This window comes from Tachyglossus aculeatus, chromosome 10, assembly GCF_015852505.1.
Source record: "Tachyglossus aculeatus isolate mTacAcu1 chromosome 10, mTacAcu1.pri, whole genome shotgun sequence".
Lineage (NCBI taxonomy): Eukaryota > Metazoa > Chordata > Mammalia > Monotremata > Tachyglossidae > Tachyglossus > Tachyglossus aculeatus.
The window spans coordinates 40284280-40355803 of NC_052075.1; the positions used below are offsets into that span (position 1 = coordinate 40284280).

The 71524-nt window shown below is 44.5% G+C and overlaps 2 protein-coding genes across 2 annotated transcripts; one reads left to right on the top strand and one right to left on the bottom strand.

Moving 5' to 3' along the window:
* The first annotated feature begins 2961 nt into the window (after positions 1–2961).
* On the top strand, positions 2962–24606 carry LOC119933168 (ADP-ribosylation factor-like protein 8B). The gene is made up of 7 exons (XM_038752503.1): positions 2962–3270; positions 5417–5497; positions 13454–13527; positions 15222–15315; positions 17774–17841; positions 20450–20520; positions 24239–24606. The coding sequence occupies exons 1-7, from the start codon at positions 3148–3150 to the stop codon at positions 24292–24294; spliced, it is 567 nt and encodes a 188-aa protein (XP_038608431.1). The 5' UTR covers positions 2962–3147; the 3' UTR covers positions 24295–24606.
* Positions 24607–24767: 161 nt separating this feature from the next.
* On the bottom strand, positions 24768–33504 carry TMEM229A (transmembrane protein 229A). The gene is made up of 2 exons (XM_038751979.1): positions 33449–33504; positions 24768–28961 (listed from the first exon to the last, which is right to left on the bottom strand). The coding sequence occupies exons 1-2, from the start codon at positions 33502–33504 to the stop codon at positions 27431–27433; spliced, it is 1587 nt and encodes a 528-aa protein (XP_038607907.1). The 3' UTR covers positions 24768–27430.
* Between the last annotated feature and the right edge of the window lie 38020 nt (positions 33505–71524).

The window sequence follows — 71524 nt, forward strand, 5'->3', positions numbered from 1 at the left end:
AGTATTTGGCACACAGGAAGTGGTCAACAAATACCAAATTATTATTAGTAGTAGTACTACTATTAGAAGCAGCATGGTGAAGTGGATAGAGCACGGGCCTTGGGAGTCAAAAGGTCATGGGTCCTAATCCCAGCTCTGGGTGACCCTGGGCAAGTCACTCAACTTTTCTGTGCCTCAGTTACCTCATCTGTAAAATGTGGATTGAGACTGTGAGCCCCACATGGGACAAGGGACTGTGTTGACCCCAAATTGCTTGTATCCACCCCAGCGCTTAGTACAGTGTCTGGCACACGGCACTTAGCAAATACCATAATTACTGCTACTAATTCTGTCTCTGCCACATGGCTGCTGTGTGGCCTTGGGCACGTCACTTCACTTCTCTGCGACTCAGTTACCTCTTCTGTAAAATGGGGATTAAGACTGTGAGCCCCACGTGGGACAACCTGATTATCTTGTATCTACCCCAACGGTCAGAACAGTGCTTGGCACATAGTAAGTGCTTAACAAACGCCCCAACAACGATAATAATCGAGGGCCGGGCCGCCAGCGGCCCTGAGCAGCACTCCCTTGCGGCCGGGGAGCCAAGCGCAGCAAGATATATCTATAATATATATAATTATAGCTGTAATTCTATTTATTCTGATGATTTTAATAATAATGATGGCATTTATTAAGCGCTTACTATGCGCAAAGCACTGTTCTAAGCACTGGGGAGGTTACAAGGTGATCAGGTTGTCCCGCGTGGGGCTCACAGTCTTCATCCCCATTTTACAGATGTGATAACTGAGGCACAGAGAAGTGAAGTGACTTGCCCAAAGTCACACAGCTGACAATTGGCAGATCCGGGATTAGAACCCATGATCTCTGACTCCCAAGCCCGTGCTCTTTCCATTGAGCCACGCTGATCTGGACACCTAATTGTTTTGTTGTCTGTCTCCCCTTTCTAGACTGTAAGCCGGTTGTTGGGTAGGGACCGTCTCTATATAATAATAATTATAATGGCAATTGTTTAGCGCTTACTATGTGGAAAGCACTGTTCTAAGCACTGGGGAGGATACAAAGTGATCAGGTTGTCCCACGTGGGGCTCACAGTCTTCATCCCCTTCTAGAAGATGAGCCCGTTGTTGGGTAGGGACCATCTCTATATGTTGCCAACTTGTACTGTGTTGCCAACACTGCCAACAGTGCTCTGCACACAGTAAGCGCTCAATAAATACGATTGATTGATTGGTTGTACTTCCGAAGCACTTAGTACAGTGCTCTGCACACAGTAAGCGCTCAATAAATACGGCTGAATGAATGAATCCCCATTTTTACAGATGAGGGAACTGAGGCCCAGAGAAGTTAAGTGACTTGCCCAAAGTCACACAGCTGACAAGCTCATTCAATCAATCAATCAATCAATCGTATTTATTGAGCACTTACTGTGTGCAGAGCACTGTACTAAGCTCTTGGGAAGTACAAGCTGGCAACATATAGAGACAGTCCCAACCCAACAGTGGGCTCACAGTCTAGAAGTTATAATAATGATGGCATTTTTTAAGCACTTAACTATGTGCATAACACTGTTCTAAGTGCTGGGGAGGTTACAAGGTGATCAGGTTGTCCCATGTGGGGCTCACAGTCTTAATCCCCATTTTACAAATGAGGGAACTGAGGCCCAGAGAAGTTAAGTGACTTACCCAAAGTCACACAGCTGACAATTGGCAGAGCTGGGATTTGAACCCATGACCTCTGACACCAAAGCCCATGCTCTTTCCACTAAGCCACGCTGCTTCTCAATCGTATTTATTGAGCGCTTACTGTGTGCAGAGCACTGTACTAAGCGCTTGGGAGGTACAAATTGGCAACATATAGAGAAGGTCCCTACCCTACAAGAGCTTATTTTGTGCCAAACACTGTGCTATGTGCTGAGGTAGCTATAAGATAAGCAAATCAGACAATAGTCTCTGTCCCTCAAAGGGCTCACAGTCCAAGGGGGAGGAAGGACAGATGTTTAGCCCCCATTTTACAATGCGGGCTAAACAGTGGGCGTGTGTGTGTGTGTGTGTGTGTGTGTGTGTGTGTGTGTGTGTACAGTGTGTGTCAACACTTCACAGTCTAGCAGTGGCAGAGCCGGGATTAGAACCCATGACCTCTGACCCCCAAGACCGTGCTCTTTCCACTGGGCCACGCTGCTTCTCTGTATGTTGCCGACTTGCATTTCCCAAGCGCTTAGTCCAGTGCTCTGCACATAGTAAGAGAAGCAGCGTGGCTCAGTGGAAAGAGCCCGGGCTTTGGAGTCAGAGGTCATGGGTTCAAGTCCCAGCTCCTCCGATTGTCAGCTGTGTGACTTTGGGTAAGTCACTTAACTTCCTTGAGCCTCGGTTGCCTCATCTGTCAAATGGGGTTTAAGACTGTGAGCCCCCCCCGTGGGACAACCTGATCACCTTGTAACCTCCCCAGCGCTTAGAACAGTGCTTTGCACATAGTAAGTGCTTAACAAATGCCATTATTATTATTATTATTATTCTTCTCTGAGCCTCAGTTCCCTCATCTGTAAAATGAGGATTAAGACTGTGAGCCCCACGTGGGACAACCTGATCACTTTGTAACCTCCCCAGCGCTTAGAACAGTGCTTTGCACGTAGTAAGTGCTTAACAAATGCCATTATTATTATTATTATTCTCTGAGCCTCAGTTCCCTCATCTGTAAAATGAGGATTGACTGTGAGCCCCACGTGGGACAACTTGATTCCCTTGTATCCCCCCCAGCGCTTTGCACATAGTAAGCGCTTAACAAATGCCATCATCATCATAGTAAGCGCTCAATAAATACGACTGAATGAATGAATGAATGGATGAATGAAGGAGAAAGAGGAAGGAGGGAGAGCGGGGAGGGGCGGGTGACGTGGCCTCGGCGGGTCTCGTGGCCTCGGCGGGGGGTCGCGTGACCTCCCCGGGCTTTGGGCCCCGTGACCCCCGGGCTTTGGTCCCCGGTGCTCGGCCTCGCTCCGCTCCGTGCAATTCCGGGGGGCCCAGCGGCCATCCTGCACCCCTGCTCGACTGTAGCTCTGCAGTCCTGCACCCCTGCCATCCTGTAGCTCTGCAGTCCTGCACCCCTGCCATCCTGCACCCCTGCCACCCCGCAGCCCCGCACCCCTCCGCGATGCTGGCGCTGCTGTCCCGCCTGCTGGACTGGCTCCGCTCCCTCCTGTGGAAGGAGGAGATGGAGTTGACCCTGGTGGGGCTGCAGTACTCGGGCAAGACCACCTTCCTCAACGTCCTGGCGGTACCGGCATCCCCCCACCCCATCCAGACCCTCCCCCTTCCACCCCTTGGCCCCCGATCCCTCCCCATCCTGCCCTTAACTCCAGCCCCTCGCCCTCCAAGATCCCTCGCCCCCCACCTTGCCCCCTCAGTTCAAAGTGATGATGATGATGACATTTATTAAGCGCTTACTATGGGGAGGTTACAGGGTGATCAGGTGGTCCCACAGGGGGCTCACAGCCTTAATCCCCATTTTACAGATGAGGTAACTGAGGCACAGAGAAGTTAAGTGACTTTTCTAAAGTCACACAGGTGATACTTGGCGGAGCTGGGATTTGAACCCATGACCTCTGACTCCAAAGCCCGTGCTCTTTCCACTGAGCCACGCTGCTTCTCTACCCTCTACCCCTCCCCTGTCCCCCAATCCCACCCTGCCCATCATCATAGTCATAATGGTATTTAAGCGCTTACCATATGCCGAGTACTGTTCTAAACGCAGGGGTAGATGCAAGGTAACCAGGTTGACCCCCATGGGGTTCACAGTCTTAATCCCCATTTTACAGATGAGGTAACCGAGACAGAGGAGTTAAGTGGCTTGTCCAGAGTCACACAGCAGACAAGTGGCAGAGCTGGGATTAGGACCCATGACCTCTGACTCCCAAGCCCACTCTTTCCACTAAGCCACGCTGCTCGTGTCCCCAGGCCCAAATCCTCATCCTTCAAGCCCCCCACCCCACTTATTCCACTACTCCCCTAATCCGTCTCCAGTCCCTCATCCTTGAAGCCCGTCTACTGCTTCCCAGCCAGAACCCATTCTTCCCCCTCCCCAGTTTTCATCCCCATACTATTTAGCCTTTTACCAAACAGTGTGTCCCCTTCCCTCTGCCCTCAAAACTCCTATTTCTTTCCAAGACCCCTTGCCCCAACCCGCCCATCTCCTCTAATCCCAATCCTTTATCCTTAACCGTAAATGTATATCTCCAGACCTAGTTGTCTCAACCTTCATTCTTCAGCCCTCCTTCCCTCAATCCCAATTCCCACCTCCCATCTGGCTGAAGTGGGGGAGGGGGAAGATTGAGATCCTGGATCCGTGCCAAAACAAGGACTGTTGGGGTCATGGTAGAACCCTGCCTGGGCTGAAGACCAGTGGAAGGCCATCAATCGTATTTATGGAGCATTTACTGTGTGCAAAGCACTGTACTAAGCTATTGGGAGGGTACAATATAATAGACACATTCCCTGCCCACAATGAGTTTACATACTAGAGAGGGAGAGCTCTAGGCACAGCTCTAGCAGCCCCTTGGCCCTAATTGGGAGGTGGAAGCAGGAGTACTGAGGGGAGGGTGTGTTTTTGTACACTCCTCAGAACTCACCTGTGTGTGTGCCTGCACACGTGCACGCATGCGGATACACTTACCGAGCCTCACCTGTCAATGGACAGTGAATCCAAGCTGACCTCAGCGCTTGGGTGGCACTCTGTGTGTGTTCGTTCATCTCTGCTGTTTCTTGGTCTTGTACGTAGCCAACGAGAGGGCGGGTATTGGTTGGTGCATTGGAAGGAGATTTACTCTGGCAATGAGAGAGATTTAATTATCTGACGTGACCATGCTTTCATGGAATCACGGGGCTATAATCCATCATCCTGTCTCCAGGCTGGTGTAAACCCCTTCACCCCCTCATGTTTTGGAGGCCTCAAGAGTACGAGTGCCAGTCAGTCATGGCTCATCGTGAATCTGAAAAGTACTATTGACCTTAATCTCCTTAATAGTATGATTAATCTCCTGAAATTTGACCTACACTCTTGGCCTTAATCCTCTTTCAACTTCTAGACTGTAAGCCCATTGTTGGGTAGGGAACGCCTCTATGTGTTGCCAACTTGTACTTCCCAAGCGCTTAGTACAGTGCTCTGCACACAGTAAATGCTCAAAAAAATGATTGAATGAATGAATTAATCTGAATAGTTGCAAACCTGCAAATGCCTTGCTCAGGCTTTACTAAATTTTCTTCTTTTTCCCCCCTCTGGGTTAATTGAGAAGAAAGCCCTCTTTACAGATCTTCTTTGCCCCCTACCTATGAATAATGAAGAATCAAAACTCCTACTGCTGTTGAAAATAAAAACCTGTAGTGTTCTTAGTATTCTTAAACATTTGTCTTTTCTTTTTTATAAGTCAGGGCAGTTCACTGAAGACATGATTCCAACAGTAGGTTTTAACATGAGAAAAATAAACAAGGGAAATGTTACCATAAAGGTAAGTGTCAAGTAACTTTAGCTAAATATACATTTAGAAATGCCTCATTTTAACCTATTTGAGTAGTAGAGGGATATAAACAAGTATAAATGACAGTGTAGGTGTTTATTGTACTATTGTTCTCTGAATAGGTTAGTCAAAAGTTCCAAAGAAAGTATGAATAGTAATTTCAGTGTAGTCCTAAATGTGTAATTTTTTCAGAATTGGAGTATTTATAGCTAAACTGCTCTGTCATTGGTAGTGATGCATTGAGTGCCTTCGATGCAAAGCACTATTCTCAACACTGGGAAAAGGTATGAGTGAGAAATAGACACGGTCCATGGTTTTCAAGCCAAGGGCTCTTAATCTAAGAATAAGGAAGGAAAAGAGAGTTGCTGACAGACGCAGAGGGAAAGATGAAGCAGTAAAAACACAAAAACAGGCTGAGATAAGCGTGACCATAAATGCAAGAGCAGTAGAGCCTCATGACTAGAGGAACAGATTTACAGGTGCCTCACAGTTCAGTCCACCACTCTCCCTATCTTCAGAGCCCTAACACAATCACTTTTCCTCCAAAAAGCCTTCTGAGATTAACCTCTCAGTTCCCCACCTTCTACGATCTGCATCCCCGATGCACTTGGGTTTGTTTGTACCCAATCACTCAATCAATGAATCAGTGGTATTTATTGAGCACTTTCTGTGTGCAGAGCATTGTTCTAAGCACTTGGGTGAGTATAATATGAGTTGGGAGACATGTTCCCTCTCACCCCACCCCCAGCACTAATGCCTATATCATTATACTCTGCTGCTTCTCCTATTTGTAACTTATTTTAATGCCTGTCTCCCCAACTAGATTGTAAGCTCCTTGAGGGTAGGGATCTTGTCCACCAGCTCCATTGCATTGTACTCTCCCAAGCGCTTAGTACACTGGTCTGCACTTACTATATGCCAGGCACTGTACTAAGCACTGGGGGCAGTACAGCTAATTAGTTTGGACACAGCCCATGTCCCATATGGGGCTCACAGTCATAATCCTCATTTTACAGATGAGGCAATTGTGGCACAGAGAAGTGAAGTTACATGCCCAAGATCACACAGGAAACAAGTGGCAGAGCTGGAATAAGAACCCAGGTCCTTCTTCATTCAATTGTATTTACTGAGCACTTGTGTGCAGAGCACTGTACTAAGTGCTTAATAATAATGACGGTATTTAAGTGCTTACTATGTGCCAAGCACTGTTCTAAACTCTGGGATAGATACAAGGTTATCAGGTTGTCCCACGAGGTGCTCACAGTCTTAATCCCCGTTTTACAGATGAGGTAACTGAGGCACAGAGAAGTTAAGTGACTTGCCCAAAGTTACACAGCTGACAAGTGGTGGAGCTGGGATTAGAACCCATGACCTCTGACTCCCAAACCCGTGCTCTTTCCACTAAGCCAAGCTGCTTCCAGATGTTATTGATTGCAACAGTGACAGTTGTGGCCTTCCCAAAGTTCTAAATGTTGAGAAGGCCTCAAGCTGCTGCAGAAGGAGCAGGAGTCAGAGGGGTTGTTGGGGGTGTGGGACGGGCAGCTTTTGGTAATGGTGGTCCAGGATTAGGGTTCCAGTTGTGGCCTCACACTGCAGGAGTTTCATCTCCCTTTCCAGTCTATTGAATTAAATTAGTTAAATCAAAAAGAGTATTTATCGTTTCTTAGAAATATCATTTTGTTGCTTATCCCACAGAAAGCATTCATTAATATATCTCTAGTTAATTAGTTCCACTTGCCTAATTTTTCTGCTCGTAGAATGGTTTCCCAAATTGAAAGGCTAAATTAATTAATATGTATCTTTAATATACAGTATGTGAACTGGAGGTCCAGGTAACTGTTGAATTTCTATTGTTTTTTGATGAATTATGCTTTTTCTGTGGGCAAGGAGTGCTTAATACAGTGCTCTGGACACATTAAGCACTCAATAAATACAATTGAATGAATGAATGTGTTTACCAACTCTTGTACAATACTCTCCGAAAGCACTTAGTAGAGTGCTCTGCACACAGTAAGCACTCAATAAATACCATTGATTGATTAATGTAAGATGGGCTGTGAACCTTCTGCTTGAGATTTCTTAGTCCTGACACCTTTCTTATGCCCAGAGTCCAACTCCTGCTGCACAGATCCTCTTCTGTTCACCCAGGTGCTCTTTTCAGGTATTTAAATCAGGAAGGGAAGTGGTTAATTCCAAGACTGCTCTTACATGCAAGGTTTGCTGATGACAAGCCCTGATTGTGGTTCCTGCAGCCAGTTTGTTTATCCATAAGTGAAGGTTTTTATAGCATCCCCAGCCTTGCCACAAATTTACGATGGAGCAGGAACATTCTTTACTTCAGAAGCAGCTGTTCTCAAATGAGCGGCTGAACGTGCAGTGATGATCCAATTCCCCAGTTAAGATTTCACTGTGGGCAAGGAATGTGTATACTAACTCTGTTGTATCAAGTTCTCTCAAGTGCTTCTTATAGTGCTCTGTGGATAGAGTACGGGCCCGGGAGTCAGAAGGACCTGGGTTCTAATCTTGGCTGTGCTACTTGTCTGCTGTGTGACCTTGGGCAAGTTACCTAACTTCTCTGTGCCTGTTACCTCATCTGTAAAATGGGGATTAAGACTGTGAGCCCCATTTGGGACAGGTCTGTGTCCAATCTAATTAACCCGTATCTACCCCAGCGCTTAGCACAGTGTTGGCACATGTCCAACATAATTTACCTATATCCACCCCAGTGCTTAGTACAGTGCCTCACACAAAGTAAGCACTTAACAGATACCGTAATTATTATTTAAATCCTGTTCTCTTCTACTTAGACTGTGAGTCCCTTGTGGGACAAGGGAATGTGTTCAATCGAGTTATCTCGTACCTACCCCAGCTCTTGATACAGTGAGTGCTTGGTAAATAATAAGCTGTAACAAGTACCATAATTATTAGTAGTAGTATTGGCAACTCAAGGGTGCTTTCACACCAGAAGTGAAATATGCTTGGAAACCAATTGATCTCCCTGACACATGCCCTTATCTGAAGTAAATTGTATTTCTTGTGAGGGGCAGGCCGTGTCTTGGACTGCTGGAATCAAATTATCAGACCCTGTGGATAATGTTATGGTTTTGATAAAATATAATGTGAAGAAATCCATTATCTACTACTAAGCTAAGTCATTTTGCTTCCAAGTTCCACTGTGACCTCTGGTGTGATGAGTTGGCTAACTCAAATTAACCCAGCCACTTTGGGACATTAGCTTTTAGGCTAGATCTGCAATCCAGGCATAGAAAACGATCTGTGGGTTTTTGTGTTTTTTGTTTGGGTTAGTGTAAAGTTGTGCACACTAGTCATAATGACTGCTGATATTTGTCAATATCAATGCTGCATTTTGTTGTTTTTGTTTGGGGTAGTGTAAAGTTGTTTAGTCATAATGACTTGATGTTTGTCAATGTCAATACTACACTAGCTGCCAGACTACATTGCACTTTGGGGAGAAATTCTTTGGGTTAGGTTTACACTCCTTTCAACCCATTTGTCGAGAGGTGTAGAACCTTGACAACCCCCCAGAGCCATCACTTGCCTCTATCAGGTCACCAGCCTGGGTCTCTCATTGGGCGACTGAGAACCAGCTCCAGACAATGGAGTCCCTCGTTTCATTAAAACTTGGGAAGAAGAGGTTTTCTAGGTGTCCTCCAAATGAAAGAAGATAGGTCCAACCCAAGAACAAAGGTTGCCCAGTGGCATATTTGCTCTCACCTGCCAGGGATCTAGCCCCTCAAAACAGTTGTCTGCTATTTCAGCAGGTCATCATGCTCCCGTTAAAAGGTGGTGAAATTTGCATAGCCATGTTGGGAGGCTGTTTCTGGCAATCAAATAAAGCTCCTATCATCAGAGGCTGGGTGTTGGTCCTTTAAAACAAGAAGGTGATCATTGCAGTAGTAGATACCTGAAGTTCAGGTCAGGTCTGAAGCTCCATAATACTACCTACATAAAACCCAAGAGCTGAACATAGTGGGCTTCATAGATGGGAGGACTAGGTTTCCTTGTAAGATTCCAATTTTCATTAGGTGGATGACTTGGATATTATTTTGAATATAAGGACTGTTGAACTTGGGCTCAAAACTTTTATTGAACTACACTATTAGAGGATTAGAAAACTGGGGATTCACTGCCAAGAAATAGCCTCTTTATTCAAGAGAAAAACATCTGTGGCTATAAGTAATGCTACAGTGGTATCTAAGCCACACTTCTTAAAGAGTAGGTTCATAAGCAAAGCTCTAACCAGGCAGGACCTTCTGGTTGCACTGGTCTGTAATGAGTTTAATTGTGAATCAAATCATTCAATGGTATTTTAGTGCTGTCCCAGTAAGCACAACCATGTGCCAGAACTATGATCCCTGCACTGAGTGTGGTGGGGCAGCAGATGTCAATCATGTCAGTATAGTAGGAGGAAGAACAAGAATGGCATGGTTAGTACCATCAGTATATTGGACTGAAGTGACCAGATGAATTATTGAATATGTATATTTGTTAATGCTGAAGGTGGATGGCAAGAGCATGGGCTTGGGAGTCAAAATGTGGGTTCTAATGCTGGCTCTACCACTTGTCTCCTGAGTGACCTTGGGCAAGTCACTTAACTTCTGTGTCTCAGTTATCTCATCTGTAAAATGGGGATTGAGACTGTGAGCCCCATGTGGGACAGAGACTGTGTCCAACCTGATCACCCTGTCTCTACTCCAGTGCTTGAACGGAGCTTGGTACATAGTAAGTGCTTAACAAATACCATAAAAAAACTCCAAACCAGTAAGTGCTCAATAAGTGCCATTGATTGATTAAGATTGCCTGTTCCTTAACCCAGGTCAAGAACCATGATTCCCCTCTCCTAGTAGAGGAATGGCAAAAGCCCTCCCTTCGGAGTACTGACTGTTAGACTGTAAGCTCCTTGAGAGCCAGGAATGTGTCGCTTACCCCCTTATGCTCTGCCAAGCACTTAGTACGGTGCTCTGCAAACAGTAGGTGCTCTATAAATAGCATTGGTTAGAGTGAAGGAGGAAATGGAAGCAGAGGCCCAGTGAAGAAAGGCGGAGTATTGATCTTGGATACATAGAAGTGAGTTTGCTGGATTACTGTGGTGTTGGGACAGAAAGAACTTTTGTCCTTGGTCAGGAGTCAAAGCAACTTTGCAGCTGTCACTGGTTTGAATCTTTCATGTTAGCCTTTGCCTATCACACAAGAAGCAGGAAAGAAATGAAATGAAGTGAACAGGTACCCTTAACAAGAAATGGTTTTCTGAAATGAAAAGTCGAGTGAACATTTACTATAAAACAAGTAAACCTTAATCTTGATAACACTGGTTCAGCCAGCATTTATCTTCACAACTTTGATCTCAGCCAATATTAAAACAGATTTCTTCCCATCCCATTCTCCGCTAAACCAGTACAGCTGTTTCCCAAACAGTGTTTCATATATTCTGCACTTCTTAATTCCACTATACAAATTGGCAAGAAGTATATAACATTGGGTAACAAAATTATTTTGTCTGTATGTTCTTCTGCTCTCCCGTTGGCCTCCCCAAACTCACCCTTAGGTGAGTTTGCTGGTTGCCTGAAGTCGGTCAGTTTTTCATCCATTCTCCATTCGACTTCCCAGGTGACTAGCTGAAATCTTTTCTAACTCTCTGGAGTTGGGCACTGCAAAAGGATTGCTTATTTGATTCAATTTTCATTTTGTTCTCCAGAGGCCTTAAAATTCCACTGATTTGGCTTGACAAGAAATTTAATTGATCAGTGGTATTTAATCCTCTAATTTTTTTCTAACAATGTTTATTAGTCCCTGTTTGGCCAAAGTGAATATAAAAAGTTTGTAGTCTAGAAATCATTATAATTTTATAATCTGGGAGAGTATGGCTCTTTGGCTAATCCCTCTGATAAATTATTTATGGTTATGAAAAACAGAAGATCCACATGGCTTTAAATTGCTAGCTGTTCCAGAAATGTTATTTTTAGTGCATTTACAATGTTGATTTTTTTCTTCCCCTCTGATTATACATTTTAGGAAATAGAATTGACCCCATGTCCTGACTGTGATAAAAAACAAACAAACCAGAACTGTATTTAGTGCTCAGTTTTAAGGGCAAGTAAAAAAAGATGCCACCATCTAAACATAAACATTTTGCTTCTACTGTGTTTACCCCATGTCTAAATCTCTTTAAGGTAACACAGTAGCCGTTCTCATGGAAAATACTTGCAAAGCCAAACTCGAAGATTGGCAGGCTGAGAGTAGGTGCAGGTGTGGCTCTGAATTCCTTCAACAAATAGGAAATGTGCTCACTTTATGCTTCTTAATTTAAAAATAGCAGTTTAGCACTAGACCTAAACAGTGAACATTTGGGTTCATTGTATTTAAAATGGGAAAAAGTCCTGTAGGGGAATGCATTTTTAGTGCTGATGATTCCCAAGGGAATTAATAGACAGTGCAGTTGCCTTGGTTTGAAAAATATATTGCCATTTTTATCGAGATGATCCACACAGGAATTAAGAAGTTAACATCTGAGCATTGTACCTCCTGGATTGAAGACTCTTCCAAGAGGCATAAATGAAAATGTCATTACTAATCATGATCCAAGCTCAGTGAAGTCAGTAGTGACTAAAGTAGTTACCATTAAATTGTTAGGTGCTCTGTAGAAATTAGCTGGTGGTTTTAGTTCCTGGCACATGGCTATACCACACCAGTGCCTATAAGTTATATATTGTTTGAAAACAGATGTGGGAAATGATGTCTGAATAACAGATTAGATGAGTCCACATTTAGCCAAAGGCATAAGTTTGATTCATGCTTTGACAGGCTTTTCCCGTACTGCAAAAGCAGGCACCATGAAATGAGTCTGGATTCTTCTCAGATTGTTGACTCTTCTGTATTCCTTTGCTAATGGCAGTAGTGGATGGATTCAGTAGAGCGGTCAAGCAGAGAGCTGGTTTTTAGAGGGGAGCGCATTGTGGTGTGGTCCTTCTCGCTCTCTTTATTTATTTTATTTTTATTTTTAGCATTGCTCAGGTGGTACTTGGTCCCCATCTTGTACCACCAGAAACCCTCTATTGGGATGGAGGAAACAGTGATTGACTTAGAATGGAAAACTAAAATAACACAGGTGGGACAAATTAAAAACTTTAAGGTCAAACAGGCCCTGTGCATGAAAAAGTTGAAAGCAAACAAGTAGAAAGAGTACCCTTAACCTCTTTAGTAAGGCAAGTATTTCAGCAACTTACCTTAGGACTTTTGGCCAAATATCGTTTGGCTCTGAAAGTGTCTCTAGTGGAAAATCACTATTTCCCACATTAGTTTCATCACTGTTCCACAGTGCTTTGTTTCAGATTTTACAAGAGATTTGTAAAATCACATAGTATTTGGCTCAGTAGAGTATTTTTAATCCAAACAGTTCAGAACTAAATCAGTCACTGGGTTCTACTTTCTAGGCAGGCTTTTCTTGTTAGCTTTTTCCTTTTTTTTTTTTTTTAAGGTTGTAAACCCAAAAGTGAGATTTACCATTGAGTCTTTTTGGTACACTGATTTCCTGCCTCTGAAATTAGTTTATTTAAAATCTAAAATAGGTTTAAGGGCCTCTCTCTACTCTTCCCTCTTTTCCAAATACTTCTCCATGTTTAAACCAAAGGAAAGACCGAATTGGAGAGAGAATTCATCGTCAGGCTGAGGAAATTACTCTTTGAGAGAGAAAAGAGATAAACCCCTTTCTACAAACCTTCCCCCGACATACTTCTGTCTGGTTATCGCTGTAGGAAACAATCTCAAAATATTTTTTCCTCTTCTAGTTTTTTGAGACATGGACAATCACTGTTAGACATGGATGTCACAACTTTTGAAGATTTGATGCTGTTGTCCACACCCTTTGCTGTTCATTGAATATTCAGACATGTTCAAAAATCATTAAGGAAGTTTGCTGAACCTTTGCAGGTTTGGGACATTGGAGGGCAGCCAAGGTTTCGGAGCATGTGGGAACGCTATTGCAGAGGTGTCAATGCTGTTATGTGAGTTTGTTTTTTGGTTGTTATTTTTTTTTTTCATTTTCCATATAGGGCATTTCCTGGCCTTTCTTTTCACTCAATCACTCAATGGTATTTATTGAACACGTACTATGTTCTGATCATGGTTCTAAGTGCTTGAGGGAGTACAAGAATTAGCAGGTACGTTCCCTGCCCTTATCAATAGCGTTTACTGGGTGCCCACTGTGTGCAAAGCCTGTGTTAAAGCACTTGGGAGAGTAGAGTAAAATTAGGATAGATAATCCCTGCCCTCAACGAGTTTACTGTCTAGTGGGGGAGATACCCTTAAAATGTTACAGATAGGAGGAAGAAATAGAGTCTTTAAAACCTGTGCATACAAGGGGCTATGAGTACTTATGCATGTAGGTGGCATAGAGGGCTAAAGTGGTTGATGGGATATGTAAAGTGGAGATTAGAGATTTATTGAAGAAGTAATTTCAAGGCCTGTGAAGGTGGAGAGGGCTATAATTTGTAGGATCAGTCAGTTGTATTTGAGTTCATACTGTGTGCAGAACACTGTACTAAGAGCTTGGGAGAGTACAATACAACAATAAACAGACATATTCCCTGCCCACAACAAGTTTACAGTCTAGAGGGGGATATGTAGGATGTAGTATATGCAGGGGGAGGAAGTTCTAGGCAAGGGGGAGTGTGTGAGCAAGACATTAGTGACTGAAGAGATGGGACTAATGCCCAGTGAGTAGATTTGAAAGAAAAGAAGAAGGTGAGTTGGAGTGTAGTGAGAAAAGAGTGTGGATTAGTAGGAGGAAGAGAACTGATTGTGGATTTATAGGAGTTTCTGCCTCAGGAGTTTCTGCTTGATGTGGAGAGGGATTGATAGCCACTTGAGGTTTTTGAGGAGGGTGGAGCCATGAAGGGTGATATTATAGAAAAACAATCTGGGCGTAGAAAAATGTTCCAGGAAGCAGGATGAAGTATGGACTCAAGTGAGGAGAGCCTGGAAGCCGGGAGATCTGTGAGACGCCTGAGTTGGTAGTCAAATTGAGAAATTACAAGTGCCTAGACCAGTGCTGGGGTTTGTTTGGATGTAGAGGATGGGGCGGATTCTGGAAATATTGTGGGGAAACTACTCACTTAAAGCAGAAGTTTCAGGAAAATCAAGAGGCAAATGGAAAATAAAGGCAGGCTCCATAAGGGTCCACTGCACTAGTATGACAGCAGCCAATCTTTGGATAGAGTACAGGCCTGGGAGTCTGAAGGATATGGCTTCTAATCCCAGTTAGGCCATTTGTCTGCTGTATGACTTTGGGCAAGTCACTTAACTTCTCTGTGCCTGTTACCTCATCTGTAAAATAGGGATTAAGACTGAGCCCCATGTGGGACAAGTACTGTGTCCAACCTGACTAGCTTGTATATACTCCAGTGCTTAGTACAGTGCTTGGCACATAGTAAGTGCTTAACAAATGCCAAAAAAAACCCCAAACTTTTTGTGTGCAGTCCAGTGTGGATTGTTGGTTGTGCATTGGTCTATTCAGCCAGACCTGCTCAGTCAATAATAGAATCTCACCATCAGTAGCTTCATCTTTAAATATCATGGACTTTAGTGTACTTATGTTTCGTGTGTAAAAATATGTTCTTGTACATATGTTATCAGCACTTTCTCAAAGCCATTTTAGTGGCGAGTGACCCTTTTTTTTTTCTTTTCTACTTCTTCTTAGTTACATGGTGGATGCAGCCGATGTAGAAAAATTAGAGGCTTCTAAAAATGAATTCCACAGTTTGGTAGAGAAACCACAGCTCCATGGAATCCCTGTAAGTGTTCTGAGAACAAAACTTTGCTTAGCTGTGTCTTGTTAAGGGGACTGGAAGAGATTCTGATTTATAAGGAAATCATTAGTAAAGTTCAATAGCAATTATGCATCTCTGCCTCCCTCTGAGCAAGCGTAGTATTTTGTAATGCATACACTTTGTCAAATTTGCACATTTGTCAAAATAATGTTCAGATCTACAGATATTTTTACTGGCCTGTAAAATTTTCATCAGTCCTTTCCCTCCTTACCATAGGGTGGTTTTTTTTTGTTGTTTTTTGATGAGAAGCAGGAGCCTAAAGAGATATAGTACTGTGAAGCTGCTTTGGATTTTTTTAATTAATAGAAATTTTTTTACAGAGTGAATCTGGTCGATGGAGCTATACTGATCTCTGCTCACCAATTCTTAAGGAAATTAAATATTGCAGGTAGTTCAGTCTGTTTCAGAGTTTTGTTCCTTGAGGGTATGGATAGCTATCTTTTTTTTTTTTATGTGCTTCCACCAGCATCAAGTACCTTAGAGGACCTGCAGAATACCATTAGGTGCTGAATTTCCACACTTCCCATGGTCTCATCATTAAACATCCTAATGATATAGGCTAGTGTTCTAGGTCTTAGGGAAGTGTGTGGCTACAAAATATACATCTTAATTTTTAAATTTTCAATTTCCCTTCTTGTATATCTACAGCAATTTGGCAATTTATATCATAGGTTAAAGCAAGTATTGGATAGGTAGGAGAGAGGGCAGGCCAAGCAGACCAAGTGGTCACTGTCCCCATTAGCTATATCTAAAGGTATCATCATCAATCATATTTATTGAGTGCTTACTGTGTGCAGACCACTGTACTAAGCGCTTGGGAAGTACAAGTTGGCAACATATAGAGACAGTCCCTACCCAACAGTGGGCTCACAGTCTAAAAGGTATGGTACACGCAAGACTTCACAGAGAGGAGGAACTGTACATGGTGTATTTATTGTGACATTTTGATCACCTGGCACATTCTGACAGTTGAAGAGTATTTTTCAACTTTCCTTCCCTATCTGATGCCCTAAAAAACAAGCATCAGATATTGTACAGTTTGGAGTCACTCTGCATGCTCTAAGAATTCTGTTGATCGTTCTTCAGATGGCATCGAAGAGATTTTCAGATCTGGTTTCCAAGAGACAGGAATCTAGCCAAGACTATCTTACGCAGGCTGGTTGTATGTTTCAAGTTGAAGTGCACAGCATCATCATCATCTCACTAGGTGGTCTTTGTTACCCAGAAGTCCTTGCTTCTTGCTAAACTGAGCTCATTATCTGAGTTGTGAAATATGTAATCGGTGTATGTGTGGTTTTTTTTAATTGCTACTTGTTAAGCACTTGCTATGTGCCAGGCACTACGAAGCACTGGAATAGATACGAGTTAATCAGTTTGGACACAATCCATGCCTCTCAGTGTTAATGCCCATTTAACAGATGAGGTAACTGAGGCAAAGAGAGGTTAAGTGACTTGCCCAAGGTCACACAGCAGACAAGTGGCAGATCCAGAATTAGAACCCAGCTCTTCTGGCTCCCAGGCCTGTACTTTTTATCTGCTAGGCCACATTACTCTGCATGGTCTATCAATCATTTGTATTTATTGAGCACTTTGTGCAGAGCACTGTACTAAGTGTTTGGGAGAGAACACTATAACAGAGTTGGTAGGCACATTTCCTGTCCAGTGTAATGTTATCTTACCAAGTAATTTAGGTATTTGCCTTTAACCTAAAGCTGTTCTGCACTTGGACAGTGATAGATAAGTTAAAAACATTTGGAGAAACCAATGTAGTGGTAAAAAGTGAACTGTTTTTTTTTTTTCTTAACATGCATCACATTTTGAAGAATTTCACTTCTTAAAGTTGTTGTGTTTAAATATATTTTACATATTTGTAATTAGGATGAAACTGCATTTCCCCATAGCAATCCAAAGTGTGATTCTTAAACCGTTTCTTAGACTCTTGGGCAGCAGTTTTAGAAATGCCACTGAAATGCCCTGTTTATCTACGATTCTTTACGTAAGTGCACAAAAGCAAAGTGTATTGAACAAAATTATTCGAAAATAGCATAATATTTTGCAGTTAGTTCTGTTTTCAGTCTGCATACATTTTAAATGTAAATGAATCCATTTCCTATCTTTGGAATTAAGGGGTTTTTTTCAACTTTCAAATTGAACAAAATGGAACAGACTGCCTAACAGATTTTTATAGAACGTATTTGCAAATACTGCCAAGAGTAATAACTATTTCAGTAATACTTTCTGTTGTTTCATTCTACTGCTTTTCATAATGTTGAAATTCAACATACTGGTTCACTGGGCATTGCCTTTTATTTCTTTAAAATGTTCTGCTTTGTGTAGTGGAGAAAGACCTAAAGAGGAATAGTGAAATCCTATTAAAATGGCCTTCCTGTGATTCTGAATTTTTTTTTTTTTATCCTTTTAGGTGTTAGTCCTTGGAAATAAAAGAGACCTACCCAATGCCTTGGATGAAAAACAGCTAATTGAAAAGTTGTAAGTGTTAACATAAACTGAATGTTTATGTTAATCAGATCATTTTGCTGCACTCAACCTTAGGTCTTGAAAAACCTTTCTAAAAATCTGTCTGCCAGGCAAATGTATTACTAGTCAGCATTGAGAAATGGGGAGATAATTACAGCGTCAGATCCGGGCAGAGAGTTCTCTTTCAGATGTGTGTCCCTCCTGAAGGAGGGAGTCTGTAATGTTACTGAGGGAAGATGTGCGTTGGAAGATAGGAGGGCCTCTTCACCAGCAGAAGCAGCATGGTCTTTCACAGGCAGGAGCAATGAGCAGATTTTCCTTGTGTATCTGGTGACAAAGTGGAACAGGTTGGAGAACCAGGGAGCCAGTGGAATCTCAGGAAGGGAATGGCAAGTCCAGAGCCCTTCAGACATCAGCCCCAGGATCTAGAATAAAATCCGGTGCCAACCATACATAAGAGAGCTACCTATGATGTCCTCCTCTCTGAGTGTCATGCCAGTGGTGATGCTGGCTGGTACTTGGTGGTCTCTGCCTGCTGCCCCCTGCCCCCTCTGTGTCCAGACTGGGGCTCTTCCCCCTCCACCATCCATCAATCTTGCCCTCACCTGTCTGTCTCCACCAACTCATTTGCTACTGAAGGATGGTGGAAGTAGTGGCATCCCAGCCCGTACTTTGCTCCTCAAACGCCGGCTTATTCACTGTACTTCAGTCTTGTCTGTCGTCGACCCCTTACCCACATCCTTTCCCCTTCATATCTGACAGACCAATCCTCTTTCCACCTGCAAAGCCTTACTAAAATCTTATCTCCTAGAGGCCTTCCCCGACTAAGGTCTCATTACTCCTAGTCATCCTCCCTTCTGCATTGCCTCTGCACTTGAATCTGTATCCCTTACACGTTTGATACTCACCCCACCCACAGCACTTAGGTTCTTATCCTTATACTCTTCCATTTCCCCATCTGTAATTTATTTTAATGTCTCCCCACCCGCTTTAGACTGTAAGCTCCTTGTGGGGAAGGATCGTGTCTATCAACTCTGTTGTATTGTTGTCCTCCAAGCACTTAATACAGTGCTCTGCACACCATAAGTGCTCAACAAGTACCATTGATGTAAGCCTGTTGGGTGGAGGGAATGAGTCTGTTCACTGTTATATTGTACTTTCCCAAGTGCTTGGTACTGTGCTCTGCACACAGTAAGTGCTCAATAAATATGATTGAATGAATGAACACAGGAGACAGCAAAGATGGTGGCACCAGGGCAAATAAAAGCAGCAGCACCAATGGTGTCAGAGGAGGAAGGAGAAATGACTGAACTAGAGGAGGTGGACAAAAACAGTACTCTTGTGGACTTAGTGGCAGAGTGTGGGGACCAGATGGGAAGCTCTTGATGTCAAAGGATCCAGGCCTAGGTGATGAGCAGACTGGGAGTAGGCCGGGGTGTAGCTGGAAGCCACTTAGTGGCCAAGATTGCTGCTTTAGAAGAGGATTTTGAATCCGAGTTCAGTTTGCACTTATAACCCAGCAAGCTTTGCTTTGGCCAAAACTACCTTCCTTCCTCTCTCACAAACTTTGAACTATTTGGACTGACTTGAACAAGGTGATTAAAGCTATTTTCAATTTATCCTTCTAAAATGGCAGTTCTGTTTAGCATAGATAATGACAGATCTATGCACACTTTGTCTTTCTGATGATTTGGATATGTAAGATAGCACTTTGAAAAGGAAGTCCTTAACTGTGAACAGGTAAAAACTCAAATTCAAAGTATTTTATTACTGCTGCATGACGATGGAACTATATATTGTAACTTTATGCACTATTTAGAATTTTTTTTAATTGTTCTGAATAATCTTTTGGTTCTTGGGGATACATTAATGTATTTGACATTATTTCTTATGGGAAATTGTGCTTTGTTTAGGCCTCTCACTTAACCCTGTTTTTAGGGAATCAAGAGCACTTAAGTGAAGTATAACTGCAGGATCCATTTGCTACCAAGTAGAGTGTTTTTGAGGGTTTTTTTGTCTAACATCTTAATTTTGCAGATAAATGAATCAGATTTAGTATTGTTATAAAAATAACCCTTTTTAGTGAACCAGTTGAAGAATTTTGGAAAGTGAGAAGTTCCTGTGATTGTTGACTTCTACTTTTTGACATTTTGGGTACTTTCTGTGCATCTTTAGGATGGTTTGAATTCTGGGTGGGATTGGGGTGTCTAGCCTGTTGATTTGCTCTTGTGGTATCATCAGTTGTACAGAGGCAGGTGAATCACTCTCAGTAAGTAGATTTTAGGCGCAAAGTCTGATTCAGTGTTTGGGCCTCATTTATCATCCCCTTGTGAACCTACTGCTGAATGTACTGGCATTTTCTCCTGACAGATGGTTTTCAGGAGTCATTTTTAACTTTTTAATGTTGGATGTAGCCTACTAACAACAATATGTTAAATGAGCCCAGGTTTTCGATTCTAGATGTTTTAGGTGCACCAGGAATGTCTTCTATTTGGTCATGAGCAGGAAAATAATGTTTGAGGCAGCACAGGAGTGAAGGGGCACACTGAAGGGTCATTTATATCTGAGGGCATAATTCCAAGCATCTCATTTCCTAAGTAATTTTTTTTTTTTTTTGTAGAAATCTTTCACTTATTCAGGATCGAGAAATATGCTGCTATTCCATTTCTTGCAAAGAGAAACAAAACATAGGTAAGCACACTTTGGAGCTGTTTATTAATGACTGAGAAATGTGTAGAAATGTACTATTCATAGTCTCCAAAATGGACTAAGTGGTTTTTGAAAGTTTAATGGCCACTCAGCATTTCTGTTTGCCGATAATGCTTGGAAACATGATATCCCACTTTGGATGCTTATGTTTGGCAACACTGCAACCTCCTGTAATGTAGAAGTCTTTGAGATATAATATCTTGTAAATTGGCATTTAGCCCTGTTTTGGTTTTAGTCCCTGTCTCAGTGATCGAAAAGTGTTGGAGTCATGGTGTCTGAGATCATATTTTTGCAGCTCGTGTTCTAACCTTCAGCATCCCCAAAGTCAGGACATTCTACCTTGTGCTTAGCTGTGTCAGAGATCTGCTAGCAAAGCTTGCAGCTGTGAGCTGGATTCAGCCAAGCTGTTTTCTCGTGTGATGAAGGAGCTGCCCAAGCTCGAAGAAGAGTGACTCCCTCCTTTTTTCTTCATTTCTATCCCCTCCTCTCAGCTCTCACCCTCTTTTCTTTTCTCCTTTGGCCACCTGTCATTGGTTTGTCTTCAAGGGTGACCTTGTGGCCTTTGATCTACTGAGTCTCACAAAATACTCTGGGAGCTCTGCTCGACCCTGGCAGTGGGTTACAGGCTAGTGGCTTCCAGTACTTGGCGGTGAGGATCGTGAGGGAGACAACTTTCCATCCTGTTTTTCTGAAGGAAAGGTTGTTCCTCGGAGGTTCCCGCCCCTCCCCTCCCCCATCAGGGAATTGCAACCCCGCCGGATCCTGGGAGAGAACAAACGCCAGGCAGGCCCGGCCCTGCCCATGGATCTGGAAGGGCAGCAGATGGAGCCTGGGATGCTTGGGTTTCCGAGTGGCCCTGTTCTCTCTTTCATCCAAGGCTGGGGGATCGGAGCCCCTGGTGAGCCTTGCGGCTGTGAAGTGGAAGCCTGTGTACAGATCTGTAATTTATTTATATTACTGTCTGTCTCTCCATCTAGACTGTAAGCTCACTGTGGGCAGGGAATGTGTCTGTTGTTATAATGTACTCTCCGTAGCACTTAATACAGTGCACTGCACACAGTAGGTACTCAATGAATACAACTGACTGACTGACAGGAGATCCTGGCAGCCTGCTGCAGAAACCACGCATCTGAAAACGTTCCGCATTTCCCTCCATAGTCATTACTGCCAAACTCAGTTCTGTTTGTGTCCTCCTGGAATATCGCCTCCCTCATCTATCCATCAGTGGTAACTAGTGAATGCTTACTGTGCATGGCGGTGGATGCTTTGCACATAGTAAGTGCTTAACAAATGCCATTATTATTATTATTAGAGCAAGGGTTTGGGAGTCAGAAGGACCTGGGTTTTAAACCCATCTCCACCACCTGTCCACTGTGAGGCCTTGAGCAAGTCACTTCACTTCTCTGTGCCTCAGTTACCTCCTCTGTAAAATGGGGATTAGAGTGTGAGCACCATGTGGGACAGGGACTGTGTCCAACCTGATTAACTTGTATCTTACCCTAGTGCTTAGAACAGTGCTTGGGAGAGTACAATACACAGAATAGGTATAATCCCTCCTCAGCGTAATCAGGATAAACCACCAACTTTCCCATCTCCTATGACCCCTTTATTCTTTCCTTGTTGCAACTCAACATAGGCCACAAAAGAAAGTAGTGTGACACTGTAACCAGTTCCTCCAGGTTACAGGGTGTAACTTTAAACCAGTAGCTAAATTGCAAAAAATACTTGGCTAGAGAATCACCGTGGCCTGGTGGATAAAGCACAGGCCTAGGAGTCAGAGGGACCTGAATCTAGTTTCGGCTGTGCCATTGTCTGTAGTGTGACCTTGGGTAAGTCACTTAACTTCTCTGTGCCAGTTACCTCATCTGTAAAATGGAGATTAAGACTGTGAGCCCCCCATGGGACAACCCGATCACCTTGTAACCTCCCCAGCGCTTAGAATAGTGCTTTGTACATAGTAAGCGCTTAATAAATGCCATTATTATTATTATTATTATTATTATATGGACTGTGTCCAAACAGATTATCTTATCCACCCCAGAGGTTAGTAAAGTGCAGGGCACATTTAAGCGCTTAACAAATACCATTTAAAAAAAAAAATGGAGGCCACTGACTGGAAGCTCCTCACACCCTTTGTAATGCTTCTGCTCTGCCTTTACTGCCAGGAAGGTGAGTATCCCTCTGGAAGCATCTTAAGCACTGTCTGTAATAGTCTCTGGTCTATTTCTCAAGAGACCAGCCAACCAGTGTCAGAGACCAAAGTGCAGTTAAGAGTTCTGATGCCTAGATTTTTATTTTGTTGTCTGTCTCCCCCTTCTAGACTGCGAGCCCATTGTTGGGTAGGGACCGTCTCTATATGTTGCCGACATGTACTTCCCAAGTGCGTAGTCCAGTGCTCTGCACACAGTAAGCGCTCAATAAATACGATTGAATAAATGAATGAAGTTAAGGACTAGGAACAGACCCTCAAAGATGGTTTATTTAAAATTAAGGAAAGAAGCTGCTCCTAAAAGTGTTACTGCATGGAAGAAGCACGGTGCATTAAACTGGAGAAATTCAGGTTTATTGTAAAGTGATGAGATGGGAGTCTGCCCTTGGGAGTGTTGGACAGGCCTCGCTCCTGAGAGTTCTAGACAAGGAACGTCTGCAGAGGAATTGATGAGCGTGAGTGGTGTGCTCAGTGTAGTACCACCGTTCGTGTTCTCTCCTCCCTGCCAGGGTGGGTCCTGTGGCCTACCTGAACATCTTTACAGATAACCATGGGAGACATTGGAGGGGTGTCTAACTCAAGTTTTGTAGCAGAACCTCTGAGGAAATAAACCCCTTTAAATCTCAGTAGGAAAACAATGAAAACACACAGAAAATTGTAAAGATACAAACTGTTTCTGCCTACCAAGATTGCATACCCCAGTACTTGTTGAAGCAGTTGGCTAATTTCTACTTTAGTGATCGTTGTGAGGTTCTGGAGTACAACTGAAGGACAGCTAGAAATAGCTTCCTGATGGTGCCAGGTAAGGTAGTCTGATGCCCACTCTGAACTAAGGTGGGATCCTGACCAATTCTAGAGAATTGCCCACCCATGAAGCATTGCCTGGTGGAAAGTGTGTAGGCCTGGCAATCAGGAGACCGGGGGTTGAGTAGCAACACCCCTGGCCACCGGCTAAATGCAAGTCATTTAACCTCTCTGAGCTTCAGTTTCCTCATCTGTGAAATGGCGATAAGATAGAGTGTGGGACAGGGGCTGTATTGGATCTCATCACCTAGTATCTACCCCTGTGGTTAGCAAATAGCGCTTTTAACTGCCATAATTATACAGTTGACCTTCTTGTTGACCAAGGGGAGAGGTAATTGGTAATGGAGCCAGCCTTTCTTGGTGGCTTTAAGTTGTGGGCCAACTGGGATGGGTTGGTGGCGAAGGGTGCACAGTGGCCGTGCTGCCTGTCCGTGACAGTGTTCATAGTTTGTCCTCCTTTCTGGGTTTTTTTTTTTGTGTGTGTGTGTGTGTGCGCGCGCACGCACGTGTGCTGTCCCTCAGCACCCCGTCCTGCACAAGCAGCCAAAGACCTGAGGAAATGGCATAGCTAATATTGACTGAAAACTTGAAGCACTTTATTTTAATGGCTTTTAGTGTATCTATAATCCTTTGTACCACTATAAAGAATACTGATTTTATTTCTTTTCGTTTTTAAAATGCTTTCAGACATTACATTACAGTGGCTTATTCATCATTCCAAGTCAAGGCACAGTGCAAGATAAAGTCCTTTCCAGAAAGGTTGCTGAAAAAAGAAATGAAACCCACTCCCTGGATTCCTTTTCACCATTACCTTAAAAAAAAAAAAAAAAAAAAAACCAGCTGCTGATTGGGACTGCTACTGCTGATTGAAACTGCTTAATTTCAAGAGTCAGAATTCTTTCACAAATGTCAAGATTATCAGAAGTGATTACTAAATGTGACCAAAGCCAGTTTTTCTGAGCCAGAAGTCTCTTCTGAGTTTTTTTACTTGGGCGTTTGAAAAATATTCAATACTTTTCCATCCAATGTTGAATAAACCACATAGTTGACATTTATTTGAATTATCTAATCGTCACTGAAGACAACCTGTAGTTATGCATTACAGTCGATTCGTTAGAGCCACTTAGGTGACTTGTGAGACTTTACTGTTATGTTGCTATTAAGACCTATTATTAAAACTGCCAAATCAGAATTATACTGAGGCTCAAAAAGGCAAAATCTAGCTGCGTCAATTTGAAAGTTAGATAGTGTTATCAGCTACTTAGTATTTATATTTTGATATCCCTAATATCAACTTGCATCTTCTTCTCGGTGCTTTAGGCAGCATACTAATACCATTTTAAATATTTATGCCTCTATACAATTAGCTGGGCTAAACTGAATATACCCCTTTCAGACCCAAATGCTATGTTTCCCCGAGACTCAAATGTACTTAAAGGCATATCGGTTTATCCCGTCCCTCTGGCATAAATTCAGAATAGTAAAAGCTACCATCGATTTCAGCACCGAGTAGTACAGTGCTCTGGCACACAGAAGGCAACCCAATCACTATTGTTGTGGATGAGATGTGCCGGTCTCTGACCCGCATGAGTAATCCTCTTCTGCACTGACTCCACAAGTGGCTGTGTGCTGGAAAGAACCACCCACAAATACAGACAACCAGACTGTGTCAGTTCAAATAGGTTTCCTTGCCGCTCTGACTTGAGTCCTGTCAGGAGAAGGAAGAAACCGTGCAATGTATTCTTTGTTCTCACACCGACTACTTGAATTCAGTCAACTCATAATTTTCTTTGGCAGGGAAAATACAGTTAATGGAAACCCACATGTAATTCAAAAACACTGTTAAGCGGTTTCCATCTCGTTCCCAGCTTCTTCTATCAGACCTACTGATGAGTAGACATGGTGGCCTGTTCGTGCCTCACCTCTCCATCTCTGTCTGGTCTCTGGAGATCCCAAAGGCAGTGACCTGCCAGTCCACCAAGCTGGACCCCAGTAATATCTGCTCGGTGGTGAAGTATGGTTGCACATGAGGTCAGTTTGAAAGGTTATCATTAAAGTGACATTTGAAGCATGTATGTGCAAATTCTAGCACAGAGCAAGTGTTTACATTGGAATTGGGCCCATTTCAGGATGGGTACAGTTCCTAGTTGGGACTTTCAGGCCTCAGAATCCAGGAGTTGCCAAGCAACGAATGAGCCAACTGTTGAAGTGAAATAATTTTTTGATATTATTATTATTATTGTATTAAGGGCTATGTATCAAGCAGTGTTCTAAGCACTGGGATAGATACAAGACATCACAGTGAAAGTTTAGTTCTGTAGGCATAGGTTTCTTTTTTCAGAAATCCTTTAAAAGGTTTTTAATCGCATGACTGAAGACCACTAGGCTCCTTTTTATCCTCAGAGAAACTGAGCAAAACTTCTACCTTTCAGTGTTTACAGGACCAATGAACAGGATTGTGCCAATATCAGCAATTGGTCTTAATATGGTATACAGGCAGTTTGGACCCAATATTGTGTGCCAGTTGTTCTTTGCAAGACAGGTTAGCTTCAGGGAGTGGAAAGGGGTTAAGGTAATTTCTTTTTTTAAATGCTACTCTTCCCGAATTATTTGGATGTAGAAAGGTGGCACATTAGTGGAGTCTTAGGCAAAAGGAGCAATATTTTGTATAAGCATTTTTAGGTGTTGATACAAAGCCCCTGGGTACTGAAGATTTAAAGAGCAGGCTAGGCAGACTTACCTCAGTTATTACAGCCTACTCCACCTGCTTTTATATGTAAAAATCCAAAGTGCATTTTTAAGTAGACTCCTTTAATTTGGAGAGACAAGTATCATTCACCATCTCACTGAACTTAAGAACCTCCTTATAACTCACAAAAAGTAGTCACTGGCTCATAAAGCACAGTACCACACGGGGCCAACTCTGAGTCCACTAGCCTTAGGTTAAAGAGAACAGGTGATTTTCAATGTCATGACAGGAGACTACTTAAATGGGTATCTGAATCTACTATAGAACCAACAACTTTCATTTTCTTGCTTCGGGTAGACCATTCAAGTATTCTCTTTCCTACTAAGCACTGCTGAGAGTTTGCATGTGCACAGCCCTATGAAAACTTTTTTTTTTTCCTATTCACAGGCACTGGTCCCACTGAGAGGTACGAGTTTTGCCTTAATAATCCTGTGTTTTTGAAAACTCCAGGCATGAAGGAAACAAGATTTGATCCACTTTTAATACACTTGTGCATTTAAGGCTACTAAACTTGGAAAACAATCCAGTCCTAGATGGAGAGTAGAACGTACTAACACAAGGCGAGTCTTAGGGTTTTTTTTACAAGGGACTCCTTAGGTGGTATCTCCCAGAATGTATTTACACACGAGGGTCCATTCTCCTTCACTTATGTGCTAGACAAAGGCACTTGGATATCTGACAACAGTGCGTTTAAAATTCAAACACACACACACACACGTTTCTCGATACAAGGGCAGCGAACTCCATGAGGCAGTGATGATGTGGAAAACGAGGGCCTGATTAAAATTTCAATAAGCAACCCACTGGTGGGTTAAAAGGACGCCTCACCTACCTCTCCGAAACATTGGTCTCACCATTTAAAGAGCCTCTTCGGTGAAGAGGCCGCCCTGCCCCGGCCCTCTCCGAAGCAGGTGGTTGCACAGCTTTTTAAGGTACTAAGGTTGTGTCTGTTTTTAGTTTTCAACACTGAACAATCGTAAACACTCTGGCGTGTCATCCCGGCTTCGAAAAGATCCCTTTTCCAGGTGGTGTGCATAGGTGCCTAGCCCAGCCGGGAAAGTTTCAGGAGACTTTAGTAAAAGATATAAAACGTCGGGAATCTTTAGAAAAAGGCACGGCCCCCCTCCTCTTCAGCCTGGGGGGCGTCCAGTTTCCTTGGGAGGGAGGGCTCGGGGGTCGGGCGGGCAGCTCACCCTCCACAACACGTTGGAGAGCAGGTCCTGGTAGACGCTGAGGAAGATCCAGCCGGGCAGGTAGACCAGGGTGATGAGCCCCATGAAGTTGAGGGGGTAGTGGGAGTAGTCCCAGGAGCAGGCCCCGCAGCCTCGGAGCGCCAGCCCCCAGCCCAGCTCCCAGGCGTAGATGAAGAGCACGTAGAGCGGGACCCTCTGCCAGGCGGCCCAGCCGCGCCCGCGCTGTAAGTAGAAGTAGAGGCGCTCCACCACGAAGCTGCAGCTGCCGTACATGAAGAAGGACCACAGGGACGTGTGGCCGCTGGCCGGCCCGGGCCCCGGGCCCAGCACGTCGAAGAAGAAGGTGAAGAAGATCTCGTCCAGGAAGCCGTGCATCCCGAAGAAGAGGAAGCGGAGCGGGCCCGGGAGTCCCTCGTGGGGAGCGCTCGACGCCGGGGGAGGCTGCTGATGGAGATGAAGCTGGGGATGCTGCTCCTGCAGCTCTTGCTGCTGCTGCTGATGGAGATGCAGCTGGGGATGCAGCTCCTGCGGCTCTTGGTGCTGCTGCTGATGGAGATGCAGCTGGGGATGCTGCTCCTGCGGCTCTTGTTGCTGCTGCTGATGGAGATGCAGCTGGGGATGCTGCTCCTGCAGCTCTTGGTGCTGCTGCCGCTGCTGATGGAGATGCAGCTGGGGATGCTGCTCCTGCAGCTCTTGATGCTGCTGCTGCTGCCGATGGAGGTCCAACTGGGGATGCTGCTGCGGTTGCAGCTCTTGTTGCTGCTGCTGCTGCAGGTGCAGCGGGCCGGGCCCGGGTGGAGGGGCGCTGGGGGCGACCCCCGCCGGTTGCCACGGCCGCGGGCAGGTGTACTGCAGGCTCAGGAAGCCCTTGAGGAACACCTGGGAGAGGTAGAGGGCCAGCCCGTACTGGAGGGCCAGGTCGACCCCGGCCCCGGCCGGGCCCCCGGCGGCGGCCCCGGCTCCCCCGGCTCCCCCGGGCAGCAGGCTGAGAGCCCCCGCCGCCAGCGCCTGCAGGCCGACGTGGGCGGAGGGGAAGAGCAGGCCGTGGAAGGCCAGGGGACCGGCCGGGCAGCGGCGGCGCTGCAGGTAGACGCGCTCCAGGGCCAGGTGGGTGAGCGAGTGCAGCAGGCAGCGGAACGGGGACGAGAAGCCCAGCAGCCGCGGGTCCGGACGCCGCCCGAACCGCCGGCCGGCCGACAGCAGCACGTCCAGGGTCAGCCCGTGCATGCCGTAGAAGTACAGCCGCATCCAGGCCGGCAGCAGCGGGGCCTCCCCGGACGGCGGGCGGGACGCGCCAACGGGGCCAGCGGGGCTCCCCCCGTCCCGCCGTCCGGCCCGCCGCCCGGCCCGCCGCTCGGCTCGCCGCCGCATGCTGGGCGCCGCCGGCCGGGCCCGGACCTCCTGCCCGCGCCGGGCGGCGGGGAGGCCGGGGATGCCGGGGACCCGGGCGCGACGGGGGAGGCGCCTCCTGCGGCGGGGGACGGGCCGGGGGGTGGGGGGGGGGAGGGAAGCCGGGCCCCCCGCCCCGCCCCGCCCCGCCCCGCAGCGGGGAAGGGACCGGGGAGCGACGAGGCCAGCGCACCGTCCCGGCCTCGCCCAACGCTGTTGTCCCTGGTGTCCAGCCCCCGCCTCCTCCCTCTCCTATCCAGCTCCCTCGACACTGTCCTGCCCCATCTTCCCACCATTTGCCCCGTTCCAGCTCCCCTCTCCACTGCCCAGCCTCATCTGTCCATCTCAGCTCCCCTTCCCACTGTCCAGCCCCATCTTTCCCATCTCAGCTCCGCTTCTAACTGTCCAGCCTCATCTTTCCCCTTATCTGTCCAGTCCAATCTTCCCCCCTCTGTCCAGTCCCATGTCCTCTTCCCACCGTCCAGTCCCTGATCCACTTCCCACTCCCTTCTTCCCCCTCTGTCCAGTCCAAGAGTCCCTTCCCCCCTCCTTTGTCCACTCCCAGTTTCCCTTCCCACTGTCCAGCCCCATCCGCCTCCCTCTGTCCAGCTCCATCTTCCCCCATCTGTCCAGTTCCAGCTCCCCTTTGCCTCATCAAGCCCCATCTTCCCCCATCATCTGTCCCGTTCCAGCTCCCCTTTTCCACTGTCCAGCCCCATCTTCCCCCTCCTCTGTCCAATTCCATCTTTCTCCTCCTCATCTGTCCACTCCCAGCCCTCCTTCCTACGGCCCAGCCCCATCTTCCTCCCCTTCTCTGTCCAGTCCCAGCTTTCCCCTCCTCATCTGTCCTGTCCTAGCTCCCCTTCCCACTGTCCAGCCCCTATCTTCCCCCCATCCTTTGTTCAGCCTCATCTTCCCCCTTCTCTGTCCAGTCCCATCTTCCCCCATTCTCGTCTGTCCAGTCGCAGCTTCCCTTCCTAATGTCCAGCCCCATCTTTCCTCCTCCTCCTCTGTCCAGCCCCATCTTTCCCCTCCTCATCTGTCTACTCCCAGCTCCCCTTTCCACTGTCCAGCCCCATCTTCCCCCTCCTCTCTCTAGACCCATTACCCCCTCCTCATCTTCCCACTCCCAGTTCCCCTTTTTACTGTCTAGCCCCCTCTCCCCCCTTCTTCTGTCTAGTCCCATCCTTCCCCTCCTCATCTGTCTACTCCCAGTTCCCCTTCCTACTGTCCAGCCCCATCTTCCTCCCCTCCTCTGTCAAGTCCCATCTTTCCCCTCCTCATCTGTCCTGTCCCAGCTCCCCTTCCCACTGTCCAGCCCCCACCTTCCCCCATCCTCTGTTCAGCCCCATCATCCCGCTCCTCTGTCCAGCCCCATCTTTCCCTCCTCATCTGTCCAGTCCCAGCTCCCCTTCCCACTGTCCAGCCCCAGCTTGTCCCTCCACTATCTAGACCACAACCTTCCCTTTCCCCTCCCATTCTCTCCTATACCAATCCCAACTTCAAAAAATATTTCACTTCTTCCACCATTCCCTCCCTCCCCTCCCCTCCTTTTCCCTCCTCTTCCCTCCCCTCCCCTTTCCTCCCCTTCCCTTCAGTTCATACTCCCTGGTTGCTGGACTGGCAGATCTGTGTCAGGCTACAGGGCCTCTCTCTACTCTCCTCCCCAGCCTCCCCCCCACCCCACCCCACCCAAACAATGTGGCAGGGTTGAGGCAGCGTTGGGTGGGGAGGGATAAGCCAAGGCAGAGTCCTGACTGGGAGGGAATTCCTTGGTTGGGGGAAACAGGGCCAGATTCTGCTGGCACAGTGGCATGGCCCAGTGCCACCGACTTTGAGCTGTGGCCAGAGACCAAACTGCTCTGAATGGTCTGTGGCCATCCAACTGGGCTTTGGGTCCTGTGCAGGGCACAGCTTCTCCAGTGCCCTGAAGAGGCCCCTTCACTGGGCTCTGCTGACCCTTCCCCCCTCTTCTCTTCATTTCTACCCTCTGTCAGTTTCCCTCTGACCCCCTGCCCAGAGTTTGACCCCTCCTCTTGGTGCACTCTCTCTCTCCCTCTCTCTGTGTGTGTCTCTCTCTTTTTCTTTCTCTTTCTGTGTCTCTGGTCTCTCTTTTGCTTTCTCTCTCACTCTCTCCCCCTCCCTCCCCTTCAGGTCTCTTCTCTCTTTTACCTTCTGGCCTGTGTCAGGAGCCAGGTAGGTAGTTGCATGGGGGTCTTGGAGGTCTGGTGACTTCCAATCCTTATGTCTAGATGGAGAGTTAGGCAAGAAGGTACCCACATGCCAACTTATTTTACCCTTGTGGGGAAGGGGAAATGGGAGCTAAAGTCCTCGGGTGTTACTGCTGTTAGAGAGAAGTGGGGTTTGTGCTGGCCTGGCATCCAGGGGGTCCCCCAAGTGTTCCAGGCACAGAAGAGGGTCACTCAGCAGCCTCCCCATGCTAAAAACAGCACTGGAAGTCTCCTTTGGGGCTCAGAGCAAGGATGAATCCCCTTCCCCCCACCTTTTTTATAGTATTTGTTAACACACTGTGCGGCAGACACTGTACTAAGCACTGGGGTAGATACAAGATAAACAGGTTGGACGCAGTCCCTGTCCCACATGGGGCTCACAGTCTTGATCCCCCTTTTTATAGATGAGGTAGCTGAAGTGCAGAGAAGTGAAGTGACTTGCCCAAAGTCACACAGCAGACAGGTGGCTGAGCCAGAATGAGAACCCAGGTCCTCTGACTCCACTTTATCCACTAGGTCATGCTGCTTCTCAAACCTGCTGCTTCTCACCAAACCTGCTGCTTCACACCTCAGACATGAAAACTCTGGGTGGCAGTGGGTGGGCAGGCTGGTGCTTAAGCAGCAGCTGTAAGTGCAACACCCACTCTCCTTGACCCTGGCCCAAGGGGATCTATCCCCTGTGTTGTGACCCATGCCCATTCTCTTGGACTCCATCTTGGGTCTCCAGGCAGGGGTGGTGTTCCCTCACCGATCAGAACCAGAACTATGACACCTGGACAGCCACTGGGATGGGAGATTTGGGTCTGGAGCCCAGCCTTCTCCTTCCAGAATGGGAAAAGCCCATCCCTCTATCCCAGGGAGCCCACCTCCCCTGTGGTCTGCTGAGTCTCCTGCATGGGGCCTGGGCAGTGAGCACAAATCCGTGCATACGCCCCAGTAGTACCATAAAAAATTGTTATTCCATTGCCAATACGTTAGCTTAGCGGGTGGGAGGACATGGCTTCTTTTTGAATTCAGTATCTATTTGAGATTGTTTCTTAATTCCAGAAACTTCCTCCAAGTTCCTGGCCACAGGCCGGACCAGGCAGGCAGAGACTCTTAGTCAAGGGCAGGAGCTGCCAGGCAACAGTCCTGGGCATGAGCACCAGGCCCAGCCTTTAGAATGCCTAGGCATGAGATAGGCAGAAATGTCCCTCCCTCACTCTCCATCTCCTGAGCTGCTTTCTGGATTACCAGACTCTTTTCCCTGCCAGGGCAGAAGCCCGCATCAGCCTCCTCTTACTGCATCAGCCTTCTCTCTGATCTCCCATCCTCCTGTCTTTCCCTGCTTCCGTCTATACTTCACTCTGCTGCCCGGATTATCTTTGTGCAGAAACATTCTGGGCATGTCACTCCCCTCCTCAAAAGTCTCCAGTGGTTGCCTGTCAACCTATGAATCAAGCAAAAACTCCTCACTCTCGGCTTCAAGGCTCTCCATCACCTCGCCCCCTCCTACCTCACCTTCCTTCTCTCCTTTTTTTTTAAATGACATTTATTAAGCCCATACTATGTGCAAAGCACTGTTCTAAGCGCTGGGGAGGTTACAAGGTGATCAGGTGTCCCACGGTGGGCTCACAGTTTTAATCCCCATTTTACAGCTGAGGTCCCTGAGGTACAGAGAAGTTAAGTGACTTGCCCAAAGTCACACAACTGACAAGTGGCAGAGTCGGGCTTTGAACCCATGACCTCAGACTTCTTACAGCCCAGCCCACATCCTTCACTCCTCTGCCGCTAACCTCCTCACTGTGCCTCATTCTCACCTGTCCCGCTGTCGACCCCTGGCCCACGTCCTTCCCCTGGCCTGGAATGCCCTCCCTCCACACATCCGCCAAACTAGCTCTCTTCCTCCCTTCAAAGCCCTACTGAGAGCTCATCTCCTCCAGGAGGCCTTCCCAGACTGAGCCCCCTTCGTCCTCTCCTCCTCCCCATCACCCCCCTGCCCCACCTCCTTCCCCTCCCCACAGCACTTGTATATCTTTGTACAGATTTATTACTCTATTTAATTTACTTGTACATATTTACTATTCTATTTATTTTGTTAATGATGTACATATAGCTACAATTCTACTTGTTCTGATGGTTTTGACACCTGTCTACATGTTTTGTTTTGTTGTCTGTCTCCCCCTTCTAGACTGTGTGCCCGTTGTTGGGTAGGGACGGTCTCTATATGTTGCCGACTTGTACTTCCCAGGCATTTAGTACAGTTCTCTGCACACAGTAAGCGCTCAGTAAATACAGTTGAATGAATTAATGAATCCAGGGGTTTGGAGCTCTTCTATTATTGAGTGACATTTACACTTGAATTTTCCCAGAAGACAGTTGCACCAAACACAGGTGTGGGGTACTGCCCATCGTCTCATTAAGCATGGAAAGGATAGGAGAGTGGGCACAAAGGAAGCACATCTGAAAGGGCTGTCGTCTTAGCACTTAGTGCAGTGCCTCAGCCTTTAGTACAGTGTGTGGCACATAGCGTTTAACAAATACCATCATTATTATTATTATTATTCACTTGAGCTCCATCATTTCTGAAGTGAAATTAACATTCAAAAGTCACTCTGGGCCATTGGAGGTAAGCCCTGAACAAACTGGGTTTGGTTCCATTTCGTTAGGCTGGATGGTGCCTGGTGAGATTGTGTTTCCCCTTTCTGAGCTAGGGAAAGGAAGAGAAGCTGCAGGGTAAGGCAGCATTTCCCCAACGTTTTTCTTTGTCCTGTGGGATTCCACTGAAGGGCAAGGCTTGTATCGTTCTGTGGGAGCATGCTTCGGTGTTTTTGGGTACAGGCCCTTGCATGTGCCAGCCAATTAAAGATGGCAGATTCCCATAGTGCCTTGGGGGACCAGCTGGGGCACATCACCTGGGAAGCAACAGGGCTCCCGGGCTCTTCCCTTGATTATCCCCATCGGTATTTCACTCCCCCCTCAAGAGACCTCAGTTCCTCCGTCTCCTGTAGACTATGGAGTGAATCCCCCTTCCAGCCTGGTAAGGATAGTGGGCAGATCGATTGTGTTCTAGAACAGCACAAAGAAGACTAGTGCTCACTGGGTGTGTGGGGGCACAGAGTGGGCACGTTTTTGAGCCCAAAACAGTGGCTCAAAACAGTACCTCAGCACTGCTATTCATTGAGCATCAAAGGTCAACTTGAGGCTGAATAAAAATTGGAAGAAGCCCTGCTCTTTACTCAGAAGACTTGCAGTCTAAAGCAGGTTAGAAAGAAACTTCAACAATATGGTATTTTCACGAAAGCCGCTTTTATTTTCCTTGAAAAACTGATGCAAATTTTTATTCTGTACTCTCTCAAGTGCTTAGTACAGTGGTCTGCACACAGTAAGTACCCAATAAATATGACTGATGACAAATAATAATAATTGTGGTAGTCGTTAAGTACTTACCAAACGCCAAGCACTGCACTAAGCATTGGGGTAGGTACAAGATCATCATGTCGGACACAGGATAAGGACAATCTCTGTCCTGTATTAGGTTTATGGACTAAGGGAGAGAGAAAACAGGAATTGAACCTCTGTTTTACAGATGAGGTAATTGAGGCACAGGGAAGTTGAGTGACTTTCCCAAGTTCACACATCAGGCAAATGGCAGAGGTGGGATTAGAAGCCAGGTCCTCTGACTCTCAAATGTGGACTCTTTATTATTATTATTATTATTATTTTAATAATAATATGCATGTTAATATAATAATAATGTTCTTGCTATATGCCAAGCAGTAGGATAGGTATAAGATAATCAGGCCTTACATGGGGCTCACAGTCTAAGTAGATGGGAGAACAGGTATTGAATCCCCATTTTGCAGATGAGGGAACTGAGGCACAGAGAAGGTATGTGACTTGACCAAGGATACACAGCAGGCAAGTGGCCAAATTGGAATTAGAACTCAGGTCCTCTAATTCTCAAACCCGGGGTCTTTCCCCAAGCTATGGGGCTTCTGTAGCATTAGGTTGATTGCATAATTATTACTTTAATAAAGAAGTACATCCATACCACAGTCTACCCTTGCCCCTATTTTGAGTTGTATTTACTGAGTTCCAAACCCCTTTCTGTTAGTAAGTACGTCCAAGAGTTTAAAGCATTCAAAAAGCCTGTGGTCCAGAAAAAAATTAACGGAGGCCATTTCTGAAGGGTCACCTCCTGGAGATCTGGCTCTATTAATAGAAAAAAAAAAAACCCTCCCAAACTAGACCACTCATTTCTCAAGACCTGAACTGGTGCAAAGAAGTGAATCTTTATGGTGCAGGGGGATAGCAGATGTGGGGTGGGAAGGAGGAAAGAAGAAAAGATTTAGCTTCTGATATATTTCAGTAGCTTACAGTTTTGCTTCTAATCAAAAACCAACACCAGAATAGAGAGGAAACTCTCTTTTGTAAATCCTTTGTTTCTGAGAGAGCTGTGAGGCACTGGCATGGGAGAAAGAACACAAAGAAGACTTTATGTTGGGGTGTCTGAAAGGGCCTCTTAACTAACAAAAGCATTTAAAATATACTCACATATAGAGGCTGGGGACTGGGGGAGGGAGGGTGAGGGGAAGACAGAGGGTGCTGAATATTGGCTTTGTATGAGGGAAGAGTTTGTTGAAAATGCATTCTCAGCGGTACTTACTGAGCACCTCCTGAATTCAGAGTGTTGTACTAAGTGCTTGGGCGAGTGCTCCAGAAGCAAATGACAGGGCTTGCAATCCACCTGTCATTAAATGCTCATCCCGGGACATCCTGGGTTCATCCAAACCAAAGTGAAGCCAACAGAAAAGGGTGCTGCTGAGACTCATAGAGAGGATTCAAGGACTGTGAGGAAAAATTCAGGAACTGGGCGTATTCCTTCCAGGCTCGTGAGCCTCCAACTCTTCAGGCACTTTGAGGGGGAGCAGGTTGGGAAGACCACCTGAAGGAAGAACCACCTGAAGGAAGAGTGAATGGGTCATGCCAGCCTCTTCTCCATGCCGTCTTGGGAACCGGAGTGTATCGCTGAAAGCACATTGCAAAATAGCATCTGGAGATCTGAAAGTGCACTCTGAGATGAGGTCAAGGGTAAAGGGAGAACCTGCTCCCTTCCTGTTCCCTCCTTCTCTTATTTCTGGAAAGGAATGTTTTGGGGAGTAGCAGTGTGATTGCAGTCCCCCTGAAAGGCCCTGATAAATCCCCTGGGTTCCTAGGCCATGCTGAGCCCCACTGGTCTGTGAAACCAAACCTCTGAAAGAGGAGGTCTCTGAAAGAGGAGGCGACAGGGAGTCTTTTTTATGATATTTGTTAAGCACTTACTATGTGCCACAAAGGCACTGTACTAAGCATTAGGGTAGATGCAAGTTAAGCAGGTTGGGCACAGTCCCTGTCCCACACAGAACTCACAGTTTTAATCCCAATGTTACAGATGAGGTAATGGGCACAGATAAATTAAGTGATTTGTCTAAGGACGCACAGAAAGCAAGTGGCAGAGCCATCATTAGAACCCAGGTCCTTCTGATTTCCAGGCCCTTGCTCTATCTACTAGGCAACACTGCTTCTCATTGGGAATCTCATAGTCTTCCTAGGGATCTTCCAGAAGATGAAGGATTGTTATTCCTGGTGACTATCTTAAGTCACTTAGGGTGGTGTGGTCAGGGAGCATTTAGATTAGCATTAAAGCAGAATTTCCAAGGTAGGTATTTTAAATAATAATGTATTTATGAGAAGCAGCAAGGCTTAATGGAAAGAGCGTGGGTCTGAGGTCAGAGGGTCTGGGTTCTAATTCCGGAAATACCACTTGTTTGCTGTGTGTCCCTGGGCAAGTCACTTAACTCCTCTGTGCCTCAATTCCTCACCAGTAAAATGGGGATTAAAACTGTGAGCCCCATGTGTCCATCTACCTTAATGCTTAGTGCAGTGCCTGGCGCATAGTAAGGACTTTTATTCATTCACTGATGTCTGTCTCCCTCTCTAGACTATAAGCTTGTTGTGAGCAGGGAACGTGTCTGCTAATCCTGTTGTACTATGCTCTCCCAAGTGTTCAGTACAGTGCTCTGCACATAGTAAGTGCTCAATAAATGCTACTGATTAACAAATACCAGAAAATTTTTTAAAAAGTTGCTAGGTAAAGCTAGGGAGCCTCTCTTCAAAGAGGTAAAATTAGAATGGATTCTCTCTAATCTCTTTGGAATAGCTAGGTATGCAGTCGCCTGAAGGCAGAGTGATGGGTTGGATGTCTTCTCAGGAGCTCCCAATGCTATGGTTCTCTGATTTTTAGCATCCTTGACCCTGTCAAAAGGAGTCAACTGCAAAACAGTTACACTTCCACTGAAGTATATAGTTTTTGCCCAATGCAGAATGGAGCAGATCCATATAAATAAAGTAAAAATAGTATTTCATTAATTGCTTACTATGTGCTGAGCACTGTACTAGTGCAGTGGTAGATACATCATCATCATAACGTGAACAGAAGGTGAACCGTGAAACCTTTGGCCTCAAAAAGTTCACCCTCCCTTCCCCATTCTGACTTGTTCTTTGTACTTAGTAAGTGCTTGGTACATTGCTCTGTGCACAGTAAGTGCTCAGTAAATAACACTGATTACTCTTCAAACTGAATAAATGTCAGGTCTCCAGCCTTCTCAGGTTGGCCAAGCCACTGGAGATTCCAAAGAGGGAATCTAAATGCAGAACTATTAACTCTGTTGGGCTGCCCCTGAAGACAGGGGCATGGGATTGGTGGATTTTGGAGAGCTTTTCTTCATTTTTGCTATGCAGGAGTCTCTCTGAATCTACGAACTGCTCAAGTAGAGCCATCTGCTTTTCTTATGCAGAGAAAATGATATGGATAGCAACTCCAGGTGCTTAATGATTAAATTAACTCCTGTCTCAGACCCTGTTATGTAGTAATCAAGTTAGAAAGAGAATATGCATTTTCCTCTTTGCTTGGACATAACTTTGCTATGGTTTGGGCTTATTTAATTATTTGGTTCATGCTTTTGTTGAATGCCTGCTCAATTTCTGTGTCTTTCTGTCTAGGTCAGCTCAGTCTGTGGGCTCAGAAGCTTCTAAAGGGCATCATCATCAATAACATTGATTGAGTGCTGACTGGGTGCAGAGCACTAGGCAAAGCACTTAAGAATAAAAGAGTTAAGCACATAGATACTCACTCCACTCCCACAGCACTTAATACATGTCTTTCAATAAATCAGTAGTATTTATTGAGAGCTAGCTAGCACTGTACTATGTGCTTGGGCAGGTTCAATACAGCAGAATTAGCAGACACCTTCCCTGCCCATAACAAGCTTACAGTCTTATACTCAGTTGCTTCCCCATCAGGTAATTTATTTAAATGTCTCTCACTTCCCTAGATTGAAAGCTCCTTTTAAGGTAGGGGTCTACTTAATCTATTGTACTCTCCCAAAGACTTACTACAGTGCATGGCTAAATCGATGAATTATATTGATTGATTGATTAAAAGGCACAGGCCTTGACCTTGAAGGAGATACAGTCCAGTGGGAGGAGATGAGCAGACATTAAGTGCCCCAAGTGCAATAGGTAAAAGTGGAACAACAGAGATGTATTTGATGAAAAAGTAAGTAAATAAACAGATATACCCAGACGGTTACGGTGACCATTATGTAGAGGTGTAGATAGGTGAGGATTGGTCAGGGAATACATCTCAGAGGTCGTTTTTTAAGAAGGCCTTTGAAGGTGTAGAGAGAGGTATGTAATTTGGCAGAACTGAGTAGAGAGGGAGACCCGTGCAAAGGGAAAAGGTTGGTGAATCATATTAAATGCTTGCAGTGTCCCCACTCCACCGCTCCACACAGACAGGGGATTCATAAATGGCTGGTCATGATGGTGAAGATGATGATGACAAGGATGATAGTGAAGTGAGGGTGGTGTTGAAAATGAGAGGATGGGGATGGTGGGGATGGTGATGGATTACTATGCTAATAATCTTTCACTAGCTAAGAAGTCACTTGGCTAAAGAACTCATAAAGAAAGCCCCAAGGCATTCATTGCTTGCTGCAATGAAAATGAACTTGCTTTGGAAGCAACTGAAGGACTATTGTGTTTTTACCATATCATTTTTTTTCTGAATCAGTGAAAGGAATTTGAATCATTTAATTTTACCCTGTAGGATAAAATGAATCTGCAAACAAAATATGTTCATTGGATCAATAGTACAGAATAAATAATCTGTGATATTCCCCATGCCCCTTATAGAGAATGAAATTTTAACTAAACCAAACCCTTTAGGTGTGTATTTGAAATTTTCATAATTGGTAAAACAAAAATACACAAGCAAGCTATTGATTGCATTTGAATGAAAAATAACAGTTTGGGGTTAGAGTTCATTTACCTTCCTATTCCATACTGGGCAAACTCCCAGACAGACACACCCACAGGCGTGCACACACCACACACACAGACACACCCACCCTACCACCCCTGCCCCCTAGATTGACTAAGAAGATTCTCTCTGGGCTGGAACGAACTCCCCCTCCATATACACCAGACCACCACTCTCCCCACCCTTAAAGCCTTTTTGAGATCACATCTCCTCCAAGAAGATTTCCCAATTAAGCCCTCTTTCCTCAGCTCCCTCTCCCTTCTGCGTTGTCTATGCACTTGGATCTGTGACCTTTGGTCTTTTAATATTCACCCCTCAGCACTTAGGAGCATATCTATAAATTATATATTGTAATTTATTTATATTAATGTCTGTCTCCCCCTCTAGTCTGTAAGCTCATTGTGGTCAGGGAACACGTCTACTAATTCTGTTGTACTCTCCCAAGCACTTAGTGCAGTGATCCACACAATAAGTGCTCAATAAATACCACTGATGATGTGTAAAAATATGGATTGGTCTTCATGAATCAATCACTTGTTTTTTCTTTCCTACTCATGTGCCTTCATCTTCCTTGCATGAAATTAAAGGAAGGACCTGCCATTTCTAGCACGGTTTTGGGAGTAGCAGAGTTACATTTAAAGATATTTTCACAAAATGGACCTGCCTAAAGTGGCATAAATCTTTCAGAAGCTTTGGCCCATCATATTTTCATAGCTTTTGCTGAACTTGATGTTATTCTGTTAGCCAGTTTATTGGGGATGAAGCCTGCCTGTTGTCATTGGGTGAATGTTGAAAAAACCACACTCTGCTGTTAAATTCTGCTGGGATGACCTTACTTCAGTGAAAGCTACAATAGCTGGTGTCCTATGGGTTTTTTTTCCTGTAATAAGTTTGAGCGAAGGAAAGGAAAAAAAGCTAAATATAAGCACAATCTTCTCCCCTCGTGTTCTTCTCCAAAGGTTATAATGCTTACTGATCATTAATGAAGGGATTAATGGAATCACGCTACTCAGTTTTATTTAAGGCTGAAAATTATTTATAGGCACTAGATTGGTTTCCTTAGATTACACTGCAGCTAGCTATATTTTTATCTGATTTACTGAAGGGTATGTAGGATGGAGAAATTAGTTCTCAAATTCATCTCATTCATCTCCCAGGAGTACAGTTGAAAGAATTACTTTTGAAAAAGAAATTGAATTAAGTATTTTTATTAAGCCTTAAAGGTATTCAGTGTTTAAGTTCATTTTATGAGTTATTCTTTTTTAATTTTAAAATGAGAGATTCAGTGTTTTTAGAAGCTTGTTAATTTCACTTCTGAAAATACACAGAAACATTATTTATTAGCTCTTCAGAAGATCACAGTCCTAAGAACTGAAACATTTGTTTCAGAAGTAAATATTTGAAGTTTATCTCAACAAATAGTACCAAAGTAGGAATGTTCTTTTCATCTGGAACTAAAGAAATATTAGCTGTATATGGGGATCTTAGGAAAGTCAAACACTGCAAATATTCATGTGGGATAGCTTCTTGTCTTCCATCACTCATCTTCTCCAACCCTCCTCTGCCCAAGAGTCTGTAGTGGTAATAGTAGATTGTCAGATTCCAGAGGGCAGGATCCTGCCTACTTTTTTGTACTATCCCAAGTGCTAGCACAGAGTTCTGCACTCAGAAAGCACTTAATAAATACGATCGATGAACTGTTTGATTGATTGGCAGTAGGAGGAGGAGGAGTGTTTTTATTGAGCTTCTATTGGATGCAGTGCACTCTATTAAGCACTGGAGAAAAGCAACAGATGCACAAGACGTTCCCTGCCTAAAAGGGGTTTATGCTCTAATAGGGGAGATAGATACAAAAACGTTTTCAAAACGTGGAATCAGAACAAGAAATTGAATGTACCGTCGGATATAAATGAATTAAAGGGCTGAGGATGGTCGTAAGGCAGTGTATAAGGGTATATCAATCAATGGTGTTTATTGAGCACTTAATGTGTGCAGAACACCATACTAAGTGTTTAGCACTGTACTATATATACGTGTCAGTCAGTCCATCAATTGTAATTATTGAGCATTTACTGTGTGCAGAGCACCAAACTAAGTATATATGTAAGTGTGTATATCAATGCTGGAGGTGGCTGGTTAGATTGATTCAACTCATGATGGTGGGAAGTAATGGAGAAGGCCTTGCTGGAGAAGGTAGGGTTTCAGGAGACCTTTGAAGTTAGGGATTTTTGTCTCTCTCTCTCTACTAAACAGTAGAGAGAGAAAGAGAACAGTCTCTAGAACAGTGCTTTGCATGTAGTAAGCGCTTAATAAATGCCATCATTATTATTATTTATTATTACTACTAGATCATAAACTCCTTGAGAACAGACGTTATGTCTACTCTATTATGTCATCCCAAGTGTCATGCTGTGCACACAGTAGGCTCTCAATCAATGCTAATGTTTGGTTGATAAGTTGGGGAGAACTGTGATCTGGTGGATTTGGGTGGGGAAGGAGTTCCAGAAGCAGCATGGGCCAGAGGATAGAGCGTGGGCTTGGGAATCAGAAGGATCTGGGTTCTAATGATGGCTCCACCATTTGTCTTCTGTGTGGCCTTGGACAAGTAACTTAACTTTTCTGTGCCTCAGTTATCGCATCTCTGAAGTTCTGAAGTAATGGGGATTACGACTCTGAAGTTCTGCCTCCAGAGATACATACAAAGGCAGGATGAATGAATGAATGCAGGAGGCCTTTCCCATCACTAGGTCAAGCTGTCAGGCATAAAATTGGGCTAGGTTTAGTTTCTGAGGCTCTTCGAGAAGCTACGCTTTCCCAGATAAAAAGAAGCATACACTAAATGAGAGGTCAAACCATCACAAAATCTCTCAGCTAGTGGGAGAAAATTGCTGGCTTCAATGTGGTAAATATAAACTCCAGCCAAATATGTCCATGAGAATAACCAGTGGGATAGATCAAGTAAGTCCCCTGGCCTGGCATTCCGCTTCCTGGAATAACTAGGACCATTATCCTCCGGAACAATCAATACACAAAGGACAGAACCCAGTGTTCCCTCCAAAAATACACTTCTATCAAAGCGAATGGAGAAGAGATTCTTTTATGATCCTTGTTTGTGATCTATCAAGTTGAAAAGGTATAAACCTTATTTGTCATTTATATTTGGCAATAATTTCCCTTAGGCTTTTAAGAGTTGTTCAAATCCTTTCTAAATACTATGCAAGCCTCACCTCCTCCAAGAAGCCCTTCCAGACTACCCTCCCCTGGTTTCAGTAATTCTACTCTCTTCAGCAAGTCCTTTCCCTCCTCCACTGCCTTTGTATGTGCATGTGTATTTGTGGATGTATATTTGTACCTACCTGGTTTAGAGAAGCAGTATGTCTTAGTGGAAAGAATGTGAGCCTGGGAGTCAGAGGACCTGGGTTCTAGTCCCAGCTGTGTAGGTTGCCTGCTGTAGGACCTTGGGCAAGTTATTTAACTTCTCTCTGTCTCAGTATCCTCATCTGTAAAATGGGGATTACATACCTGTTCTCCCTCTTACTTAGATTATGAGCCCAATGTGGGACACGAACTGTTTGACCTAATTAGCTTGTTCCTGCCCCACTGTTTAGAACAGTGCTTGTCACATAGAAAGCACTTTAAATATACCACAATTATTGTTAGTGTTATTATCATTTATTATTGACCCAATAGACTGTAAGTATCTTGAAGGCAAGGGCTGTACTTCCTTCCTTTGTACACTGTAGTAGTGTCTAGGTCAGAGTGCTGCTCACAGTAGCTGCTCTGTAAATGTTTGGCATTAGTTTTGAAGCCAATACTGTCTCCATTGTCAGCTAAGACTAGGTCTACACCAGGTCAACAACTCATTTCTGGCCAGCTGTTCACCATCAAGTGTGTAAATGTCTGCTGAACACAACCGTGTTAATTATGGAACTTTTTGTGTCTCCTAAATTACTTGGATTAGTGCTGACTTTTTTTGTTTTTGTTTTCTTAACGGTATTTGTTAAGAGCTTACTATGTGTTAAGCACTGTTCTAAATGCTGGGGTAAAAACAAGTTAATAAGACCAGATACAGTCCTTGTCCCACATGATGCTCACAGTCGAAGTAGGAGGGAGAATAGAAGTGCTCCAGTGAGCGTGTGTAAACAAGGGAAGGTTTATGGGAAACTTCTTCTAGTCAAACCACAGGATGAATGTGAGTGGAGGCAGCCTGTCTCCTATTAGCTGCCAAGAGTCACCTTGTGTCTCTCCCACAGACACTCGTTTCTTGTTTCTAATACTTCCCAAGAAGACTGTATAACATGATGTCGGATCTGTTACTCCCAGCCTGATGGAGTGATTGGAAAAGGGAAGGAAGCCTAAAGAATCCATTGTCAGACAAACCTGAGCAGATAAAAAATATCAGGGTGTTAGAGAGGGGTTTGGATGAATTTATCAATATGAAAATGGGCTCCTCTCCCACTGCAACCCAGCCCTCAAACTTCAATCAATCTATCAATGGTATTTATTGAGTGCTTACTATGTGCAGAGCACTGAGCTAAGCACTTGGGAGAGTACAATATAATGTAGTTGGTAGATATGTTCCCTGCCCACAAGGAGCTTACACCCCCAACTGCTCACGGTGCTTTGATCTTATCTCTGTCACCATCTACCCATTGCTCACACCTTCTCTCCTGCCTGGATCTTCCTTCCCGTGTATATCCAACACACCACTGTTCTCCCCATCTCCAAAACCCTCCTAAAATCTTATCTCTTCTAAGAAGCCTTCCTTGACTAACACCTCAGTTCCCCATTCTATTCATACCCTCTTCATTGCCTGATCACTTGGGTTGGTACCCCTTGAGCATTTTGTTACTCACCTGATCCCCACCCCCACAGCACTTAAGTCCGTATCCTTATGCTTGCTGCCTCCTCTATCTCTAGTTTATTTTAATGTCTTTCTCACCCACTAGATTGTGAGCTCCTCAAGGGCAGGGATCATGTTCATTCATTCATTCAGTCATATTTATTGAGCACTTACTGTGTGCAGAGCACTGTACTAAGCGCTTGAGAAGTACAGGTTGGCAACAAATAGAGACGGTCCCTACCCAACAGCGGGCTCACAATCTAGAAAGGGGAGACAGACAACAAAACAAAACATATTAACAAAATAAAATAAATAGAATAGTAAATATGTACAAGTAAAATAAATAGAGTAATAAATCTGTACAAACATATATACAGGTGCTGTGGGGAGGGGAAGGAGGTAGGGTGGGGGGGATGGAGAGGGGGAGAGGAAGGAGGGGGCTCAGTATGGGAAAGCCTCCTGGAGGAGGTGAGCTCTCAGTAGGGCTTTGAAGGGAGGAAGAGAGCTAGCTTGGCGGATATGCAGAGGAAGGGCATTCCAGGCCAGGGGGAGGACATTGGCTGGGGATCAATGGCAGGACAGGAGAGAATGAGGCACAGTGAGGAGGTTAGCAGCAGAGGAGCAGAGGTTGGGGGCTGGGCTGTAGAAGGAAAGAAGGGAGGTGAGGTAGGAAGGGGCGAGGTGATGGAGAGCCTTGAAGCCGAGAGTGAGGAGTTTTTGCCTGATGCGTAGGTTGATTGGTAGCCACTGGAGATTTCTGAGGAGGGGAGTAACATGCCCAGAGCGTTTCTGCACAAAGATGATCCGGGCAGCAGCGTGAAGTGTAGAATGAAATGGAGAGAAACAGGAGGATGGGAGATCAGAGAGAAGGCTGATGCAATAATCCAGTCGGGATAGGATGAGAGATTGAACCAGCAGGGTAGCGGTTTGGATCGAGAGGAAAGGGCGGATCTTGGCGATGTGGCAGAGGTGAGACTGGCAAGTTTTGGTGATGGATTGGATGTGAGGGGTGAATGAGAGAGCGGAGTCGAGGGTGACACCAAGGTTGTGGGCTTGTGAGACGGGAAGGATGGTAGTGCCATCAACAGTGATGAGAAAGGCAGGGAGAGGGTACAGTTTGGGAGGGAAGATAAGGAGTTCAGTCTTGGATATATTGAGTTTTAGGTGGCGGGCAGACATCCAGATGGAGATGCCTTGAAGGCAGGAGGAGACAAGAGCCTGAAGGGAGGGAGAGAGAGCAGGGGCAGAGATATAGATTTGGGTGTCATCAGTGTAGAGATCGTAGTTGAAGCCGTGGGAGCGAATGAGTTCAACAAGGGAACTCATGTCTTACTTTCTCAAGAATGTAGTACAGTTTTCTGAATTCAGTAAGCATCAATGAATGCCATGCAGATAGAGGGCAACAAGCACACGATTCCTCCTAGCCTACACTTTTGGACACGGAGTACTGGGCTTCTTGGGCCAGTGGCCTGACCCATAATGGCAGTACTGATGGTCTGGTGATTTCAGTGTCTTGAAGGAGAGGATGAAGGTTCCAAGCCGAGAGATCATTGCCTGGAAGACTGGCCCAAAGGCAAGACAGAAACAGCATGGCAATTATTTGGGCTATAAAATCTCACTGAATAATTTTTTTAGAAATGCCAAGGGCCACACAATAAACAATTAACAAACAATAAAATTATAAAGGCATTTATTAAATATAGAACCCTTCAAATCATACATATACTGTACAAAAGACAAATATGCTTTTTCACGATCGATGTGATATATCTATATATGTGAACAATATGTTTTTCATGTATTTATCAGAGCTTCGGCTGGACAGAGGTAGAATCAATTGGGTAGGAGAAGGGAGTAGAGTGAGAGAGGAAAGATTCCTGCAGAGTCAAGTAGATGGTTGTGGGCAGGGAATGTGTCTGTTTAATGTTACATTATACTCTCCCAAGCACTTAGTTAAGTGCTCTGTAAACACTCAATAAGCACAACTGAATGAAAGTAAAAAGAGTCAAGTAGGAGACGAGGAATTTTGATGTGATCAAAGGCAATCAATCAATCAATGATATTTATGGAGCACATACTGTGGGCAGAGCACTGTACTAAATGCTTGGGAGAGTATAATGCAATAGAGTTGGTGGACGAATCTGCTGATATGCTGTGTGACCTCAGGGGTGTCACTTAACCTCTCTGCTTTCCCTGTTGTAAAATGCAGAAAACAATTCCTGCCCCTCCCTGTGCAAAGAGGTTTTGGGAGGGTGAATAGAAAATCATCCACAAGAAAATCCTTCAGAGAAAAACAAAGTGTTCAGTAAATTAAGGCTGAGAGGGGCTGCTGAGCTGGATACAGACTGGGACAGAAAAGCCTCCGGAAAAAAAAAGCCTGCAGAGTACGCAGAAGTGGCAGTTGTGGTGATGGATTGGAGCGGCAAGTGGTCCTGAGACGGAGACCGTGGAGAAAGCCAGGTGCCAGAGTCCTACTTCTAGTGCTCCACAGCCCCCTTCCCTTGCTCTTTCAGCTAAACCCACAGGGTATGACTCAATTGTGGCTGCCAGAGAGGGCAGAGGCAAGGGGAGGAGCTAGACTCTTGGCGTTGCTAGGGTCGAGCTCTGTTATAGAATCTGAAAATCCTCAATGTGACCAACTGATCCAAAATAGCATTCTTCATCAATTCAGGATCTAGTGTGACTTCCAGTCGTGTCTTCGGGCACTGTGTTTGAATGGGTGTCAGCGGAGATCAGAATATTATGGTGTATGTTTGTTTTCCTTCAAGATATTGCTCAGCTGGTTTGAGGCAGCCCAGTTAATTGCAGTTATTTGAGGACACGGCATTGTGTGTTTGCAGATGATCGTGCTTGCATATGGCAATTCAGGCTCTGAGAAATTGGCAAGAGTAGAGTACAGGGTCGGGAGTGGGAATTCTCTCCTGAGGCAACCTCTCCTAAACTGGGTACTCACAGGAAGGGCAGTGGGTGCCCCCACCCCACCTCCCATTCGTCTCCCTGTTCTCCCAACTACTACTCAGTTCCATCATGACCAGGATGGTGTGGATTTTCCCTCCACTGAGTGTTCCTGCTCCCTGACCAGGTTAACAACTGACCAACAGGGCAGCTTCTTTGGGCTCATGCTCTCAGGGGGAAAATGGGGACAGAGCCACCCCAGTAGCTCTCTCCCCAGCCTCTCCTATTCTCCCACCTCCTCCCCAGCAGCTTTTCCTGGCTAGAAATAGTCTCAGCCAGGTCCAGGAGGGGAGCTCTGGACATGCCTGCTGGGGAGTAATAATAACAGTGATTGTGGTATTCGTTAAGCACTTACTATGTGTCAGGCATTGTACTAAATGCTGGGGTTGATACAAGCAAATTGGGTTGGATACAGAACCTGTCCCATGTGGGGCTCACAGTCTCAATCCCCATTTTATAGGTGGGGTAACTGAGGCCCAGAGAAATAAAGTAACTTGCCCAAGGACACACAACAGACAAGTGGTGAAGTGGGACTAGAACCCATGAACTTCTGACTCCTAGGCCTGTATTCTGTCCACACCATGCTGCTTCTCAGTGGGCTGGGACGGCAGGGGATGGGGGCAAACTGTGGACTTGAGGACCCTAGGCTGTCCCTGACTAGGATCCACTGTTGTCTAGCTTTGCCTGCATACCTCACTCCTCACACCCATCCCTATCTCTCTTGTGAAGAGTGAGGAGCAGTGTGGACGAGTAGAAAGCACTTGGGTCTGAAAGCCAGGAGACCTGGGATACATTTCTAACTCTGCCACTTGCTTGCTTTATGACTTTGGGTGAGTCTCTTAACATTCATTCATTCAATTGTATTTATTGAGTGCTTACTGTGTGCAGAGCACTTTACTAGACACTTAGCACCCTCTGTACCTCACTTTCTTCATCTATACAATGGAGATCAAATACCTGTCCTACCTCTCCCTTAGACTTTTAGTCCTTTGTGGAAGAGAGACTTTGTCCCAACTGACTGTGTGTCTTCCCCAGCATTTTATTATGACATTTGTTAAGCACTTACTGTATTTCAAGCATGGTTATAAGCACTGGGGTAGATACAAGTTAAGCAGGACACAGTCTTTAGCTCACAAGAGACTCACAGCCTAAGTAGGAGGGAGCACAGGCAAATAACCCCATTTTACAGATGAGGCAACTGAGGCACAGAGCATTTAAATGACTCGCCCAAGGTCATTCAGCTGGCAAGTGGCAGTGGGATTAGAACCGAGGTCTTCTGACTCTTAGGCCCATGCTCTTTCTACTAGGCTATGCTGCTTCCCAGGGCCACACTGCTTCTCTTAGCACTAAATGGTGGTAATGTGCCATGGTGCCTATTCCTTCCTCCCTCTTCTCACCACCACCCTCGGGAATGCTTAAACTCGGCTCAATAAGAAGGACAAAGAACCGTCAAGCTGAAAGTGGTGATTGAACAGGCAGGGCAAAGGTGCTAGCAGTACACCGTGCTGGTAGAAGGGACTAAGGTGGCTTCTGGGCATTTTCTTCCCCCAAGCACCATTCCGGCTGGCTCTGGGCCACTGCAGTTTCCCAGGGTGGCTCCTTCATTGGGGCAGCTCCTTCCTGGGTAGCAGCAGTGCTCTGGAGACTCAGGTGGTGGGCCCCTGGTACACTGGTGAATTTTGGAGGGTCACAGTTGTAGAAACTTCAGACCCTGGGCAGCAGATGTGGTGGAAGCGGTGATGGCGTAGTCTTCCCTGAGCCCCAGAACATAGTGCCTACTGGCTCTATGCTACACTTAGGTACTACAATATCCTGTTCCCTCTGCCGTTTCCCACTTCGTCCCCCTCCAGCACTGTGGTTGGTTCTGGCTCAAGAACCCTGCCCATCCTTTTTTTTTTAAACCCAGATTTCCAACAGACCATATCCAAGAGGAGACCCCCAACAAATAATTTTAAGGGGAGCTAGATGAATAATGATCAGTGCTTTGAGACCCCCAATCTTTTCAGTGATCAGTTAATGGCTAAAACTCAAATGACACAATGTTTTTTTTAAAAAAAATCTGGTAGTAACAGCATTGATTGAGGGTCCTCTGTGTGCAATGGACTGAACTAAGCACTTGGGGAGTACTAAACCAAGACCTGCCACCAAATGGTACACCATCTCATCCTTACTGATGATTACAGTCTAGTTTAAAACCCCTCAGAGATCTGCTCAAAGCTTTAGCTTTCGCCAATAAACAAAAAGCCCAAAACAGCCCAGTTTTCCAAACTGCACCCTTGCAGTTTGCAAAACCATACTGCCTTCCATCTTGAGCAGTCATTGGTCATCATACTCTATGCTTTTCTTTGCCAAGGGCCTGGATTGGATCATACCCTGAGAAACATTTAATTGTTTTAAGAAATAATGAAAGGGAAACCCTGTCACCATAAAACAGAGTCTCAGAAGAACTGTGACTTTAGTGTATTATCTGAAGCCTAAGTCTAGGTAATTTAATATCAACGAGGAAAAAGTCAAATGTGTCAGGAGAAAAGGATTCATTTGTTGCCTTGTGTTACACTGTCATGCTGGACTTGGAAAATATCCTTGAATTTTATTGCTTGAAAAAATAGTTTGAATTAACATCCAGGCTGTTCAGAGAGTTGAGTGGATTCATTTGTTTGGCTGCTTAAAAGGAGAATCAACTTTTCCCCTTTTGCAACATTGATTACATTTATATTATATATTTAGTATGGATATTTATCATCTAGGTATGAAATATATTTGTTGTTAATTACATTTTTCATTTGACTAAAAATGGGCACTATTTCTGTCATAGGCTGCCTGGAATCTTTAGGGAACTTTCCTATGAGTTAAATTGAATTTTGAATATATTCTCTACCTGTGCCAATTGGTTCATTTTAGAGGGCTCTGTGTAGAGCTTGTTTCATATAAATGGTTCTGTATCTCCTTTATTTCTGTATCTCCTTTATTCAAGACTGGGCAATATTCACAGCTGTAGCTATCAGGTATCATGTTCATTTTCAGGGCGGGAAACAATTTTGAGAATCAGTGTGACCTAGTGGATAGAGCATGGGGCTGGAAGTTGGAAGGACCTGGGTTCTAATTCTGCTTCTGCCACTTGTCTGCTGTGTGACCTTGGGCAAGTCACTTAACTTCCCTGTGCCTGTTATCCCATTTGCAAAAAGTGAATTAATACTGTAAGCCCCATGTGGGACATGAACTGTGTCCAACCTGATTAGCTTGTATTTACCTCAGCACTTAGTACAGTGCTTGGCGCATAGTAAGCACTGAACATATGACATAAAAAATGGATAGAGTGCTGGCAGACCTATTTTTTACTGGTCCTGAGGTAAGGAAAGTGAGAGGATTTCTTCCATCCTCTTTCACTGGTTGGATGCTGCTATTATCACCATGGAAACTTAGCAGAAACCAAGGGAAACTCTCCATGGCATGGGGTGTGTTTTCACTTGTTTTTCCTGTTTGGCATATGTGGGGTGGGCAGGTAATCTCAGCCACATCTTTTTGAGTGCTTGCTTCATGAGGGCAGGAATAACCTCCCTTTGAAAATCAGCTAATCAGTCAATGATATTTATTGAGAGCTTACTGTATGCAGAGCACTGTAGTAAGCACTTGGGAGAGTACAATTCAGGCATATTAGACACCATCCCTATTCCATTTGGGGGCTCATAATCTAAGGGAGGATAAAATAGGGGTCTGCAGCCTACAACTTTGGAGCCATATATGGCTTTTCTTTGGAAAAAATGTGGCTCTTAAACTGACACTGAATGATGCTGGAAGGACAACACATTTAAACCATTTGATTCATAATGAAGTAAGGTAGGTTTCAATTGTATGACTGGCTTTTTGGGTACCACCTGCTCAAAGGTTTCATTTTATTTGGGCCTCTGCATGAAAAGGTTGCCAACCCCAATGGTAAACAGAGAGAACACTAACAGGAGAAACAAAACCACAAAAAATAACCAAATTCAAAATCCAAGGTAATGTTAAAAAAAGTTATCTTAAGAGTTAAATTTTAAAAGTAATCACGGGTGAGATATGAATTTCATTGAAAGACCCTATCCAGGGTAGGCCTACTTCCACCCAGCCAGTGAGAAAATAAGCATCTGGAGGTGGGGCTTCTGGGAATTCATAATATCTTGTGTGACATCACGGTGGGGGGTGTGTGTGGGGGGCTAGAAGTGGGTCAGAGATGCTGCTCTTTGCCACCCACATTCTGGAAAGTGGAAAGTACAGTTGACCCAAGAGCCACTGGGAGAATTCCTGAATTCCCCCTCGGGAATTTGATTGGGGCACTTAATGGTTGCTACTTAAACTGGAACATTTTTGGAGAAACAAATTTAGAATTTGGTCAGTTATAGATTTTTCTTGAGCTGTCCAACACTATTCTGCTTTTTTTTTTATATAGTAACATGGGATTGCAGGGGACAGCGGATTGCTGCCACTGTTTAGCGGAAAATTTTTCAAATATATTTTTATCTCCTAGATCATTTATTTATAGCATATTGTAAGGATTAGACACTGTTTTAATAGGCACCGAAGGACCGGGTCTCTGTCACAAGGAACTTTCCATTTAATCCGGACACACACATGATACACCGGATGACCTGGATAACGGGTCACAGGGGGACGGGGGTAGGGCACATAAGGTTGGGGAGGAAATGTGCACATGGCACTTCCTGAAAGATGTGACATTTGATGTTGAAAGGGGAGGAGGCACAAGATATTGGAGATTTTGGATGAGACTGAGATATTGGACGTTTTCCACATGGTCTCAGCAGGCAGCACATTGGAGCTATTGGAATTGTTGTTTACCAAGAGAGATTCTCTGAATGGAGAATCATCTGAGGCATTCAGATACAGTCCCATAGAGGAAAGGTATTAGGATAGGACTATTGGGCACCTTCTCTCCTATGAATCGATCCCTTATCATGGCAGGAGAGTTTGTGTATGCTGATGAAGCTTCAAGCTGGGCCATATAGGGCAACCCATAATGGAAAGGTCTAAGCCAGAGTGTCAGACAAAGTCAATTCACCTGTGCTGAGCAGGAGCGGCATGGGAAAGAGTCAAAGGCGGATGATCAAGCGATCAAAACGTCGATCAAAGACAACAGCACTTCCTGAAAGTGCTTGTACTTCCCAAGCGCTTAGTACAGTGCTCTGCACACAGTAAGCTCTCAATAAATATGAATGAATGAATGAATTAACAGCAGAGACTCAAGTTTTTATTGCGTGGGAAGAAGACAGTGGTAAACCACTTCTGTGTCTTTACCGAGAAAACTGTATGGATACGCATACCAGCTCGACTTTATGGCAGAAAATAGGACGTTCTGAAGAGGGTGTGACCATGGAGTCACTGTGGGTCAGAAATGACTCGATAGCAATTGAAGAAGAATTGCTTGTATCCACCCCAGTGGTTAGTACAATGCCTGCCACAGTCAGCATTTAAAAAAATACAATTGTTATTATTATTATTATTAATAAGAAATTGGGCACTTAAGAGGGGTTCAACAGACCTACTAAGGTCTTAGTGAGATGCCCCACGATTTTGAATTCAGGTTAGGGTGGTTACTGACAGCCCTCGTGGCTCAAGGTCATACAGCAGACAAGTGACAGAGTGGTATTAGTCAAGGTCATACAGCAGACAAGTGGCAGAGCTGGTATTAGGACCCAGGCCCTTCTAACTCCCTGGCCCATGCTCCACTAAAATATACTAAGCCACACTGCTTTTCTAAGGTGATGGGAGAATGGGAGTTTAAAATTAAAATGCTCAAATATAAAGGGGTTTGGTGCCATACCTGTGGCAGACAAGGTCCAAATCAATCAACAAATGGTATTTACTGAGTGCTTTTGGGAGTCTACAATACAATGGAATTGGTTGATCTGATTTCTGCCCAGGAGTAGCTCACATCTAGATGTGGAGACAGACATTAAAATAAATTACAGATAGGGGAAATGGGTGAGTGTAAGGATATGTACATAAGGGCCGAGGGACTGGAGGTAGGGTGAATATCAAGTAAATGCTTAAGGGGTACAGACCTAAGTGTATAGGCAATGCAGAAGGGAAGGCGAATAGGAGAAATGAGTGGGAAGGGAGTTTCAGGCCAGAGGGAGGAGGTGGACAAGGTGAGATGGATGAGACTGAGGACAGACAATAGATTGGTGTTAGAGGAGTGAAATGTGCAGGTTGGGTTGTAGTGGGGGATCAGCAAGGTAAGGAACGAGGAAGAGCTTATAAGAAAACCAGACTGGCAGGGACATGTCAAGATTAGAGTTTTCTCAAACTGTGATTGTGACTCTGGCATAAGTACCAACTTCTCAGGGGTGATGTGGGGAATTGCCCTCACAGCTTTTTGAGTTGAACTTCCAACCTGAGAATGGCCAGTCAGGAGTGAAAAGATCCCAAACAGAGACTTTGTGGCCTGTTGGCTCTTGCCCCATTCCTTTCTTACTCCTCTTTTTTTTAAAAAAATGGTATTTACTAAGCTCTTACTATGTGTCCAGGACTGTTCTAAGTGCTGGGGTAGGTAGCGTGGCTCAGTGGAAAGAGCACAGGCTTTGGAGTCAGAGGTCATGGGTTCAAATCCCAGCTCTGCCAATTGTCAGCTGTGTGACTTTGGGCAAGTCACTTAACTTCTCTGGGCCTCAGTTACCTCATCTGTAAAATGGGGATTAAGACTGTGAGCCCCACGTGGGACAACCTGATCACCTTGTAACCTCCCCAGTGCTAAGAACAGTTCTTTGCACATAGTAAGCACTTAATAAATGCCATCATCATCATTACACATTTATCAAGTTGGACATAGTCCCTATCCCATGAGGGGCTCACAGTCTAAGTAGGAGGGAGTAAGATATAATCTCCATTATGCAGTTGAGGAAACTGAGGCACAGAGAAGTTAAGCGACTTGCCCAGGTCGAGCAGCAAGCAATTGGCAGAGAAAAGATTAGAACCCAGGTCCTCTGATTCCCAGGCCCATGCTCTTTCCACTAGCCCACACGGCTTCCCCTGATCCTTACAGTGAAAAGTTGGCACCTTTGCCCTGTCTGTAAGACTTCATTTGGATTCTTTCATGCCTTGGGCTAATAAGTCAGGTGTAAAATGCAATTTGCAAATTTCTTTTGAGAAGAAAAGGACAAATTACTAATTCTGCAAGTCTGTTTAATGGGGAGGGTTTTTGCCCCCTTTAATGAATGTCAGAATGGAAATGACTAAATGTGTAACTTCAAAGAGATGAATATGGGCAAAACTCTTTAAAATATTAGGGTGTTGGTAACCTGTGAGTAGGTAAGCTTGAACTTAATTCTGTGATATTCTTTTTGACATATCGAGGTGAATCTCCAAGACTAAGATAAAAATTGGGGATTCAATGAAAGAAAAGTAACTGTAGTCATTCCACCTCCCTCAACAAGCTTCCCATGGAAATCAGAAAAAGTGAAATGAAATAAATTTGTCTTACTCCCTGCTCTAACGGACGGCTATAACTGGAGGAAGAGGAAAAGGAGAGAAGGGGAACAGCCTAATTTGGAGGAATCAGTCGGAATTCAATCTAGTCTGCAAGGGAAGCAATGTGGCTTAGTAGTAGAAACAGAACGGGCCTGGGAGCCAGAGGGCCTGGGTTCTAATCCTGGATCCACCACTTGTCTGCTGTATGACCTTAGGCAAATCACTTAACTTCTCTGTGCCTCAGTTACCTCATCTGTAAAATGGGGATTAAGATTGTGAGCCCTGTGTGGGACAGGGACCGTGTCCAATCTGATGATCATTTATGTACCCCAGCTCTTAGTATAGTGCCTGGCACATAGTAAGCACTTAAGAAATACCATAAAAAAGAGCTCAAACATCACTCCCAGCATTGCCACATTTGTAGAAATAGCTCTGAATGAAGGCCATTCCCTCAGGTTAGCTCACCTGGTAGGCTTAGCCCAGGACTGTGCTTAAAAAAAGAAAAGGAATTCTAAGGGAGTGATTGGAAATCCCTGTGAAACTCTGATGAAGAAAGTGCTTTTTTTCTTTTAAGTATTGCACTATTTTATTGTATATCCTATAAGTATTGGAGACCTTGGCCTGTAATCTTTTGGTCATGTGCACTTTGAAGAGAATATTGCAAAATGAATGAGATAAAAGCAGGATATTTTTCAGTGTAGGTTGTCCAAGAAATGTTAACTTTAGTACAATCTATCAACAACTATAGGGCTTGTGGGTCCACAAACCAGATATATAATTGTGATCTTTTAAAACTTATGAAAATTAACATTTTCTGAACAAACAGCATCCTGGGACATTACTTATCATGAACCAGTGTCTTGGATTCAACCTTGAAGGGCCTCAAAATCACCTTTGGACAGACACACCTTGACAAGAATAGAGAGAAGGTCAGAAAGGAAAATGAGAATTTTGTTTCAGGACATTTGGATCTCCCAAAGCCAGGCCAGTTTCAGGAATTCTGTGAGTAAGATAAGGCAATATGGGAAAGACTTCAGACTAAAGAATATCCAAAGAACTGGGATTTCTTCCATTAGGGAGGATATCTCTAGACTTTACTAATAGCAAGTTGCCAAACCAAATATTTCTGAACTTTTTCTCGAGATCTGAGTCATTAAAATAATGTAAACAGCTAAAAAAACTTCATATTTTCCAACAGGAGGCCCAGTTGGGGTGGGAGGATGAGATGGAGGATGACTATTCTGGGAGGTTTTGGCAGGTTTTGCAGTTGAACTGAACCAAATGTAGTGGTAAATTCCCACCACACTACTAGACTCATTTTACAGAGGAGGTAACTGAGGCACAGAGAAGTGAAGTGACTTGTCCAAGGGCACACAGCAGAAAAATGGTGTAACTGGACTTAGAACCCATGACCTTCTGACTCTCAGGCCCGTGCTCTATATTGAGTGCTAACTGTGTGCAGAGCACTGTACTAAGCACTTGGGAGAGTACTATGAATCAATATAACAGACACCTTCCCTGCCCACAATGAGCTTATAGTCTAGAGGGGGAGGCAGACAATAATATAAATAAATAAAATTGTGGGCAGGGAATATGTCTGTTATATTGTGAACATCTTGAGGAGGTACTTGAGGAGGGACTTCAAGGTCTGGAAAAGTACATATTAAACACCTGCTGTGTGAAGAATACTGTACTAGGCACTAGGGAGAGTAATAGAATTAGTAAATATGATCCTTTTTTTTAATGGTATTTGTTAAATGCTTATTATGTGCCAGAAACTGTACTAAGCTCTGCATTAGAGACATGCTAATCAGTTTGGACTCAGTCCATGCCTCACGTGGGTCTTACAATCCTAATCCATATTTTACAGATGAGGTAACTGGTCTTCAAGTAACATCCATCCAGTGCGGAAGACAGATGCTAAAATAAATTAAAGTTAGGAGGAAGAATAAATACGTATAGGAGTGTTCTGAAGGTAGGGGTGGAAGGTTTAAATACCCAAGGGATTAGGAGATGTAGAAGTGCTGAAGTGGCAGTAGAAGGGATAAAGGGTAGGGAATTGAGATAATTGGGGAAGGCCTCCCAATTGTAATTTCAGAAGGGCTTTGAAAATGAGAGAGCAATGATCTGCTGGATATGAAGGGTAAGGGTGGGGAGGGAGGGAGGAAAAGGTTGAAGGCAGAGATGAGAGGGAGGCATAGTTAATAGGTGACCAGCCAAAAGGTTTGTGAAAGGACACATTTGAAATGTGTGTATTAATGCAAACATATAATCTAATGGTCCTAATACGTTAATGCTGCTCACACTGCAATACAGCTGTGTCTCTGCCTGTCCTGAGGCTAGCAGGATTCAATGTGCAAAGCTATTTATAGTGCGGTGGCTCACATTGAGTCATCCAGGATCATTTACCTGTTTTCTCTTGGCCCAGCTGCGTACAGAGTGAGGCAGCCGACAGAGTGCAGAGGATGGCGATGTTGGCATAGCTCTGCATCCCTTGTCTTCCTGTTCAGCTAGGACTGCCCTGAAGCTTCAGAAGGCTGATGTGGGCAATTTGAGAAAAAAATGTTCATATGGCACAGAATTGAGATTATCTTGGATAAACTGGTTAGCCTGATTTGCCCTCACCCTCTGCTGCTCATGTTCAGTCTAAATGTTTGGATTTCCAGGTCATGGTTGGAGCATGCTCAGTTCATGTTTGGGTTGGGATCCATAATATTCTGGGTCCATAGCATTCCCAGCCAGTCAGTGATATTTATTGAGAGTTTACTAGGTGCATATTTCCCACGGCATGGACACTACACCAGATCTCACTCTGACTTGGGCAGAGAATGCAAAAGCTCTGAAACAGTTCAGGGGTTCAGGGGCTTCTGGGAGAAAATGCTTTAGGATCCCTTGAAATTCACATACTTCCAGAAAATCACATACTTGGCCTAACAAATATGCTTGTTGTGGGCAGGGAATGTCTCTGTTTATTGTTATAGTGTACCTCCTAAGCGCTTAGTACAGTGCTCTGCACACAGTAAGTGCTCAATAAGTACGATTGACTGACTGACCTGGCATGCGTTTCCTCTGGTACACATGGCCCCTATGGGGAAGACTTCAAATCTGCTGTGGAAGAGTGGGAAGTTGCTTACATCCGTTCATAGAAAAATCTCCTGTGCAAAGGAGAGAACCAGCCTAATTTAGTAGAAAGGGCACAGCATCTAGGAGTCAGAAGACCTGGGTTCTAATCCCGGCTCTGCCACCTTCTTGCAGTATGTCCTTGGGCAAGTCACTTAACACTTCTGTGCCTCAGTTCCCTCATTTAATAATAATAATAATAATAATTATTATTATTATTATAATTATTGTGGTATTCATTCTAAGCACAGGGGTAGATACAAGATAATAATAATAATAATAATGATAATAATAATGGTATTTAAGTGCTTACTATTGTTTACTATGTGCCAAGCACTGTTCTAAGTAGGTATTCAGGTTCTCACAGTCTTAATCCCCATATTATAGATGAGGTAACTGAGGCACAGAGAAGTTAAGTGACTTACCCAAGATCACCCAGCAGACAAGTGGACGAGCCAGGATTAGAACCCACACCCTCTGACTCCCAAGCCTGTGCTCTTGCCATTAGGCCATGCTGCTTGTAATTGGGTTGGACACAGCCCCTGCATAGGGCTCTCACTGTTAAACCCCATTTTACATATGAGGGAACTGAGACCAAGAGAAGTTAAGTGACTTTCCCAAGGTCACACAGCAGACATGTGGTGGACCCGGGATTAGAACCCATGTCCTCTTTCATTTGTACAACAGGGATTTAATGCCTGTTCTCCCTTCTACTTGAGACTGTGAGCCCTGAGCGGGACAAGGACTGTGTATCTATCCCAGTGCTTAGTATAGTGCTTGACAAATAGTACGAACTTAATAAATACCAAAATTATTATTATTAAAGATCTCTTGACAGGGGCAGGCCCTCCTAAAAGAAAGGCTGTTTTTCTTGGCTCATTTGTATTCAAAACGGTTTTCCTAGTCCTGGAAAACAGTTCATCCTATAAAAATTGCACCTGTCCCTGTGCTCAGGGGGCTTGGGGAAGACATTTCAAACTGTGACCGTAAGCAGGACCGAAGCCCTGGTTGACATTTACACTTGTCAACATGGCTGGGCACAGCCTCAGTTCTCATTTAGAATGGGTTCCTCTTCATGCACTGCCACCTTAAATCAATCTCTTTAAACCAGACTGTGCTGTAGGATAATTCAAAACCAGGCCCCTGTCGACTACAAGGTGAAGAGACAGTTCATTGCCTCAGGCATTTGTCCACAAGGCTCTCTTACACCCAAAGTCCAACTAGACATTAACTGGAATTTCTATGAAAAGGCTGTGGAAGCCAGGGATGCATAAGGGTTAAAGTGAAGTTGAATCATTTCTATCAGTCAATCGGTGCTATTTATTGAGTACTCACTGTGTGTAAAGCACTGAACTAAGTGTTTGGGAGAGTACAATACAAGTAGCGCTGTAAGACATGATCCCTGCCCACAAGGAGCAGGCCTAGGGACACAGCAAGACCTAGGTAGATAGAGCACGGGCCTGAGAGGACCTGTCCTCCCTTAGAAGGACCTCCCTTCCTTAGAAGGACCTGGGTTCTAAGCCCAATTCTTCCACTTGTCTGCTGTGTGACCCTGGGCAGATCACTTCAATTCTTTGTGCCTCAATTACCTCATCTGTAAAATGGGGATTAAGACTGTGAGCCCCGTGTGGGACAGGGACTGATTAGCTTGTATCTAGTCCAGCCCGTAGAACAGCGCTTGACACATAGTAAACGCTTAACAAATACCATCATCATCATCATCATCATCATCAAGGAGCTTACAGAGGGGGCTTGCAATTGGCCAGAAACTTCAGATGTGAAAAAAGCCCCCCAAAATCATTTTCCTGCAGCCTCTAGGCACTGGTGGCCATTTTAACCCAAATTTAACTAGCATTTGGGACAAAAAGAGAATTGAAGCCAAGTGATTGGTTAATTCAGACAAATATATTTGGTTTCGTCCAAGTAATCTCTGTCACATTTTCAGCACAAAAATGATCTAAATTGTTATTACCTGGTGAGTTTCTTAGGAGAAAGATTACTGACCTGTAAGTCAGAAGACCTGAGTTCTAATGGTGGCTCTACCACTTCAATGAGTCAATCAATCAATGGCATTTATTGAGCACTTACCATGAGCAGAACACTGTACTTAGCACTTCAGAGAATTTAGTACCACAGAGTTGGTTGGTAGACACATTCCTTGACCACCAGTAGCTTACAGTTGAGAGGGGGAGACAGACATTTAAAATAAACTATGGAAAGTTAGATAAGTGCTGTGGGACTTAGGGTGGGTCACCTAAGTTGCCTGCTGTGTGACCTTGGGCAAGTCACTTAACTTTTCTGGGCCTCAATTTCCTCATCTGTGAAATGGAGTTTCACTATCTGCTTTCCCTCCTAATGAGACTGTGAGCCCCATTTGGGATAAGGGTAGTGCCCAACCCAGTTACCTGATTATTTTGTATATGTGTCAGTGCTGAGTACAGTGCTTGGCACATAGTAAGTGCTTAACAAATACTAAAGTTATGATTATTATTATTCCTGGGACTTCAGCCAGGCACAGGGTCTAGATCCCTGCTAGCTTGGCTGGGAGACAGTTGATCATCTGAGTGATTGGCCACAATTACCACACCAGGGTGCCAGGAAGCTGCTTCTAAAGCAAAATGCTGAAAGGGGTGAGTAGGTTGACCACTGGTGGGCCTCCCAAATCATTCATTCATTCATTGAGCGCTTATTGTGTGCAAAGCACTGTACAAAGTACTTGTAAGAGAACACCATATAACAATAAACAGACACATTCCCTGCCCACAGTGAGCTTACAGATGTACACAGGTTATTCTGGGCCTGCAGAGTAACACGTTTGGGTCATGGGCACCATTTTGTGGAAATCAAAGGTGGAGGAATAGTAGGAATGACCTTAGAGCATTTCTCCTGTGGTTACTCTGAACGTTCCCATTTGCCCCACAGCCCTGGCATTCCCCTCCCAGGTCATCCAAAGTCTGGCACAGCATCTGGCAGCAGGAAGTTCATGCCCCAATATTTTAAAACCTGGTATAAAGACACTCAGTACCAATATATCTGTTATACTGTTGTAGTGTACTCTCCCAAGAGCTTAGTATAGTGCTCTGCACACAGTAAGCACTCAATAAATATGATTGACTAATTGACTGACATCAGAACTAGATGGGGACAGGTCAGCCAAAAACTGAACTCTCCAAACTGAACTCTCCAATGTGAAACTGAACAGCTGGCCAGGTGAGGAGGGAGGAAGGAAGGGGGCATGAGTGGAATATGAGATGGTTGAAAAAGTCTTTCTTCTGAAAATGGAGGACCTTGTTTTTCTTCCGCTTCCATGACATGACACTATTGTTCTTCCGACATGAATCAGTCAGTCAATCATGATATTATTGGGCACTTACTATGTGCAGAGTACTATAGTAAGCACTTGGGAAATTTTGGATTTTGGGGTACCAGTTTTCCTCAAACAGCTCTCTTCATTGTTTCATCTTCTTTATGTGCCATTAATCAGTGAAACTGGGGAAATGTTTATGGAATTAAATGGATTAGAAATGATGGAAAAGATTAGTGTAGGCTAGGGGATCAATCAGTCAGCAGTACTTACTGAGTGCTGTACTTGGTCAATCAGCAGTATTAATGCTGTACTAAGTACTTGGGAGAATGCAGTAGAGTAGGTAGACAAGATCTCTCCTCTAGGAGCTTACAATCATGAGTATAATTTCATAAAGATAATAATAATAATAATTTAGGTATGTGTTAAGCACTTGCCATGTGCCAAGCACTGTACTAAGTGGTGGGGTATATACAAGATAATCAGGTCATACACTGTCCCTCTTCCATATGGGACTCATAGATAGAGGGGAGGGAGAACAAAAATTGAATCATCATTTTACAGATATGAAGTTGAGGCCCAGAGAAATAAATTAACTTGCCCCAGTTCATAGAGCAGGCAAGTGGGAGAGCTGAGATTAGGGTCCCCTCATTCCCATTCCTATGCTCTTTCTTTTTCTATTTTTCTTTGGATTTTCTTGAGTTGGAAATCCATTTTAAGGTATTAAAGGTTCATTTAGCATGTTGTATACCCAAAAGGTGGCTTTAGTAAGCTTTCATGGTATTTATGAAGCTTTTAATATAGGCATCAATTTCAATTAGCTACCAAGATATAGTCAAGTTCTTCAGGGGATTTAGCAAGATATCTCGCTGATGGAATCCTTCTATTCTTAGTGTCACTGAAGGACACTTGGAAACAATCATTTTTAAACTTAGAGAGGAAGAAATCTTTAAAGGATCCACCTGTCATGTACTGAAATGGATTACCTTGAATACATTTTTACTAGAGAGTGTTATAAGAACTGCCAGCCAAGAAAACTAATTAGTGTGGGTAAAAGTTGTTTTACTTCCAGTAAATCAATTGATAAGGAATTGATTAATGTTTGCCTCCCTCTGACTCTTCCCATAAGTGCTTCTCCTCATCCCTGTCGAAAGCTCACACTGGGAAGCAGTATGGTCCAGTGGAAAGTGTATGGCTCTGGGAGTCAGAGGTCCTGGGTTCTAAACCCAGCTCTTCCACTTACCTGCTATGTGACCTTGGGCAAATCACTTAACTTCCCTGTGCCTCAGTTCCCTTATCTGCAAAATGAGTTCTCCCTCCTACCTAGACGATGAGCCCCTTGTGGGATCTGATGATCTTGATTCTACCCCAGCACTTAGTACAGTGTTTGGCATATAGTAAATGCTTAACAAATACCATTATTATAATTATTGTTCCCTAGTGATCTACCAGGCCTCCTAGGTCCCCTCTAGATTTCTGCCCCCAAGTATTGATTGGTTGGAGTCTTCTGATGCAGATGCAGGAATTTCTGCAAACCAATCGGCAACTTAACTGGGTTGGCATAGGGGATTTAATAGATAATAACCAAGTGTGGAAAGGTCTGAATGAAATCCACATGTCTGCAGTGTGATTAACGTCTTTGTGCCTCAGTTCCCTCATCTGTAAAAAATGGGGATTAAGAGTATGAGCACCATGTGGGCATGTACTGTTTCCCACTTGATTAGCTTGTGTCTACTCCAGTGCTTAATGCAGTGCCTGGCATATAGTAAACACTTAACAAATACTATTAAAAAAAGAAGAAAGTTAAGGAATGATAGAAACTCTGTTATACTCTTCCAAGAGCTTAGTACAGTGCTTTGCCCACAGTAAGTGCTCAATAAATGCGATTGATTGATTGATTGAAGAAAACTCCTGGACTTCCCTGTATCTGCCCACACCAAACAATCTATCTGCACCCCAACTTGAGTGGAAAAGTAGTGCCCTGCTAAAATGACCAGGTGACTCCCTCCATAGAATGGGTTGGTCATTACCCCCTCTGAAGGGCATAAGGTGGGAGGCATTGGGATCCAACTGGAGGCTAGGGTGGCAGGTCGGAACTCTTCAGGTGTGTGGTGACAGTGGTGGTGGCGGTGGCAGTGTCCATCAGCAGTCATTGCCACCAAACCTGAGCTGGTCCTCCTGCAATGGGGATTGGAGTCACAATGATACTTAGAAATATATCACCCAGCTGCATGGCACCCTTCTTCCCCTGGTCCAGGGGGCCAGGTCTGTCGGTATCCAGGACCACAGGCACCTGCTGCTACTGCCCAGAACATTTGGGCAGGGCTCCAGCTGCCTGCTTTCTGAGTGGCAGCAGTGGGATGGATCCCTGTCTCCCTGTCGCCATGATCCCAGGGGAGGAGTCACAACGGACTGGACAAGGCAGCAGTGAGCTTTTGTGGTGTATGTATATGTGTGTGTGTGTGTGTGTGTGTGTGTGTGTGTGTATTTGTGTGTGTATTTGTGTATGCATCTGTATTCACTCATGACTGTCTGAGTGTGGACGTCTGTATGTTTGTGTCTTTATGTAAAATTGCTCTATGTCCTCTGCCTCTCATTTTCTCCCTGTCCTCCCTTTTTTGCTCTCTCTGTCCTCTGTCACCTTTCCTGCCTTTCCAGTCCTGCTCCCTAAGCCCTATCTGCATGGAACCTACAAAACTCTGGCCCCCTGATTCACAGGGCCCATCCAGAGTAGGGACAGAAGCATGGTATCCCTCCATTTCTATCTCCTGGATGTCTTTATCAAAGCCAGCTACTAGGTCCTAGAAGTGACTGATCATCCTGTCAAGGTTATGAACACACACGCATCCATTTTCTCTGGAGCTTCAGATTGCTTTTTGGTGCACTGAAGGGCTGACACAGGAACACAAATAACAATAATTATCCGGTGATAGGCAGAGTTTATGTTCCCTGCATGGAACACCTCTTACTGTTTAAATGCTTCTGGCTCTTTAAATCTAAGAAACATAATCACTTAGCAGCATTAAAGACCCGAGGTAAAATTAAGGGCCCCGAGAAGCCCTCCAAATGGATACTAAAGGACTAGTAAAGGGCCACGTGTCAAATAATACTAATAGAAGAAACCTTCTTCATTAAAAGAAATCCAGAGTCTTGGCACTCTTTTCCCCTAGTTTCCTCTTTGACACAGACTGTTGGATAAGTGTTCAGAAGAGGACTCTGTTTAAATCTCTCTCCTGGGCAAGATAGCGCTACAGAGTTGAGCCCTGTGGGGGTAATCACTTCATTTTTTCCTGAAAAAAACAAACAACTTTTTCAAGGTGAAGAGGTAGATCTGCTCCATCTATCAGGCTAACAGCTCCTTAGATTTGGGTGAGAAAGGGAAGAAAGTTTTTTTTTCTTTTTTTATGAGGTAGGCAGTGGCAAACTTGAGAAAGGTGTAAGTAGCAAGGACAAAGGAAACATACATGGAGTAAAGGAGTGGATGAGAGGGTTGGGAAGGAGGGTAATAGGAGAAGGGAAGATAGTAGGAAAAAAGTGATTCCAAAATAGCCAAGGTGGCAGCCTGAAGACCATCACTTTCCCTATCTTCAAAGCCCTACTATAATCACATCTCCACTAGGAAGCCTTCCCTGACTATTCTCTCATTCTTCCTATTCCATTTTCCTTCCCTCCTGAATTGCCCTTGCACTTGAATCCATACCCCTTTATTACTTTATTATTACTTTATTACTTTGGTACTCACCCCCCTCACTCCCAGCACTTGTGTACAGCTCCTCAATTCACTGCTGCTTCCCCTACCTTTAACTTATTTTAATATCTGTCTCCACCACTAGATTACAAATTTCTTGAGGGCCGAAATTGCATCAACGTACTCCATTGTACTCTCCCAAGCATGTAGTACAATGCTTAGAAGCAGCATGACCTAGTGAATACATCATGTGTGTGGGAGTCAGAAGGACCTGGTTCTAATTCTGGCTCCACCACTAGTATGCTGTTGACCTTGGGCAAGTCACTTCACTTCTCTATGTCTTAGTAACCTCATCTGTAAAATGGGCATTGACTGTGGGCCCCATGTGGGACATTGATCGGGTCCAATCTGATTAGCTTGTATCTACCCCAGCACTTAGTACAGTGTCCAGCACACAGTAAACACTTAACAAATACTATAAAAAAATGCAAAGAGTAATGTCTGGGTAAAAGTTATTGATTGATTAGTTGATTGATTACAGGAAAGTGGTGAGAATGTAGGACAGGCATCGGAAACTGTATGTAGGCGTCGGCCTCACACAAGAACATTTTACTCGAGGAGGAAGATATAGGGTTAACCAGAGGAATGTGGGGTGTTGTGCTTGAGCACTGACCACACACCCTGTTGAGGTGGGGTCCAACACACAGTTTACATAACACTCTGACTTATGGGCTTACACAAAAGTACTGCTCATTCAGCGGACCCAGGGCAGGAAGTGATGTTCATCAATTGATAAGCCTTGGAGGCCCAACTGCAAACATAAGCTGGATAGTCAAATGTTATAAAACCACGGAAAGATCTAGGGAGGTGAACCTCAGCCCTGGGTCCAAAAATGATGCCAGGCAACCCAAAACAGTATGAGAGCAGAAGGTATGTTTGAGAACTTGGCGGTCCCTCAAGCCATGCATTCATTCATTCATTCAATAGAATTTATTGAGTGCTTATGGTGTGTGCAGAGCACTGTACAAAGCATTTGGGAGAGTACCATACAACAATAAACAGACACATTTGAGGAGGGAGGGTGTTCCAGGCCAGAGGCAGGACGTGGGCAAGGGGTCAGAGGCAAGATAGGTGAGATGGAGGCACAGTGAGAAGGTTATATTAGAGGACCAAAGTGTGAAGGCTGGGTTGTAGTAAGAGAATAGTGAGGTGAGGTAGGAGGGGGCAAGGTGATTGAGTGCTTTAAAGCCAATTGATAGGAGTTTTTGTTTGTTGTGGAGTTGGATGGACAACTACAACTTTATACCCATCTCTTTAGGACCTATTCTCCTAACTATGTGTATACAGATTGCCTGCAATTGTCCTAAAGAATCCCTCTTGCATCCTTTTAGGAGAAGTGTTGTTGTGGTGGTATTTGTTAAGTACTTACTATGTGCCAGGCTCTGTAGATACAAGCAAATCGGGTTGGACAGTCCAACAGCTTGCTTAACATGCCCACATGGAGCTTGCACTGTAAAGGGGGAGAAAGACATTAAAATAATAAGAATCATGGTACTTGTTAAGGCTTATTATGTGCCAGGCACTGTACTAAACCCTGAGGTAGATACCAGCAAATTGGGTTGGACCCAATCCCTATCCCGCATAAGGCTCACAGTCTTAATCCCCAGTTTACAGATGGGGTAAATGAGGCACAGAGAAGTGAAGTAACTTGCCCAAGGCTGCATGGCAGGCAAGTGGCAAAGCTGTGATTAGAATCCATGACCTTCTGACTCCCAGCCTCGGGCTCTCTCCACTACACCATGCTGCTTCCCATAAAATAAATGATATAGAGAGGGTATGCATATAAATTCTGTGAAGCTGAGGGTAGGGTGATTATCAAGTGCTTAGGGAGTCCGGATCAATGTGTTGAAGGGGAGTGCAGGGGCATCACCAATGCCCTAAATCACTGTGGCTGTTAAAACTCGTGAATTTCGTTTGGATAGCTGAAATGTTCCTCTAGCAAATAGAAGGTAGATAGAATGGAGGAAGGAGGAAAGATGGCCAAACTGATCAATTATCACTGCAGATCTCCTTATACAAGGTGTAAGTCAGGACACAGCATGGAGAAGGAAAAAGCAAAATGGGATTAGACAGATTTAGGAGTGAGCGATAAAAGCAGTTTATCACTGTGATGGAGGGTGGAGGAGGAATAAATATCAGGGAAGAGTTCACCTTCAGCTCTCTACAACTTTATCTCCATAAGTCTGACCAAGCGGGGCAATTGAGAAGCAGCGTGGCTCAGTGGAAAGAGCACGGGCTTGGGAGTGAGGTCATGGGTTCGAATCCCAGCTCCTCCACTTGTCAGCTGTGTGACCTTGGGCAAGTCACTTAACTTCTCTGTGCCTCAGTTACCTCATCTGTAAAATGGGGATGAAGACTGCGAGCCCCACGTGGGACAACCTGATCACCTTGTATCCCCCAAGCACTTAGAACAGTGCTTTGCACATAGTAAGTACCTAACAAATACCATTATTATTATTATCATTATTTTTATTATTTAAAAGACCCCAATCAATCCTCTAATGCAGGAGAGGCCCAGCCATGCTTTTATTGCTTAGCTTTTTATTTCCCTTATGGTCTTTGTTAAGCACTTACTTTGTGCCAGGCCCTGTACTAAACTCTGGGGTAGATAAAGGTTAATCCGGTGGTACACAATTCCTGTCCATTTGTTGGACTCACAGTGTTAATTCTCATTTTACAGATGAGGCACAGAAAAGTTAAGTGACTTGCCCAAAGTCACAGAGCATGGTGGAGAAGGAATTAGAACTCAGGGCCTCTGACTCCCAGGCTTATACTCTTTCTGCAAGGCCATAGTGCTTTCCTGTAGAGCATTAGTGACTGTAGACTATAAGCTCCTTGTAGGCAGGCATCATGTCTACCAACTTTGTTGTACTTTCCCAAGGGTTTAGTACTGTGCTGTGCACACAGTAATTGCTCAGTAATTACCATTGATTGATTTGGTTTTGGGTCAGCAGTGTGGCCTCTATCACCTAGTCATCTATCACCTAATCATTTCTGATTAACTTTCTGGCTACTGAAAGAACCCATTTCAAAGCAATGAATTAGCTATGAGGCTGTAAATAAAATCTATAGTTTTGAAAGAGGTGTAATGGCCAAAGTTGGGCTTTTCTTGACAGTGAATAGCATTTTGTAACACAGTTAAATATCAGTTCAAGCCACTGCTTTTAGTTGCAACAAAGGCTATTCTCAACGGTTTGTAATTGTCCAAATTGTCCCATTTCACAATAAATAGCAGTTGAAATAAGCCAATTTAGCACCTACAAATATTGTTTTCAACCCTAGACACACAGTTAAAGCTGTTAATTTTAATGGCACACTCCTACCAAATTGATGCAATTATTTGGACAGTGGAAGATTTCTTTTGTAACAGTCCACAAATACATTCGCTGAGACAAGTTCATTGGAAAAATCAGGGCACAGCAGATATCTTTCACATTCAAGCAGCCTCAAATGGGGTGTTTTGGACTAATGACAAGTTTTACAGTGGTGTTCTTAATTTAGCAGGGAATTTGAATGGAATATCTGGGGATAAATTTGCTGTATAAACTGCAGCACTGGATGAACCCGCTAGAATTGGAGAATTCTGACTTGATTTTTGAAAAGGGTAAAAATGAATTTCAAGTCCCAATACCCATTTCATTGAGGCCTAATAGCTAATTCACCCCCAGGGTCCTTGTTGCCTTTCACTTTGGTGAAACTGGACCCTTTATTTATTGAACTCATGTGAAGAGCACACTATACTAAGAACTTGGAAGAGTAAAATATAGCAATATAATGTACACATTTCCTGCCCACAATGAGTGTGATTCATCTCAAAATCTACCACCTCCCTCTACCCTACTGCAAAGTGACCACTGATTACAAATGGAACCCTGAAGAGCCCTCATTGAATTGGTCAAGAGAGGCCAGGGTTACCCACAAAGGAAAGGATTGTGTTCAGAAGCTTCTCATAGAGCCCAGGTTTCCTCCCAACTGACTCGGATCATCTGAGAAATAAGGATGTTGCTATGTATCTCCTTCCTGGGGTTTGGGAGAGAGTTGGTGATTTCATGGGTCATTTGCTTTGAGACCCTTAGGGAGCACTTTGGGGAGGCTGAAACTCCACTGGGACCTGGGTGCAGAGAGAGCACGAGCCTGGGAGTCAGAGGACCTGAGTTCTAATCCTACTTTGCCACTGACCTGCTGGGTACCTTAGTCAAGTCACTCTACTCCTCTAGGCCATAGATACAAGAGTGTTGAGATGCTAAAGGATTTCACAATTTGAAAGTTTGGGGGATTATTCTGGGAAAGCCTCCTGAAGGAGAAGGCTTTTTAGAGAGCCTTTTTCTGAAGGAGGAAGGTGGTTTGATGAAGTGCTGTTATTGGGTTTGGAAATAGAGGCAAATAAAGCTTTCAGAAATGTGAGCAGGAAAATGAGAAAGAGAAAAGAGAATCAAATCTCACCCCTGACTACTGAACTCTGGCTATGGAGATTGGATTTGGGTCATAAGAGAAGCAGCGTGGCTTAGTGGAGAGACCACGGATGCGGTCTAATCTCTGTCTCAGCTCTGTCACTTGTCTGTTGTGTGACCTCAGGCAAGTCATTTAACTTCTCTGTGCCTCAGTTACCTCATTGGCTCAGTGGAAAGAGCCCGGGCTTTGGAGTCAGAGGTCATGGGTTCTAATCCCAGCTCCGCCAATTGTCAGCTGTGTGACTTCGGGCAAGTCACTTAACTTCTCTGTGCCTCAGTTACCTCATCTGTAAAATGGGGATTAAAACTGTGAGCCCCCCCACCCCCCATGGGACAACCTGATCACCTTGTAACCTCCCCAGTGCTTAGAACAATGCTTTGCACATAGTAAGTGCTTAATAAATGCCATTATTATTATAAGTAAAATGGGATTAAGATTGTGAGTCCCATGTGGAACATGGACTGTGTCCAACCTGATTAACTTCTGTCTACCCCAGTGCTCAGTACAGTGCCTGGCACCCAGGAAGCACTTAACAAATACCATCAGAGAAGCAGCGTGGCTCAGTGGAAAGAACACGGGCTTTGGAGTCAGAGGTCATGGGTTCGAATCCCGGCTCCTCCACATGTCTGCTGTGTGACCTTGGGCAAGTCACTTAACTTCTCTGAGCCTCAGTTACCTCATCTGTAAAATGGGGATTAAGACTGTGAGCCCCACGTGGGACAACCTGATCACTTTGTATCCCCCCAGTGCTTAGAACAGTGCTTTGCACATAGTAAGTGCTTAACAAATTCCAATATTATTATTATTATTAATTATAAAAATGACCCTCCTGGTTTCAGAATAGATCACAGTTCAAACCAATGCAAAACCTGAGTTCTCTATGACTCCAATAACTTGCCTGGTGGAGTAGTGGATAGATCATGGGCCTGGGAGTCAGAAGGTTATGGGTTCTAATCCCGGCTCTGCCACTTGTCTGCTGTATGACCTTGGGCAAGTCACTTCACTTCTCTGTGCCTCAGTTACTTTATCTGTAAAATGGGGATTGAGACTGTGAGCCCCACATGGGACAGGGACCATTTCCAACCCGATTTGCTTGTATCCACCCTAGTGTTTAGTACAGTGCCTGGCATATAGTGAGTGCTTAACAAATGCCACAGTTATTAATATGAGTTCCTTTTCCCATGCATAGCCTGAGTCATTTATTGTTAACGGTAAAGATCAGTTGTTCAACTAACACCTCACAGGCTGGGGGAATTAGATACGACTGGAGAAGTGATGTTGTGGCAAATGATAAAGTTATTTTTCCAGGATGCAGACTTTTCAGCCTGAACTGCCTCTGGAAAAGCCAGTACTCTTTCAACCCATCTGTGAAAACCGAGGTCATGCATCCCACCCACTGTTATGCCAGAGAGCACACTTCCAGCTTGTCCTTTCTTCCAAAGCTCCTGAAGAATGGCCTTTCCCCACCACATCAAGCATCTCATTCCCCTTGAAAACAGTTCAAATGGGAGAGGGCCAAAAAAGGGTCAGAGTGTTAAAAACCTTGTAAGTAAGCCTACACTAGCGAAGTCAGGTTTCTTTGGAAAGTCCTGTTCTTTGATCTGAAAATTGGGATGAAGTCCTTACAAGAAGAATTTAGGGGTGTAGGGAAGTGGTTTAGCCCAGTAGAAAGAGCACAGACCTGGGAGTCGGAGGACCTGGGTTCTAGTCCCAGCTCCACTGCTTATCTGCTCGCCAACCTTGAGCAAGTCACTTCACTTCCTCGGTGTCTCAGATACAGCATCTGTAAAATGGGGATTAAGGCTGTGAGTTCCTTGAGGGACGTGGACTGTGTCCAACCTGACTAGCTTGTATCTATCTATCTTCAGAGAAGAGTCCTTCTTGGCATAGGTGCGCAACAAATACTATAGTTTGGTTGATTTTCAGTAAGATCCTCCACTCTATTGTATGTTCCTTGAGGACAGGTATTAAGTCTATTAATTCTCCTGTACTCTCCCAAGTGCTTACTTCAGTGCTCTGCACAGAGTAAAGCACTCAATGAATACTATTGGTTGATTGATTTTCAGTCAGCTCTTCTACTAGATTGTAAGCTCTCTGTAGGCAGGATCACATCTGCTAATTCTATTGTACTCTCCCAATTGTTCAGTTCAGTGCTCTATAAAGAGTAAGCACTCAATAAATGTT

What these genes read in the sequence shown, in the direction of transcription:
- LOC119933168 (XM_038752503.1), top strand. Translation starts at nt 3,148, where the DNA reads ATGCTGGCGCTGCTGTCCCGCCTGCTGGACTGGCTCCGCTCCCTCCTG. An exon ending in CCTTCCTCAACGTCCTGGCG is followed by an intron (nt 3,271 to 5,416) that starts GTACCGGCATCC and finishes CTTTTTTATAAG; the next exon opens with TCAGGGCAGTTCACTGAAGA. An exon ending in CAAAGAGAAACAAAACATAG is followed by an intron (nt 20,521 to 24,238) that starts GTAAGCACACTT and finishes AAATGCTTTCAG; the next exon opens with ACATTACATTACAGTGGCTT.
- TMEM229A (XM_038751979.1), bottom strand. Translation starts at nt 33,504, where the DNA reads ATGGGCAGTACCCCACACCTGTGTTTGGTGCAACTGTCTTCTGGGAAA. An exon ending in TCTTCTGGGAAAATTCAAGT is followed by an intron (nt 28,962 to 33,448) that starts GTAAATGTCACT and finishes CCCCCGCCGCAG; the next exon opens with GAGGCGCCTCCCCCGTCGCG.